Raw genomic sequence first — 72,089 nt, 5'->3', positions numbered from 1 at the left:
TATCTTCATCTTTGAGGTCACGTTTTAGGCTTTTGTTCAGTCACAAGTTCTGTTTGGATTTATCCTCGGTGTGTCTACTTGAATATTCAAAAAGTCATCAGCTAGTCTAATTTGTTTTTTTTTTAGCCATGTAAAAGACTGATTTGCTTTGACAGGTGGATCAGAAACAGAATTGGAGCTATTTTATCTGGACCTAATTAAACAACCTTCATTACCGACAGATATATGTTTGTGACTTAAAATTAGCATGATTGGAATTAAAACTCAAAATATAAGGCATTGAATTCAGATATGGCTGGTTTAAAAATAAATTCCATACATTTTAAATGCAGCAAGTCTGGATTTTAAATATCCTATAGTGACGAATTCCATTTAGGGATGTGTGTGTGTGTATGCATGCATGGCTGTGGCCATAGATAATAGTAAAGATATGGCCCATATCTTTACTTCTGAACAGTTCTAGAGCACCATTCTGAATTATGAAACTTTAATAAAATATTTCTAAAAATCTCTCTTCTCCCTCTTCCAGCTGAAGTATTGAGTTTAGCTTTGAGGTTTTATGTAGCTTTCTTTGGCTTCAAAGTTCACATTCTCTAATCAAATTATTTCTATTCATCATTATCGAGTTTCTGAGATTTTGTGATTGCCTTTTATTATATGTATCCTGATTTTGTGCAGACATATACATATCTAGGCACAGTGGAACCTTCTGAAAATGTTCTTCCACATGTAGCATTTAATGTACCATCAATTTTTTAATAATATTTTATTTCTTTAACCTTTTGAGAGATGTTTTAAAAGATTTTGTGTGTGTATATAAGTTTATATATACATACATATGCATACACATAAAATACTATATGCAGTTGTAGTTGTGTATTTTAATAGGAACTTAGTAATTATCAAATAATTTTGAAATATAAATATATACTTTTGTCTTTCTTAGACTTTTTGAAAGATATTATGTACTGAGATATATGAGTCAGATTTTACTTTATGAAGAAAAATAAAAGGTTGAATAAAACATATTGACATTTCTGTTCAACATTAGGCTGCAGGAATTATGGTGGATTCCTTTTCCTAACAAACATTAATATGAGATTCCTGGTGTGATGAGAACTGGATATCAAGAATCTAATCCCTCTCCCTGCCTTTGTGCATCAGAAGCCCTCACCAAATTATTAAAATTCCAGGTCTTTTGTGATATGTCTTGATGCATCGTTGCAATTTTAACTGCTTTAAAATGTGAGTAGGAGCACATTCTCATATTTATAGCCTCCTTGCATACCTAAGATTTTTTGTAAGACATAAAATTAAGCGTTTATGTTTATCCATTCCTTTTAAAAACTAGAATTTCCAGATGGCCCCTTCTTTTTTTTATATTTTTCCAGGAATCGAAACAATAGTTCCTGCATGAGTTTGTCACCTCTGTTTGGATTTGTTTAGCCCTTCCTTGTTACTAATGAGGGATCTAATTCAGCCATCGCTCCTTCTCCTGATCTTTGTCCAGTCATTTCCTTCAATGTAAAAGAAGTGGTGACTTAACACTACCTCAGAGGTAGGCATTGCTTTTATTTGGGTTCCGGTGGAGTTGCTAATTTTGCTATGCACATTGTCACCCTCTATGAGTCCTTCTTGAATCCCATGTTTGACTTTTTTCTGAACTTTAGGTGTTTTGGGATTTAATAAGGGGGCATTGGGATGAGCTAGTGGTCAGACTTTGAAATTTAAGCCCTTGGTTTTATCTTCTCCTTCATTCAGGCAAATATGTCACTCATACAAAGTGTTTATCATTCTTTTCTTTTTTTCTCCTGACATAGAGGGGATGATGTCAGTATCTTCATTCAGGCTTATTGATATTGTCTGGCAACTCCCTTGGTTCTGGAAGAACCACTGGCCACATCCAGTGAGAAGTGGGACAAGGACTACCTTAAGCCCATCAATGTGTAAAAGGCTGTGGGTTTGTAAAATTCTATTAGTCTTTCTTTGTCAAAGTCCATCACATCTCATAGTATTAAAAATGTGATTAATTTTTGTGATTTTTTGAGTTAAGTAGGCATAGGTTTGAATACTAGCATCTCAATTTATAGATTGTGTGACGTTGGGCAAGTTTTTAATATCACCGGGCTTTCCTTTCCTTTTTTTTTTTTTTTTTTTTTTGTAAAACTAGGGTAATCATAGTCTTTCACTGAAGGAGAAGTGAGGTTTAAACAAAGAGAGTGCAGCATGGTGGGTGAGAGCAGAGAGGCTGGAGCTGGATGGCCTGTGTTCAAGTGAATGTATCCACTAGTTACCATGTTTTTGGGGGCAATTCATTTAAACTTTCAACGCTTTGGTTTGTTCACTTGAGAATGTGAATTATAGAAGCATCTACTCACAGAGTTGTGAGGATTAAAGTGGAAAACACCTATAAAGCACTTGTAACTGTACTTGGCACATGAAAAGATTCACTTATTCAACAAATATTTGTTAGGGGCCTAAAATGTGGCAAGTATTATTTTAGGTGCTGGAGAAACATAAGTAAACTAAAGTTCTACTTTCTTTAGCTTTCATTCTAGTGGAAGCAGATAAAAAAATAGCAAATACATATATAATATGGTCTATAAAGAAAAATAAAGCAGAGAAGGAGTATAAGGATGATGAAGGGGGAGATGCAATTTGAAACAGGATTGTCAGGAGAGCCTCACTGGTCAGAAAGCATTTGAGCAAAGACCTGAAGGTGAGGAGGATCAGGCCTTGCAGCCTAGGAAAGAGCAGGTGCAAGACCCCTGAGGCAGGAGGCTCAGAGTGAGCAGAAGCTGACAATAGCAAGAGAGGAGGCCAGAGAGGAGATCAGGGCCAGCTCAGACGGTCTGATGGGCAATTACCAGGAACTTGACTTTTACACTAAGTGGGATAAAGAAGCACTGAAGGGTTTTGAGCAGAAGAATGACATGATCAGACATGTTTTATGAGGAATACCTGGCTGCTAAATCGAGGATGGATTGGGAGTGTGTGGCAAGGGTAGAAACTGGGAGATATGTTAGAGTTAGGAGCTATAATTATAAACCAGGTGTGAATGAAGGGGGCCTGGATCAGGATGGTACTGGTGGAGGGGGGAGAAGTAAGCAGAATGTGAATATATTCTGAAAGTGTTGCTGTTGGAATTTGCCATAATCATTATTATATGAGATAATCCATAACTCATTTGGAATGTTGACTGCTACAGAGTAAATATTCTTTAAATGGTAAACGATTGCTTTTAATGAGCAAATGCATCAGTCCAAAATTTTTCTTGTGAGTTTGAGAGAAAACTGAGGCTTTCTCATTGCTTCAGGAGGATTTACATCATATCAGAAAGATATCACTTACAAATTTCAAATGTCTTGTGAAGAACTAGATTAAATAACTAGGGAGATTTGAGTCCTACTTCTCGAAATCCCTTCATTTAAGAAACTACTTATGTAAAGATTTCTTAGTTAGAGAATTCATTAGATCAGAAGCAGGCAAACTATGCCCAGAGGTCAAGTCTTTGGTTTGTAAATGAAAGCATTTACAAACACTTCTTGTTTTTGTAAATAAAGTTTTATTGGAACACATCCACACATTCATTAAGTTTTGTCTGTAGCTGCTTTTACACTACAATAGCAGAGTTAAATATTTGTGAAAACTAAAATATTTACTATCTGTCCCTTTACAGAAATCACCATAAATGAACACTTACGTGTGGCTCAAAATCATAAACACAGACTTATTATCATTCAAGGCATATTTATGAGAGTATATGGCACCCAATGGCACCAGGCACTGAATGAAGATACCCAAAAGTACTCTTAAACATGTTTATTTTGGAGGAAGAGTCTTGGCTTTAGAAAACCTCATTGAGAAGGTTACATCATCATATTTGTACCATTTATTGATGATTAACTATGTTCCATGTTACTGTTCTACCCACTTTACTTTTTCTAGCTCATTTAAGCCTCACAGCAATCATTGGGAAGATGATATTGTTCCTATTTCACAGGTGAGAAAACTGAGATACAGAGGGGATAAATGACTTGTGCACAGTTGTGCTTTTGGTAACTTGCAGAACCAGGGATGCAAACACAGGTAACCTGGCTTCAGAGCCCATGCTTTTCACCTCTGTGCTTTACTTCTATCCAGGCATCTTATGAATAGTTCCTTTGCTAGATGTGTGTGTGTGTGTGAGTGAGTGTGTGTGTGTGTGTGTGTGTGTGTGTGGCCTCCCCATCAACAAATTCCTGAACTTGGCTATTGAACTCCATCTTGTGAGATTGTTCAGTGCATTGATCACCCAAATTTCTGTTTGCTCTTTAAGTTGCTACTGCACAATGATACCATTCAGCAGCTGAGGGGTAGAAAAATTGCCACATCTCTAACTGTGTTCTTTCCTTTTAAGTCCACAGGAAAACAGAAAGTCAGTGCCAGTTTTGCTGCTTGTCTTGTAAGTGTGACGTTTCAAAGAATAAAGCAAAATTAATTTTCATATGTTTATGAATTTATCCAAGCTGAGGGGTTCTTAACTCTTGAAATTTCAATGTTGGGCTGCTAAAAATGGATATCATTTTCCTTTAAAAGGCAGGCCATTTTAAAACAAGATTATATCTGTCAGAAATAAAAATAATGTATTTATGTTTCATTGTAATCCATTCATTGCTTTAAGGGCTCTAGGTTCCCATGGGAGCATTTAAATATCCAAATGATATCCCTGAGTGCCGGATTTTGCATTTGGATCTCTGATTTAGCTGACATGTATGTGAAAGCAGGAGTTTGACAATCACCTATCGACAACACATTTGACAAGAAGCAGTCTAACATCTTTTGGTTACAGTCTACAGTAATTTTGGATGAAAATGTTCCTCCCTTCCCCCCTCTCTTGGCCTATTTTAGATGATAGCATGCAAATAAGTGTGTTTGCCTGCTAATTTCACCCATTTTTGGTTAACCGTCACTCTGAAGATGCAGCTGCCACAGGTGAGAAGTTGCGAGGGAAGCGGGTGTTACAGCTGCTCAAAAAGCTTTCTCATTCCTGGATTAGATGCCAGACCCCCCAGGGCAGATTCTAATCCAGAGACCATGGATGTGCCTTCTTGTTTTCCTTTTGTTGAAATTTGCCATTCTCCCTCACACAGGAAATCCATTTGCCAGGAATTGGTCTACTTCTAAAGGATTTCCCTTAAAGACTGTGAGACTTCAATTGGTCTAGGAAAAGAAATTAAGTTGTCCTGATTTAGCTGTAAAAATTAAACAAGTTGGAAAGAAGGAACTCATCAGATTCTAATGTTCTCGTAGCTTAAGGGATAATTTAGGGAAATAACCTCAAAGAGTTTGTTTACAAGAGAGTAGCCATTGGGCAGCCTCATGATGGGGGACAGAGGTGCTATTTGTCTTTCCTTCCTTCCTCCCTCCCTCCCTCCCTCCCTCCCTCCTTTTCTTCCTTCCTATCCTCTAATAGTTAACAAATGTCTACTATGACAGATTCTGTGCTAGACCCTGAAGATACAATTATAAGCAAGAGAAATGGAGGTCATAACTTCTGTGGAATTTACTGGAAGAGACAGAAATACAAAAAATAATTAACAACAAATTATGCACATAATTATGTGATTACACCAGGTAAATTCCGAGTAGAAAAAGTATAGAAGATGATGGGTGGGAATAATGGGGACCTTAGACTGAGCAGATGAGTCCCCACCATGGAGGTATAATGTAAACTGGCACTTGACAGATTAACAGGAGTTAGTCTGCCCAGAGAAGGCAGGAGAGGAGGAGGTGGCAAAGACATCCCCCGGAGATGAAGAAGGGCCTACCTCTAGAAAGGACTGAAAAGAAGCCAGAGTGAGTTCTGTACACCACATGAGGTCAGAGGGGTGTGAGTTGAACCTACAAAAACTTGCAGTGATTGGCAAGCCATATTTACAAGTCTGGACTTTATCCTAAGAGCGATGAGAGGGATCTGAAAGATTTAAGGAACTGTATGTGTCTGTATGGCAATATATATATGTATTTTTTGACTGGTAGGGGATCGCAGCCCTTGGCATGTGTATTGTCTGCACCACGCTCAGCCAGTGAGCGCACCGGCCATTCCTATATAGGATCCAAACCCGTGGCCTTGGGGCATGGCCCTGTATGGCAATATTTGAAGGATCTTTCCTATATATTTGAGAACCTCAAAGAAAATTCCATGAGAATGAATCCATGGTTGTTCTCATATGGGGCTTTATCTTTAAGTGCCTAATCCTATATCACTATGGCAAAACTGAACATTTTCTCTGCTCTCAAACCTTCAAAAGTCTGGTGAATCACCATGAGTAATTTTTGAGATTGACTTAGTTGAGACTGGAGTCAGAATACAGTGAGTGGACACGGCTTGGCTCACTGATTTTTGGCACACCTGAATTGGGGAAGCTTTAGAGAATTAGGAAAAGGTACAGCAGAGTCCTAAAGTTCATGGGAGCTAGTCCTCTAGTTTTTTATTTTGTTATTTTGTTTTCCCAATGCATTTGAGAATTGCATGTTACTATTAATGCCATTTAAACAGTATTTTTTCTAGATTTTGACTTTCCTTGCACAACGTGCCAGATTGTCTCTTAGCAACTTACTACTATTTCCCATCTTCTCTGCACTACCTGTATTGCAGGGACTCAAAGCATAGGAGTTAAATTTCTTAAAATCTTTGGTAGCAGAATTCTGTTTTAGATTCCATTGGTGAAAGTCACTTGTGCAAGAACTGGAAGGCAAAAGAGAATCAGAAACTGTTATTGTTTCTAGACAGCATTGAATAGGTATTTGAGCTATGGCAGATGACAGTGGCAAGAGTTTTCCAGAAGCTTCTGGGTGTTATCCTGTAATTTCATAGCATCACTTAAATGTTGGAGAATGAAATCATCAGAAGTAGTTTCTTTAAATTTTTGCATCTCCTGATTTCCTGAATGCTAGTGGTCATTCCCCAACCTTTTCTCCCTTTGCCTTTCCAACAGATTTTAAGTCTTTTATTCCTTGTACTGAGTCCATTTTTGCATGGAATACCTATAGTAATTTCTGTTTTCCTGATTAAGTTCTGACTGATATATGCCATTTTAGTCAGTTTATATTTGTAAAACTAAATTAAATTTGTTCAGGGAATTGCCACCCATTTTCCAAAAATAATATTTAACTAGGCTGGGTGATTTTATTGGTCTTCTCTTGAATATTCGGTTCTTAGTCATGACTCCTTCCTAATCTCCCAACCCCCATAAAACTCTCTGATAGATAATAGATATACACAGTCTGTAAATTAAGTCTCAAATTCCTTAATTTAGACTATAAGAGCCTTCAAAAGCTGCTCCCAGCTACGTTTTGTCTCATTATCCCTGGTCTTGCCCTCTAGAAGCCCTAGTATCATGAATCTCCTGTCACTGATGTTTCTGGGTTTGTGCTCATGTGATTCTGCTTACATATCTGCTGCTTTTTGGTCTCCTATTAAACTCATACATATTCTTAAAGATCCAGCTCAAATCTCTTTTCTCCTTCTGTACTTTTTTTCTCATGACTCTCCCAACAACCCCAACTAAACCTCAATAGCAATCTATATGCAAGCCTAATACTAAAAAATTACATTATTTTCTTGCTATTTGTTTTGTTTCCCACCTTCACTATATAGAAAATTCTTTGAGGAATGGACCTCCTATTCATTTTTGTGTCTCAAGAACTTAGGACTCAATAAATGGTCATGGACTTGAAATATGGAGTTGAAATAGACTGTCACCTATATGCTATGTGTACAAAAAACAGCCAGAAGAACCACCAGAAGCTTTTTAAAAACAGCCAAAACTTTTCAAATTGATCTAATTCTTCATAAAGTAGCCTAGGGAAAATTTTGACTTTACTCTCATCTTGCAAATAGAAAAAAAACTACTGAAGGACTTTTCTTGTTTTTCAAAAACTGATATTTTGAATATGTATTTTTTTTTCAAGTTATAAAAATGTAACTCCTGCTAAAGCCTTTGGGCATATGTATAGTTATAAATATAACATTAAAATACAAGTATACATCATAATTTAATTGTACCATACAACACAGGAAAGGAGAGATGGTGAGACTGGCATATAGCTTGTAATAGAGGCCTCTCATGGGTGGCCCATGGTGTGGGGTTAGAGATGATAAAACAGAGCACGATAGGGCAAGTGGGGAGTTTTATAGCATTGATTAGGATTGCACTGAAGAACTTTGGCACCATCTGGCTAAACGATCATACATAAATCTTCTAATCCCAGCCATCAATAAATCCAAAAGGCACTTTCAGATCTTGAGTCCTGATGAGGTGGGCATATGCACAAAGGGTGTGCTAAAGGACAAAAACTCAAGACCAAAGACAAAAACTCAATTTGCTGGTGTTACTGACTCAGTGTGGAATTACAAGCAAGTTTTCAATATCTTTGGGTCTCGGGTCCTCATCCATTTATGAGGATAATAATGTGTGACTCTTACTTACTTCACAAGACTGTTTTGTACTTTTCTTCTAGACATTTATATATTCAGTTCCAAAGCTTAGTCCAGGCAAGATTATGAAGCAGAGGTGTTTTTTTCTTGGTATTTTCCCATTTCTGATGTCGGAACTCTATTCTCCTTTTCAATTCCCCATTCTACCATGGTTTCTTTTCTTAATAGGCCTTTCTAGATAGCTCGTAATGTCCTTTGTGTTATACGTGACACTTGCATAGAATTTTATAGCATATGTGAGAGTTTATTTTACTCTTATGACAGCTTTGGTAGGTAGTAATGACAGTGATTCACATTTTATGGTCCAGGAATTTGAGGCTTAGGTAGTCATTAAGAATCTTGCTCAGAACCACATAGCCAATAATTGGCATGTCTGGATATGGAACCCAAGAATTTTACTTCAGAAAACTAATAACTCTGAGGTATACATAAATTTTAATAAATTTTGGAAGATTTAAAAAGCCTCGGAACATCCCTGCACCAGCCGGCCACAAAAGAAAAAAAAAGTGTTGAAACATGGTTACATAAAAGCTCCCTGGAGGTAAGACTCATATTCACCTTGTCCATTTTTGGATTCCCAGCCCATAGCAAAATGCCTCACATGTAGTAGCTACTATTTCAAAAATAGTAGATGAGTGAATGAATAAAATAGTAAATGAATGAATAGTAGAATGGCACTGACAGTATTGACCTATCTATCTTCATATTTGTGATCTATCTGTATATGTATGTGTATCTATATCTTACATATACATTTATGTATGCATATGTCCATATGTATGTGTACATGTATGGGTATATAGTTTTATTCTCTTTTGTGCAAATAGGTTATCCCAACATTAATTCTACCAATCCATGACCATTAGAATGTCTTTCCATTTCTTTGTGTCCTCTTTAATTTCTTTCATATGTGTTTTATAGTTTTCATTGTAGAGATCTTTCACCTCCTTGGTTAAATTTATTCCTAGGTATTTTATTTATTTTGGTAGCTATTGTAAATGGGATTATTTTCTTGATTTCTTTTTCTGTTCACTCATTGTTGGTGTATAGAAACACTACTGATTTTTGTATATTGATTATGTATACTGCAACTTTACTGGATTTGTTTATCAGTTTTTTAGGTGGAATCTTTAGGCTTTTCTCTATATAAGATCATGTCTTCTGCAAACAAGGACAATTTAACTTCCTTTTTTCCAACTGTGGTGCCATTTATTCCTTTCTCTTGCCTAATCATTCTGGCTAAAAATACCAGTATGTGTTAAATAGAAGTGGTGAGAGTGGGCATTCTTGTCTTGTTCCTGTTCTTAGAGGAAAACCTTTCCATTTTTTTCCCATTCAGGATGATATTATCTGTGGGTTTCTCACATATGGCTTTTATTGTGTTAAGATACTTTCTATACCTATTTTGTTGAGAATTTTTATCATGAAGTGATGTTGAATTTTATCAAAACCTTTTTCTGCACCTATTAAGATGATCATATAGTTTTTGTCCTTCATTTTGTTGATGTGGTTTATCACATTTGTTGATTTGCATATGTTGAACTGTCCTTTCATTCCTGGGATGAATCACACTTGATCATGATCATGGTGTATAATCTTTCTGATGTGCTGTTGGATTCTGTTTGCTGGTATTTTCTTGAAAATTTTTGCACCTAAGTTCATCAAAAATTATCTTGCAGTTTTCTTTTTTTGTTCTGTCTTTGTCTGGTTTTGGTATCAATGTGATGTAGGCCACATAGAATGAGTTTCGGAGAATATCCTAAGCTTCAATTTTTTGAAATAGTTTAAGAAGGATTGGTATTAAATCTTCTTTAAACCTTTGACAGAATTCATCAGTGAAGGTGTCTGTTCCTAGGTTTTTTTTGTTGAGAGACTGCTGATTACTGACTCAATCTCGTTGCTCATTATTATTAGTCTGTTCAGGCTTTCTATTTCTTCTGGTTCAGTCTTGGTAGGTTGCATGTGTCCAGAAATTTACCCTACTTTTTCTAGATTTTCAAATGTATTAACATACAGTTTTTCATAATTACCTCTAATGATCCTTTGTATTCTTTGTAATGAATCAGTTGTAATATCTTCTTTTTCATTTCTGATTTTTGTTATTTGGGCTGTCTCTCTTATTAATTAGCCTGGCTAATAGTCTCTCAATTTTGTTCATTTCTTCCAAAAAACAACATTTTGTTCTGTCAGTCTTTGGTATCCTTTTTTTGGTCTCTATATCAGTTAGTTCTGTTCTGATGTTTATTATTTCTTTCCATCTATCAATTTGGGGATTACATTATTTTTGCTTTTCTAGTTCCTTGAATTAATGTTGTGAAAATGACCATACTACCCAAAGCAATCTACATATTCAACACAATCCCACAAAAAAATAGAGAAACAATCCTAGTTGATTGAGAGAACCCAGAGTTAAATCCACCTACTTACAGCCAAACAATCTTTGACAAAAGCACCAAAAATATACATTGGGAAAAGGATAGCCTCTTCAATAAATGGTGCTGGGAAACTGGATATCCATATGTAGAATAAAACTAGACCTCTATCTCTCACCATATACAAAAATCAATTCAAAATGGATTAAAGACTTATGTGCAAGATCTGAAGTATAAAACTTCTAGAAGAAAACACAGGGAAAATGCTCCAAGACATAGGACTGGGCAAAGATTTTATGAATAAGACCTCAAGCCACAGGCAACAAAAGCAAAAATAAACAAATTGGATTTTATCAAACTGTAAAGCTTCTGCACAGCAAAAGAAACAATAAACAGTGTGAAGAGACAACCTTCAGAATGGTAGAAAATATTTGCAAACTACACATCTGACAAGGGACTAATATCCAGAATATACAAGGAACTCAAACAACTCAATAGTAAATAAATAAACAAAAACCCAATTAAAAATAGGCAAAGAACTGAATAGACATTTCTGAAAAGAAGACATACAAATGGCCAACAAATATATGAAAAAATGCTCAGCATCACTAATCATCAGGGAAATGCAAATCAAAATCATATTGAGATATCATCTCAACCCAGTTAGACTAGCTGTTATCAAAAAGTCAGAAAATAACAAATACTGGCAAGGATTTGGAGAAAAAGTAACCCATATACATTGTTGGTGGGATTGTAAATTAGTACAGCCCTTATAGAAAACAGTACGGAGGTTTCTGAGACAACTGCAGATAGAACTACCATATGACTCAGCAATCCCACTACTGTGTATACACTCAAAGGAATGGAAATCATCATGTCAAAGGGATACCTGCACTCCCATGTTTATTGCAGCTGTATTCAGATGATTGGATAAAGAAAACGTGACACACACACACACACACACACACACACACACATATGCATAGAATGGAATACTACTCAGCCATATAAAAGAATGAAATTCTGCCATTCACAGCAGCATAGATGAACTTGGAGACAATTATGTTAAGTGAAAAAGCCAAGCAGAGAAAGAGAAATACCGCATGTTCTCACTCATATATAGGAGCTAAAGAACAAAAACAAATATAAAAACAACTAAGTAAATAATAATAATAATAAGTTGAACTATTAAAAGGAGAAAGAAGAACTATGTTTACTAGAGGTGGGGAATGGGGGATAGAATAGTGAGAGGCTGGTAAATGGACACAAAATTACAGCTAGATGGAAAAAACAAGTTCTGTTGGTATACAGTCAACCCAGGAATCTATAATTAACAATGATTTACTGCATGTTATGTGACTAGAAGAGAGATCAAATGTTCACATCCCAAAGAAATGATTAAGTTTTGCAATGATAAGTATGCTAATTATCCTGATTAGATCATCACACATTGTATACGTGTATTGAAATATAACTCTGCACTTCATAAATATGTACAATCAATATGTTTCAATAAAAAATTAGTAAAATATCAAAAAAATTGGTTATCTCTTCTCATTTTATTCTTTTTCTTGACAAAAATGCTATCCTCTATATTTTTATTCCTTTTCTTTGCAGAATAAAAGAATTCTAGGCTGACCATTAATGGAGACATTTTTGGATTTTTAAAATAAGGTTTTTACTTTGGAATAATTTTAGATTTACAGAAAAGTAACAAAAAGAATACAGAGAGTATCTGTATACTCCTCACCCAGCTTCCCCTAATGTTAACACCTTACATTATTGCGGTATATTCGTCAGAGCTTAGAAACCAACACTGACACATTACTATTTATTAAACTCCAGGCTTCATTCAGATTTCACTAATTTTTTCACATGTACTTTTTCTGTTCCTGGATCAAATTCAGGTTACCATATTGCATTTAAACATCGGATCTCCTTAGTTTACTCTGGTCTGTGACAATTTCTCATCTTCATGACCTTGACAGTGTTGTAGAATATCGGTCAGTTATTTTGTAGAATGTCCCTTATTTTGGTTTGTCTGATTTTTTTCTCCTGATTAGACTGGGGCTACTAATTTGGGGAAAGAATACCACAGAGGTGAATCACCTTTCTTATCACATCCTATCTTGGGGATCACCTGGTCCAGGTAGTGTTTGACAGATTACTATAGACTTACTTCTCCATCCTCCTTCCCCCTACACACTCTATTCTTTGAAGCAAGTCACTAAATCCAGTTCACATTCAAGGACAGAGAAGGGGGGTAGGAGGGCATTAAGGACCATCTGCTGGAGGGGAGTGTATCTATGTTAGGTATTTGGAATTCTTCTATGGGGAAATTTTTCTCTTTTTTTTAATTTACTTATAGCAGTATAGACTCATATACATTTATTTTATACTTTGGGTTATGATCCAATACTGTTATTTATTTATTTATTTGCTCAAATTGTTCTAACGTTGAAGGTCTTTTTAAAGATTTGCATTTTTAGGGATTTTTGCTTATCAAAAATGGCTCTACCATGTTAGCCTAGCACCACCAACATTATTTGGCCAGAGACTTAGCTTCATGATGTCAAAGGTTCCTATTGCATTCTCACGTTACAATTAATCATAGATTTTTTCATATTTGTGTGCTCAACAATTTACTGAAATCAGTTCTATCTCCGTTTCTCAAGACCACTGGTGGTTTCGGAACCATGATCCTGGGCTCCTAAACCTGCTCCTGAAAGGCAAAAGTATAGCGAAAGCTGGAAGGGGCCAAGGCCCTGACATTTCAGCACTTCAAAATAATCTTTGGAAATGCAAGGAGGAATGGGGTAAATAAATTCCCATGAGATTCCATTCACTGTTCCCTTGACTTCTTTGATTTGAGTAGCAGTTGGAGGCTTAAGACAGGTGATGAATTTGGTCCAGAGTGAGGTTAGTTGAGAAGGAAATGAAAACAGAGGTTTAACAGGAAGATTAGTGGACTTTCTACCTCTGGGCAATAAATGTCTGCTCTGGTGTTTGCTAATCAGTTACCCACATGCCTCACGCCATTTGCTTTACTTAGGATGAGTTCTTAGAGCTCCATTAGGAAGTGTTCAAATCACTGTTTTGAACAGGCTGTTTTTTTCAATGCCCTTCTTTTAACCCACTTCTTTTTTCTAAATGTATGCACATAGAGGGCTGGTCAAGGGGGAAATTATGCTAATTAGGAAGCATGGTTCAATTAAAGTAGACATGATGGGGAAATTGCCTCAGAGTCCAAATATATAACTCTAGGATAGAGAGGACTTTTTAACACCTGCACAGAGAGTGTACAAATTTCATAGCTCATAGCTCAGGGCAAAGAGAATGGGCGGCTGATAAATTTGCATGTAAAAAGCTATTGAAGCCAGCTAAACAATACAATGTCTCTTGACAGGGAGGGGAAATGGTATGTTTTTCTTTAGCCCTGTGATATTTAGAAAACATCTATTTTTAAAAAGGTAGAATTAGGGATATCGGAGTAAAGTAGGACATAAACAAACAGTCCATAGTTGTTTCCCTTCACACCTATAACCTTTTCTTTCTCTCCCCTCTACTCCCACCCAGTTTTCTCATCCCCTTCCCCTCATTATCTAATGAGCATTTGCATCATAAGGTCAGAAATTAAGCAGTGTCTCAAGTCTAAAAGGATTTCAGCTTTAGGAGGGAGTATAGCAGAGGATCAAGTGATATAGAGAAATTGCTTGTTGTGAAATGCCCTTTGAAACTCTCCTAATACCCTCTTCTTAGTTTTAAGAGTCTCATAGTAGTTGACAGATTATGTAATCTGCTTGCTCGCTGATAATTTTTTAGCATGGGGAGATTTTACAGGTATTTCAATTTTAGCCAGTCTCTAGTTAATAATCAATAGTCCTGTTGTCTAATGAAGTGATGGCCTTGACACCCTGGCCTTTGTGCAGTGTTAAAATAACATTGATCTCTATCATTATCATATGCCCTTGATATACTGAATAAGGACATGGATATCAATCTTAGAGAAAAGTAACATTTCATAAATCTTGTAGAAATAACCAGGATTGTCCAAACAGGCATATGCTCCTTGACAGCGATGTGACAGAGGAGTCTAAGACACAGATAATTTATAATTTATCTCTGAACCCAGCTTGAAGAAAAACTCAAAAGTAGCATTTAGTACAAAAAAAATTCTTTGTGTGCCGAAGAGGACTAGGGAAACTTTTGATTTTCTTTTTTATAGTAAATGGCTTTGAGAGAAAGTCTCCTGTGACACTTGTGGAGTGCAAGGACGAGGAGCTGAAAATTTTCTCTTTGTTATTCCTTTTTAAACTTTATTTTAAATTTTTGTTAACTTTCAATCACTTGGTAATAGTAATCATGGAATTTGTATGGAGAGGACTTTAAGATAGGACAGGCTTTTATCCACCAGGTCTGAGGAGCTGCACAGAAAGAAGATTCCTTTTTTCAACAGACTCTCTTTATCAGAATCTCAGATTTCAAACTTTTTCATTTAATTTGACATTTTAATGTATTCAAAGTTAGTTTCTTATTCAGGAATACTAATTATCCATGTGTTTATTCTCATTATCCTAATATTAAGGGGTTATATTTTTTGTTATTGCTAGATAACAAATGATACAAAATCAAGAATGTTGAATCAAAATTTCAATATTCTTACCTTGGTAATATTTCTCTGTTAAAGCAACACACTAATGGTTCATTGTCCCTGGTAGGCACCTTCACCACAAGTATAAAGAGACATTTGCTCAGAGAAGTAGGCCTAACTCCAGTAATTTTCTAATTCAGAATAGTATCTGAAAGTTGTGTGAAGATTCTGAGAATCAAGGTGTGAATAATTCACAGCAATCACTTTTAGGTTACAGAATCATCCCTACAGTCAATAAAATTCGAGAATGGGTAAACAAGAAAGAATGTAGCAATTCCTTGAAATCTGCTGAATACTCAAATGAGAAACCCCCTTAAAGAAGGCAAAAGAAGGCAAGAGCCTTAACCGGAGTACAGGCAGATGAAACAACAAGATGTTTTTATTGTCATTAGTTTAAGAACGTAAAAGGAGTCTCCAATTTTTATTTTTGATCTTATTTAACTGTATTTCTATTTTTATTTCTACTTTATTTTTATTTAAATGTATTTATTATTATTAATTTATGAATGCAGAGATGGTCTCCTACTTAAAAAATAAACACCAGTTTTGTTTTTTAAGATAGAATGAGGTCTTGCTCATGAAAGACCAAACTACTGGGTATACTATGTGGGGGATATATGTAGGGTGTGTGTGTGTGTGTGTGTGTGTGTGTGTGTGTGTGTGTGTGTGTGCGTGTGTGTGTGTGTGTGTGTATCTGTGTAAGCACATGTGTATTTCCACTCTATGCATATATGTAGCTCTTATAACTGCTGTTGGGGATGTCCCCACTAGACAGAAAAATGTAGCTCCTTGTGAACTGAGTGTGGAATTTACTATGAAAGTAAATTTTAATTGCTACATACTAAAATCTATTTAGACATGCATAATATCTGCAGACACTTATTCTGGCTCATAGTAATTAAAACTGAACTAAAATATCCAAGTCTAAAGCGATTTTTTTTCGTTCTTAGATTTCCTTCTTAAAGGATTGTTGTTTTCTGATTTTGTTTGTAAGATATTTTTAGATGTTATATTTCAAAAATCGATTAGGAAAAGTAAAAGGAGCACCAGTTCTTTTTCAAAAACATTGTGGCAGAGGGTGGGGGGGAAGCGTGTATCTCTATGTCCATGTATAGGTATTTAGTTGTTTGTAGCCTTGATGGGCCCCCATGCTTCAGCTAACGCACCCAACAAGAAAACAACTGATATTTAGACTTAAATGTTTGGGGAGGGAACTCACATGACTAAAGCCAGAAGCCATTTTTAATAAATGATTTCCTCCCCTTAAACAAAAGATGAGAGCCTCAGGCTGTGAAAAACCTTCATCCACTAGCATGCCAAAAATGTAAATATTTTTTAAAAATATATTATTTACTAGGCAGGAAGCTTTGGGGGAGGCGGTGGGGTGGCAGAGGAACGCAGATAAATGTGCCAGCAGTAAGAGCTTCATGACCACTCCAGACCCAACTGTCACTCCTTCGGTACCTCCTGTCAGTCTGACTAAACTCTGTCATCCCTCAACCCGGTTTAAATTAACAGGTAATTTGTAAATGTCACTTCAGGTTAGGCCGCTCATTTTGTTTCTACTCTACCAATGCAAAGTCTAGGACTAATTTTTCTTGTCTTCTTTTAATAGGATTTTCATTTATAAATAGAATTATGTTCTGAAAATAAATTACAGTAAGTGATGCACAGAACGGGTGGCAGCAGCACTCTCATAGAATTTCAAGCACCTACATCAGAAGAGATTAATAAAAACACTTCAAAGGCTAAATTCTATTTAAGCAGAAGACAGCTTTTGGTTAATATTTAATCTGAGTAACTGAGATCTTGGTGGAAAATATAATTTTTTAATATCTAAATTAATTTTCAAAACAAAACCATTAATTTTGTTTGGGGAGTTTGTGCAGTGAGAAAGTTTTAGCGATATATTTGTCAAGGGAAAAGTTAATCAATTAATTTTGTGGTGGAAAAAATAGCTTTTAATATTGTATTTGTTCTAAGTGAATTTCTATTTTTTGATCAGGTGTAGTGCTTGAGGATTCTTCCTCCTAAGCCTTTTCCATCTCAGTAGGTAAAAGAGAATGAGAAGGCTCAGGGAAGAATATTTTTTCTGATTACTCTTCCATGGCTGCCCTGCTCTTCACCTGGTTCTTTATACAAAAGATCTCTAGCTACAACCCTGTAACTCTCCGCCTTTAAAAACTTCAAGGCAAGCTAATGGGGTTTATCATGTGGAAGATTTTTGGCATTGTCCCTGGAGCAGGCCCATTTCAATCACGGAATTTTTTGCAGAGAGGGAATTACGATTGGGACATGTAGTGGAGACTCATGTCAGGTTGAAAGGGAAAATGAGAGATCTTGCTCTCTAAGTCACACGAGAAATACTCACCAAATATTAATTGATTGTTTGAGACAAAGATATTTATATCTTTATTGTGGGTGGAACAATTAGGTTAATCATTTGTGCCATCTTACCAGTTCTGTCATTTGCTAGCCTTGTGACCTTCGAAACACCCTTTCTCCTTTGTGAGTTCAAAAATGGTTTGTAAATTTAATATCTATGTCTGGTCTCATTTAGCAGGGCTTAATGTAGCTGAAATACATTGTCTATGCTGTATTCCTATTTCATGATAGCTGTAGACATAACCAAAACCACGGCCTTTGCTGCTCTGCTAACCAGGATTAGATGCGGCCAAACTGAGGAGGTTTTTGTCTTCTTTCTTGCGGCCAAAGCAGCACCATTTTAACAGTAAGATAAAGGAAATATTCAATGCTTAAGACCTGAAATGAGTTTAGCAAAAACTCTAGGTTCAGCAAAACTAGCCATTCCGATACTGTGTTCTCCTACTTTCTTCTTCTCCATCCCATTTTACCAACATTCTTTGTGGACTATTCTATGTTGAGTGGGAAATATGGATACAAAGAAATTCAAACTGTGCTTGATCCAAGCCTTCACCAAACTTCTCTGCCTCTTCTCTAAAACGTTTTGGTGAACAAGTGCTTTGTGGGCTTTTTAATTTCCCAAAGCGATTATCTTCTTACTGGACATAGACTTTTAATAATTAAAGTTATATGATCACATTACAGACATTTAGAAAATGGAAAAATTATTATTCATAACTCTGTCATTCTAACACACTGCCGTCATACTTTTGTCAAGCATTTTTTCCTGTATAACAGCTTTTTAATTCAAATGTAATTTTAATCAGAATACGTATGATTTATAGGATGTTCTCTTAATATGTCATTTTCTTTTCTCAGATTTTCACGTAGCCTTTATAGTAATCATGTTTCTAAAAGAATACATGATTCGTTAAAGGAAGTACAATCAGAGCTAGTTTAACAAATTGTTCATATTACACTTATTTTGGAATAGGACAGAAGAATTTATGTCTGTTGCATTTTTCTATTAACAACCAATTTTTCCCAATGACAAAGAACTAACGTTTTATCTCTGGAAGAGTGCCTCCATGCCCACAGTTCCATTTGCCCAGTGAGACGTTTCTCTGCAGGCCGGCTCTGCATTCACTATCCAACACCTTGGCCTAGTGTTTAAGCTTGTTTATGCACATAAGGCCTTCTCTTTTGTAGATTATTTATGTCATAAAATATTTGACTATGGAGTAATTCAGAAAGCACAGGGAGAGAAAATGAATGACAGACAGAGCATCTTTTTTCATGTCTTCTTAAATAATTAGAGAAAACAGTACTCTTTATGATAGACGGTGTTAAACACACACACAAAGTGCTATTTTTACTCATTACTTGAAGAGCATTTTTACTTAAGGCCTTTCCCCTTAAGCCCTATTTTGGAAAAAAAAAAGTGATGTAGAATACTAGGGTGAAGAGCTAGGAAAGGTGTATTTTAAATCTCTGGGCCATTATGTCAGCTTTTAACAAATTGCTGCCAAGAAATAGTGAGTGAATTTTTATTGATACGGGAGGAATTCAGGATTGCTTTTGTAGTGGATTGAATTATGTCCCCCGAAAACTCAATGAAGCTTCAGTTGTGTCCCGCAAGTTTTATGTATTAGGAACTTGTCCCCATTGTGACCATTAAGAGGGTGGGAAATCCTATTATAGTAATTGAAAGGTGGGGCCTTGAAGAGGTGATGAGATTATAGGACCATGCTGTAGTGAATGGATTAAAAATGGTGGTCGGGGGCATGGTTTGGAGGGCTTTAAAAAGGGAGCAGGAAGAGTCTGTCTCTCTCTCTGCTTTCTCTGCTTCTGTCATCTTGCAATGTGAGGCCCCTGGGTCATTGTCGCCACCACCAAGACCACTACAAGATGGACTTTGGACTTCCCAGCCTCAGAAACTGTAAGCAATAAATTTATTTTGTTACTAGTAACAGAAATGTGCTAATACAGCTTCCTTCCTTCTTACACACACACACACACACACACACACACACACACACACACACACACACACACACACACACACACACAGAGAGAGAGAGAGAGACATGAACACACACACACACTTCTTAATTGTATAATTTCACTCTAAATTCCCATTAGGATCTGAAGTATTATTGGAGGTGCTAGGTGACATCCACACTTTTGAATAAAAGGATAAAATTTCCATTTTAAAATAATAATTTTTCTTTAGGGTTTTGTTGAACCCATAAGTTAAAACAACTAAAGCCCCAGAGGAAGAAATTAGGGCTGGTGAGAGCCAATCCCAACTTTGCATTAGCTTACCATGTTAGCTGTGGCAAATCATATCCTTTTCCCCCCTGCAGTGTTCTTGCTTTTAGCTGGAGGAAATAATTGGTATGGTAGAGTTGTATCATTACCAGTCAAGCTTCATGAAATTGACTTTAAAAATCTTTGCAAAATATGAAGCATATGTTTAAGAGTAATATTAATTAGGTCTCAGGCAGTTTGCATGTGGTTTTTTAAAAAAAATGCAATAAAAAAAAAAAAGACCTGCTTCTTATTTACACAGCCCAGTACTTTGAAATTTCTCATGGCAGAAAGCAGTCCTTCATGCACATAACCTATGAATTATCCTTGAAATAAAATGTTTAATTACAGTTGACATTTCTGAACCCATTGCAGGTGGTGCCCATCTGAAGAGTGACATTGTTTACTACACTACAAGGCTCCAGGCCTAGTGTCAGAGATTATAAACCAATTTCCATCCCTGCTTTAATGCTGGTTTAATATCAGAAGAAGAACTTTACTGTGTAAATATTAAACATTTTGTTTAAATATTAAGTACCAAAGGTCTTTTCCTTTTGATTATTAAAACAGGAAGAGCCCCAACTTTGAAAGAGGTGCCTTGTTGTATTAAGAAAATGACTGGTTCTTTACCTTTAGGTTAATTATCACTGGTCAGAGATGTACGCTAAGGCAAAATGTCAGTTCTCTGCTTGTACCATTGTGAATCTTGGTCATTAAATGGCAATCACTGACCAGATGTATGCATCACTAATAATGAGCTTATTTGGGATTGTAGGTTTTTCTCTTGTTCTTTACCCAAGAAGTGATCCCATGCTAATGGACAAAAAAAATGCTGTCTCCTTGCTGAGTGCAGGTAGAGCAGGATGGGGAATCTTGAGGAAGTGACCATGAGTAACCAAGTAGCATTCATTGGATTTGATCACCATCAAATTGCTAAGGAGCTAGTCATCTGAAGGGTTGACAAGATGTGATCCATTATTAAACATATGCTTATTTGCCCACCTAAGATTGAAGTTAAACCAGGGAAGTAAAAATTTACGAATCCCTATTCCACGGACAAATACTCAAGATGGAAGAGAACTCTCCTCTAAGAGATTACATCTTCCAAGTAATTACAATGGGAGCTACTATGGGAATATTCACAGTTCCTCTCAATTGTGGAAAAATGAGCTATGTTCTTTATTCTATACTACATAGGGCTTGCTAGCTTTGTATCCTTTTTCTTACGCATTGTCTTAAAATCCTTGAGCAGAACACTCTGCATCTATTAGGCAGGTATGAAGGATACAGATGTTGCTCTTAAATTGATAGCTGTTGGGTCTGCCTTATTGAAGTGCTTATAAGAAGGCAAATAAACTCCAGTTTTAGGCTTTTGGTATTCAAATAAATTCAACACCTCTAAATATGGAAGTGTCTTTAGCATTCTGTCTGAGGCAAATCTCACTAAGGAAATGTTTTAGAGCACAGGAGTTTTGATGAGAAATGAGAAAAGGACCTCTGTTGACTTTTTTCCTAAAACTGTTGAACCTTTTAATATTTACAGTTAGAGAGTTACGTGGTAACATTGCTAGGAACTTTTTAAATCTTTTCAATTATTCAATCAATTAAAACGTGTATATTTAGCATCTGTTCTGTACCTGGCATTATGGTGAGCCTTTGGACATCTAGGATAGATCTGAAAAGTCAAGATTAATTTACTTGATCCAATTGGAAAATTGTTTTGCATATTTAACTGTTCAGTGGTAGAAAAATAAGGCTGGCTGGTTGGAAAATGAAGTTAGGAGTAATACCAACTTGGAGCCGCATGATTTGGGGAGACTTACATCCCAATAGAAAGACGAATATTTGATAAGGGGAGAGATTGGAGAGTCCTGCTGGAGGCTATAGCAATAATGTACTGATAATTTAAGAAGGATTTAGATTAGTGCAGTGACTGGGAACAGACAGAAGGTGGTTTCTAGGAAATTGCAAATTTGGTGGTGGTTACTAGCAGTTCTTTAAAAATCTTGTTTCTCATTTTTTTTTTCTTGTATGTGAAGTGTAGAAAATGTATACTCATGTCAAGAGAATGAGTAAAGGATTTGGAAGGCATGCATTGCTCTCTTGGTCAAGTTACTAACATTCTGTATGACTTCAGACTTCCTATACCTCCTGATTCTTTGCCCCAAGATTCGATATGACAATAATAATGATCTAACAGGTAACATATTTTGAGCTTCCTATGTATTTTTAATGCCCATGACTTAATTTTTTTTTCATTCCATCCCCCCCCCAGAAAGAGGAAGACAGCTTGCATTTTGAATCAAAACTCATACATTATTAATCTTTGAAACATTAGTTTGCCTTTTCCTCATTTATGTATGTCATTTGTTAATATCTTTCAGATTACCTTTTTAAAAGATTTAGAGGTCTGCTTATTGAATTTGATTGCTTAATTTAATATGATTCCATTTCAATGTCTACTTTAGTGAAATATTTGAGATCTTGCCTTAGCTGATATTTCTTTAGTTTTATGATGCGGTTTTCCAGTATATTTTAGAATGAGAAAAACACTTCATGGTAAAGAGTCTTCATATCTTCTGCTAATGTTATCTAACCCCTACTTTTCATTCAAAAAAGATTTGTTGACATTTTATTATATCTTTATATATAATGGAATCTCTGCCATACATGCTGAAGATGCATCACAGTGAAAGACATCTTCTATTTTTCTAGGCGTTTACAATCTAGTTGAGAAGATCAACATTTAAACACAGTGGTGTAGTTCAGTGGCTTGTTAGTGGTACAAATAATCAGTGATATGCATTCACTCAAAAATGTATCTATTACATGGGACACATATACCAAGCATATAATGTGCCAGGAGATAAAAGGTTAACTCATAACTGAAGAGATATTTGAATTGAGCCCTGGGAGAAAGTAGAATTATGATAAGAAAGCAGAACATTTCCAGCTCAGTGCACTCCCTTGGCAAAGATATCAAGGCCCCAAGTCCAAGGGGTGGCCAGGAGAGACAGAGTAGTCAAGGAGGTTATTCTTTTAGTCTGTGCTTAGTCTGCTCTCAGTACACACAGTACATAGATAGAAATGTTTGACTGCTATAAAATGGAAGGAATACATGAGGAACACTAGCAGCTCTCAAGAGAGAAGAAAAGGAGTGTGATCAAGCTAAAGTAGCCCATTGCCTCTTAAAGAAACCGTGCAATGGGATTTTCTTTCCATTCATCTCACAGGAGAAGATAGTTTTCAGCACTATGTCCTGGCCAAGTTTTGCTCCGTGGTAAGAGGTTACGACCTCCAACTCACTAGAAGCAAATGGAGCAATCCATTTCTCTCACTGCTGATTTCCATTTCGAGGCAACTGGGAAACATATTCTATTTTCAAAAGCATCAGTGACAGGAGTGCTTCCACTTCATTCCTGGGCTCTTTACAGACCTTATCATTCCTAGAAATGTTGAACTATTAAAACCCATTCAGGGAGAAGGTTCAGGGATATGTTATTTAGAGATTCTTTCAACAAGTATCATTTTAAAAGACGTAGATCATCTTTTAGGGTAATATCAGTCTGTACATACAAATCACCACCATTATCAATGGCCACTCCTTTTGCAGAATGAAAGTGATTGTTTTTCAGTTCTTAAGAAGAAAAAGGCCTTCATAAATTTGCTCATAGTTCAGGAAAAACTCAGAAAATAGCATTGATATGAATATATGACAAATTTTACAGATGAGGACAGGCGCCTGGAAGAACATATTATTCTCTTCCCAAAGGTAGCTTTGTATATATCATGTTCCTTCCTGCAGACCCTTGATGATATGCACCACTTTTGAATTTCTCAGGAAATATGTGAAATGTGTCATTTGCAAGTTATTTTTGACCAAGCTCTGGTTACCAAGATGCATTAGTAAAATCACCTGCAGTGGCTGAATAGAAGAAATGCATGTCTTCAAAGTAGATTTGTTTAAAGATTTGTGGATTGGGATTTAGATGGTTGTTTGTTTCACAATGGAGTTGTTGGTGAAACCTCTTACACAGCAATTTTTTTAAAATTACGGTGATTATAAAATAAGTGCATCAGTAAAACAGCACATGCTTTCATTTAGTAATATATTTTGCTTCAATTCCTCCCTTTTTTGGTTTTGCTTAAAGTGAACTTTCAGAAAATATTCTATCTTCTAGCTAAACATATGGACATTATTTTATGATGCCAAGTTTTAAAAGTCTAAGACTGACCCTCTGTCTAAAAGGACTGTATAATATCAAAATGTTTCCTTGGTTATTTCATTGTTTTTCATGCACCATTGACAAAAATCAAATTTTGTTACAGAAATGATTTCAAATAGATCCATTTCTGTTCTCCTGACATTTTAAACTTGCTTATGTAAAATTATTTCATCTTTTTTTTATTGAAAGGTACTGAGCGTTTCAAAAGTCACAATACCTCCCCTGGTGTGGAATGATTGTTGAATCAAGTTTAAAAATATGGAAGATACTAACAGAGAGAAATGGAATACCTGGGGCAGGTTTCTTTGAGGCATCATTGCAGATGGCACCAGACTAATGCAGAGAATGAATATACACAGAGAAGGTGCTGTCCATTTCTTGCCTAAACAGGCAGAATCAAGAAAGCATAGATTAGCATGCTCTCAGGGTAAGTAATAGGAAGAGGAAAGAGAGCCAGTTTCTTTTATTTTGCATCAGGAGTAAAACTTAGCATGAGACATATTGATAAAATTTGCGTGGGCTGGTAATTTTCAAAACCTACTTACAAGAGAATAATAAATATTCCACATATTCAAATAATACGTATTACAGAGATTTGAAGCCAAGAAAATGGCTCTGATAGAAATATAGCCAGAGGTATTTCTTCATTTGAAGAAATGCATAAAAAGGATCCACTATTAGGGGTCCCTCGTAGGAGTGAGTGCTTGCCCTGTGTATCAATTAAATCCTATGGATTTTAGCCAATGTATTCCTACATTTTGAAGAAAATATGATTACTTATTATACATTTCTAATTTTAAGCAGCACAAACTATGAAGTTTCCTTTCTATTATCTCAAACTTAAATTCCCATATCTGTTTTGCCTTTTTGAGGTCTGTGAACTGGCAATTACATTTCAACACGTTTAAATTATTACTGAGGCTTGATCCTAAGGGGTAAATTTACAGAGCATGGCAGTGGGATTTGACTGTGTAATTCCTATTAATACTAATAACAGTCAATTAGTAGATTCTGGAATGTACCTGAAGGATTTCCGATAAAGCCTAAATACATGAAAACGATTTCTTTTAGTCAAACTCAATAACAGACATAGTATAAACCTTCATGGAACCAGAGAGAGGAAAGATCTGAATATTGAGAAAAAAGAAAAAAGAATAAAAGAATTGCAATTATGAAAAAAAAGATTACTTGAACTTGTGAGAAAAATCTATATTGCTTTTGTTGTTTATCAAGCACATACAGGGTTGGTGGAGGAACAGTGTAAGAGCCATTTTGCAATGGCAGAAACCTTTGTGGAGCAGCTATAAAAGAGCCATGCCATTCCCACATGTGTGCATTGGAAATGTGTGTGATGCTCTACTGCCTCTGATTAGCAGGCTCTTCCCAGATCTGTAATAATTTGGGGGGTCTGGACTAAATTTAATACATGAAACTTCATTGAGTTTAGTTTGGTTTTCATTCTGCTTCATTTAACTCTCTTATTTTCAATGAAATCGGTAGCCAATGCAAGTTAATTTTTCAAAAATGTCTCACTCTACGAATCCAGCCTTGAGAAAACATTGCCTAGAGAAGGGTTGACCTTAGACAGTATTGTACCTTGTCTATCACCAGCTTGTGGTAGGTGTTTGGGATTGGCTATGACCTGTTGAGCAGGCTTTGCTGTCTCTACCATCAAAATTCCAGATCTCTCACTCCCAGTCCTATCAAGCCCACTTCAATACCTTGAACATTGATTCCTTTCCCCAACCAGGCATTCATTCATCCCCTCTAGATGCTGAGTGCAATGTCCTTAGCCAGACTTAAAGCTGTATGACTTTGGGCAAATTAGTTATCCTCTCTGGGCTTCACTGTCCTCTTCTGTAAAATGGGGATAATAGCAGTACCTATCTTGTAGAGTTGTGCAATTAAAGGAGTTATGAAATGTAAGTTTTTGAAACAATGCCTGGTACATGGTAAGCACTAGTAAATGTTATCTATCACAATCCCATAGTTTTTTGTATATCATCCATTTATATTTGCACAGAGATATTTGTAGCCTTTATTCCCTCCCTCACTTTATAAGGCAGATCTTGTTTCTGTCTGCTTTGTCCTTAGGCCCTTGTTTTGCTGTTCAGGGTAAGGGAAAAGAGAAGCATAGGAAGGAACTAAGACCAGACTGACATGGATTAGAAAGGACACAGAACAATGCAGAGGAGAACGGAATTTGGTTGGAAGGTAGGAAGAAGGGGTGAGATGAGAGGGATCAGGAGGCCAGGGAGTTAGTCCATAGGCTAGGGATTAAGGTAGAGAATTTACGGTAGGGATGGAGAGGGGAGAAGAGTAGAGGGGGGTAGGGGCCATGGGAAGGGGAATAAAAGACAGGGGAGAGGAGGAGCATACACCAGGCTGAAGAGGAGCCTCAGCACATATGGACTGAATCCCTGAGCTGCAGCCAATGTTCACTCTCTGGCATCATTTCAAGAGACTTCAGTAAAGGTTTAATTCTTTTCCCTCCTCCTTTCGTCCTTCCCTCCTTCCTTCTTTTATTTTCCCTCTTTCTCTTTTCTTCTCCTTTTACTTTAACATGGGTTTATTTTATTTATTTGAGGGGAGAGAGATCAGTGCAGGGCGTTTGCCTCCTGACAGGGTCACTCTATAGACACAGAGCCACAGCACACTGCCCCCCCCATTTCTACAGAGCTCTCCACAGAAGCCTACATCACATCCCCCCAAACAATATTAATACTAAGGCCGAATCTGTTGTTCTGCTGTTTTAGAGCTCTTTTTTAATGAACATGTTTTGGAAAGATTCCTTTCCACTTCAATCCAGCAGCCCAATAATACATAACAGTTAACATAGCACTTCAGGTCTTTGTTATATTTAATATGTTTGCATACTCAGGGTCTCATTTGTTTTCCCCACAACAATTTTGCACATTTGGAGGCTAGGAGCTATCACTTTTGTTTTACAGAGGAAGAAAAACCTGGCTAGAGATGATGTGCTGATCCTAAAACTTGTAAAGTGCTCTGACTACCCTATCCCACTGTCTCCCCAAATATTTCCATAGGCCTAGTGGGCCCAGTCCTCTCTCTGCTCTCTAGGTTTCTGCAATTCTCTTCACATTATTGTCAGCTTTTCATAGTTTTCCTTTATGTGTGTTCTAATTGTTTTAGCTTTGTTTAGCTTCTGTAACTCAACTAGAAAAGCTCCTTTTGTCAAAGGCCTAAGTTTCTTCAGGATGTACAGAGCCTATATTTGAGGCTACAGGTCCCCAACCAGTGTCTTAGCACTAGTGCAAAAGCTTGACACTTAGACTGCTTCTTTGTACTTTTTTTTTTTTTTTTTTTTAGAAATTCTGTTTATTTATTTATTTACTATGTGGCTGGCCAGTGTGGTCTTTTTACTTTTCAGTTCTGGGGAACTTGCCTTTGGTCATACTGCTGACATGGGGATTAGAACCCACAACTTCTGAGTGCTCTAACTGTGGTTTAGCCCTTTGAGCCATAACACATTTAGGTTTAGTAATTAGCACTTAGAAAGCCATTGAGGTCAATCCCCATTGTGCCTGTGCAAAATTTGGACTCATTTAATTGTCAAAGTCTCTCAGAGAACATTTCTGTGTAAATCAGTATATTGAAAAATAAATTAAACTAATGTCATTATCCATATTCCCTTAGAATGGATGCAGCAATATTATATGGACAGAACAAAAATCTATAATAGTCACATGTGTGGTAAGGTGACATTCAGATGCATCTGTTTCCTCTCATAAAGTCACCTGCTGGAAGCCCATTGAGTAAATGTTAATGAATTTAGGTGTACCTTAGCTGCAAATGGATCAGATCTTCCTAACGTAACATTATGGCAACCTGGATTCACTTGGATTATTCTGCTGATTTAAATTAAATTGAGTACCAAAGCCAGCAAAATGTATTAGAGAGGAATTAGATGTGCTACAGAAACATTTAAAGGGTGATCTTAGAATCCGAAGAGGAAGAAGAAATCTCTCTGTATCCTTCCAGCTTAGAGCTTGAGACACACACTTAGAGAGAGGGACATGATGACTCTATTGTGTGAGTGGAGTTTGCCATGTGACCTCCTTTAATGTTTAAAGATTGCTCCGTGGTTTAATCTTTAAAACATCATTTTGAAAGCATGCCGTCAAGTGCCTGCCAAATTTGGTTTTAAAATTCAGCTGGTTTTTAGCTAGAGGTGAGGAAAAAACATTAAAGATTTTTTTGTTGTTGTTTTTACTGTTTCAAAAAGTTAAAACTTGGATTTCTCTATTTGATCAATTATTTAAAAAATAGTGTGCCATGGCCTCTCAAGTCAAATAGAAACACATAACTGCAAGTTTAAAATCTCTCTCCCTGTATCTACCTATTTCAGTCTTCTACAATGTCTGAAATCATAAGCTGTACTTAAGTCTAATATGTTCAATTAATTCCTACCCATGTCCATTAACATTTACTACCCACTACTTTGTGGCTTTTCATTTGTGTCACCTCCTCAGCGTGAGAGTATAAATATTCAAGTGTATAATTCATGGGCTCTGCTTTTGATGTAGCTTCTCACAGTGGTTTTTAAGATTATCTTTCCAGTGCTTGTACCTCATAACACTTTCTGACATATTCATCTCATTTAGAAGATACATTTGGTCAGTCAACGACAAATACTGAAAACTTAATTTTGACTATATTCTCTCATAGGGAAACTTCTGTGTGAAAAATGACCTAAATATGTTCTGGCTGATAATATTGGTTCTCAGATTCTTTGTTACAATTGTGAATGAAATGAGTTGTTTTCCCAGATTTCATGAGGAATTCCTTTCTCTGCTTCCCTAATAGATACGACCTCACCAGTCATGTGTGGGCTAGGCTCTCTGTTTACCACCATGGGATTCTACAAGGGCTTTCTTTGTACTCAGGCCTGTTAGAAAATGTTGAATAAGACATGATGCCTACTCTTAAATACCTCCACAGAGTGGGAAGTGCATATGGCAGATGCTGATGTTTGGCCAACAATTGGGCAGGAATTTGCAACATTTAAAATATTCCAACGTGGTTTGTCGCTGTAAATCAAAAGAGTTCCATGACAAACAGTGTACAGCAGCTAATTTTGTCTTGTAGTTATTACTGATGAACAATTGTTATGAATCCTACAGCAGATGATGAACATGAAACACACTATGAGATGTCCAGTACTGGAAGCACTGTGTTTCTGAGTCAGAGTAATAGTTTTCCACCCCCCCCCTTTTTTTTTCTTGGATAGGATTCTTACTACAAATGAAATATCCTCATGGTGGACAACATGTAAAAGAAATAAACAAATTCTTCACTTAGGTGAAGAATCTCATCAATTATGTTCAATATATATGTAATATGTGAATGTGTATCTATACATATATATCATATATAAATTTTCTAGAAGATACATTAAAAAACAAAAAGGAATAGGTGAAAATAACTTTAATAACACCAAATATTCAAAATATTATTATTTTAACATGTAATCAATATTAGAAAACTACTAATGAGATATTTTATATTCTTTTTTCATTTTAAGTCTTCAAAATCTTTTTTTACATCTGCAGCACATCTGAATTTAGACTAGCCACATTTCAACTGCTCAATAACTACATAGTAGCTACCATATTGGACTGTAAAAGTTTAGATATACTATTTGTCAGGTTTAAGAACACTAAGACTCCCTGGGTTTGAATCTCACCTCTGCCTCTGTCTCTCTGTGACCATGGGCAAGTTAATTAAACTTTCTGAGACTTGATTTCTTAACATGTAAAACATATTAAGTCATCTCATTGAGTTTTCATGATGGCTACATGAATTCAAAATATATGACAAATAATAAATAAACTGTAAAAAAGGATGCAAAAGAAATAATATTGAGAAAGTTGCCTGAGCCTATAAAGGCATTTTGAAGAAGCGCATGATACCAAAGTTGTATTTCCATGTTCATCGCATTTCACTACCCCAGCCATCCAATTGTGCCATTCTCAATGCTTAATTATTATTTCTGTTTTGAGCTCATTCAGTGTGTCAGGTGTGATCTTGCTTTCTTTTGGGAGTAGACTTCTGCTACTTCAGGTCTTCAGCTAATATGCTTTCTCATGCTTGGTTTTTAAAGCAGCCAGAGGCTGAAAGTAAGAAATAGAGACTAAGCCTAGTTTGAGCTATGTTGGAAATCTATACTTGAGTTTTTTTGAATAAATAAAGATGGATAGAAAATCATGATTTTCCAAAATGCTCATTTGCTGAAAATATACAAAAAAATGTGAAATGGTTTATGCTCCAGAGGAAAGTATGACCCATTTTGTCAGCACACACCATGGCTTCAAAAAGTGGGATGGCAGCATTTATGTCCTTCAGAATTCATGGACACCATGACAATGTTGTGGAAAGCCTGCTGTAAGTTACAATATTCACATAGCTGCCAACCACCTGTAAGAAGTGCCAGACATCAATAACTATCCACACTGTCCAAAGGCAGCAGTAGGACAAGCACCAACGATATTGCAACCAACACTGTAATTTCTAACCAAGGCGACAATGGTAATTCATGACCAAAGCATCCTTTGAAGCTAGCCAGAGACAAAAAACAACAGCAGAAATTCAGTCAGACCATACGGGCTGGATAAGGCCCACAGAGTTATCATAGGCCAGCCAAAGCCTGAAATCGCCATTCAGTCCCTTAGGAGAAGGGTGATTGCAGAGAATGCTGTTCAAACGCGGTGCTTTCTGGCTGCCACAGAATTTCATGGCTCATTTTAGCCCTTGGGGATTGTGGAAAAAAAATTATTGGCATCCTTTCTCCCGGTAAGGAACAATTGGGTCCTGGTAGAGATTTGAGGAACATGAGCGTTCACGTTCTCCAATTCCCTATCCATTTGAAGAGATTATCAGTATTTGTGTACAGTCTGTGATAGTCAACCCTGTATCCCATAAATATGTATACATAAAAAAAAAACTAAGGCACAGAGACCAGAGAATTTAACTGATTGCTCAAAGTCAGACTGCCGGTTCCCTTAGGATGTCCAGGACTGGAAGACAAATCTGCCAGCCTGGTCTCCTGTGCATTATTAGTCTTTCCATGCTTCCTTGCTACTCTTTGATTTTGCTAGGACAAGACTCATTTTCTCCTTATTTTAGCTGGCATCCTAAGAATGGGAAAAGGACTTGAAACTATAATGGCAAAAAAGAAACTTGCTTCTTCATAGAAATCCCCAGACTGAGAATTCCATTCAAAGTTTCTCCCAGGGCTTACTTTTACAGTGGGGGGATCTTGTGATTCAGTAAGCCTAGACTTGGTGACCTCACCAAAGATATCATTCATACTTTTTTACACAATCTCCAAGATTTAGAGTCTGTATTGTTCTGTGTTAGGGTACTGAATTACATGCAAGCACTGTGAAAGTTCCCGCAAATATCTGAAATACAACCAGAAAATATCCTGGAGTCTGGGAAAATGTAAGTAATTTAAAATACTTATTTTTAGTTAGATAGTATTAAAATATAGAAATTTTATCTTTTGTGTTTCCACCAAATCTAAGTAACATCCTGTTCATACAGAGATTACATTATTAGAATGTGCGCTTACTGTTAAAAATTAACTTGTTTTATAAATAATAGTTTATTCCCACAAATAATAGTTTTGTAGGCAGCTGTGAAATTGTTTTTAAAACTCTAGACTTTGAGTTACAAGAACTGAGATTTGGGGGGTTCTAATTGGCCACTTATTAGCAAACACTATCTACCTACAATGTCTATGATTAGAATTAAATAAAATAACATATGTGCAAGCATTGTGTAAACTATAGAGCACTGTACAAATATAATGGCTTATATTTTGCTCAAAATCAAATAGATATTTGCATTTATATATTGAAATCATTTATATTTATACAAGTAATTTTCTATATGATAGAGATTATGTCCAGATTGGAGATGTTTATTGATAAGCTTCATATCTAATTTTTGTTACCCATTTATTTTAACAAGACAGCTTATTTTATAGCTGACTTGAAATTTGCCTCAAACATTCAACTGACAATGACGATAGCTATCAGATCCACTGTTTATGATGCAAAAATCAAACTAAACATTTATAAAAATTTCTGCAGAAGATTCCAACTAATGAAAGCACCATTTGTGGTGTACTAAAACATGTGCACACATAGGTATTACCCCATTTATCAGACATGAGAGCTAATTACCTCATACACCGCTATATCTCTTTCACTCTCTGCATTTCAATTCCCAATATTAACACATAGGTGGTCAAGCTGACCATCGAATAGCCTGCATGAGCATGAATGCATTAAATAATTTAATGTTGGAAGAGTTTATTAAACTGCCACATTCTAATCAGCATGCGTACCTGCCTTCATTAATTTTGCACTGGTCCATGGTGTGTCTCTACAGCCAACACGAAGAGCACTAATGTTAATAGGAGCTCTTAACAAACAGGACCAGTTAATCAAGGAAAATTTACTATTAACCATATGACCATGCATACTGCAATCTAATTACAATCAGACTTAACTCAAACCCTGCCACACCCGTTTAGACATCTTTCATATTTGTCAATGAAACTGCAGAAAATAGGATATCATTATTTCATTAGCATGAGAAAGAGATTTGCATCTGCACATGATTATGAACATGAGAGGGTTTTCTGCTTGGAATGGTCCCATGTTGAAGAAATTCAATTTTGTTAGTTTTAAAGATCACTGTGAAAAGAGCCCTGGGTCTGTCTTCCAAATATTTTTAATTTTTTGAAAATAATTGATTACAAAGAGAGAGTTTCTCCAAATGAATGTCAATACTCTGTAATGGTTCAGGTAAAATTCAGCATTTGGCAAGTTACAGTTATTGCTATGTAAATGGTGTGGATATAATCTCTATCATTTAGTTAGGACTGTTTAACAAAATAATCTAAGACATTAACGTTAAGTCTGATAAGATTTAACCACATGTGATTACTTCAGTGCCAGTGTACTAGAGAAACACCTACTGTAACTGACTGTTTCGCATATTTAGTACAAGCACATAAGAGCCAAAAGAAAACGTGGCCAGTTTTTTATTATTATTATTTTTTAACTTCTTCAACTTGTTGTGCTACTTGTTTTATTCCTTTGGGTTACATAAGTTTGTGAAGTCTGTGTGTCTTTACAATTGATTTCTGGTGTGGTGATTATGCCATCTGTAGTGAAGGGGCTATGATTTTCTGATTCAGAGTAACGAGAAGAGTTTCAAGAATTCAGAAATATCAGTGCTGCTATTTATGAATTATGAAAGAAGTTGCAACACTTTTTTTGGTCAATATTTTGTCTATGATCACCTTGCTTTTTGGAATATTATCCCACACTGAAGGAACTAAAGAAATACTCTAGGAATTTGGTAAGAATGTCTGTTTGATAACTGGAATGACTTTTTAAAATACTTTTTTGAAAGACTCTAATTATCCTGTTTTAGACATTTCTTCCTGTTGGGTCTGATAATGACTATATCCCTATGGTATACTTTATTTTATTGTAGGTGAAACTACTTTGCTTTAAGGATATAGACAATTCCATATGTGTCAGCTATGGAGTTAGATGAACTATATGTTTATTTGAAGAGGGTTTGAGCAGAAGATAGAATTCTATTTTGCGTCACAGTACAGTAACTCCTCATCTGTATTCCATTTTCTCCTGTGATTCATGGATTTGTGAATGATTTTTAATTTTTCTAGTTAGACAGCAACAATGATACGTAAGTTTTACTGCTACATTATGTAGCAGTCTTACCTACTGGAATGTCAACACAATCAAATGTAGACTTCTTTGGATAATATTCTACTTACTGAGGAATGCTCCATAAGTAGACTCCAACCAGAATGTAGTCTTGAAAGAACATTCAAAATGTGATGTGATATAGAGAAATCTAATGCACACAACTTACCACAAACCTGTGCATTCCTTAAGGTTATGGTGAATTCTTCATTTTCTCTAACTCCACTCTGAACAAGCAGACCAGGGTTGGAGCTAGCAGATATGGCTGTAGAAGCTGCAGAGCACTGGAGGGAAATATTAGAGCGATCCTGAAGGACCCATGTCACACTTTTCTGAGGGCTCTGACCTACAAAAGGGAGACTGAAGAATGGTATCTGTCTTTCTCTATTACAGATCCTAAGAAATTATAGAGTAATGTCATAGTCAAAGGGAGAAAAATTGTTTTGAACTTTATGAAGAAAAAATATCTGACTTGAATGGTATGTTTTCCCAAATGGCTGACAAAGTATATAAATAAATCCTTTTGGAGAATAGTATTTTATATTCAGAAGATCTGTGCTTTGCTTATGTGTTGTCATCTTGATGTTTTGGCTAAGTCTTGCCTGTGTATATGGTTATCCAGTCAAGCTGTGAGGTTAGGTGAAAAAGTACTATGCAAGGAGTTGGAAGATTTGAATTGGATCTGTTTAGTTCTCTCATTTATAAAGAGGTGGTAGTAGATTCGTTCATCTTCAAAATTCCTGAACTCGTTAATTTTAAGTATGTGTAGTAATGGAATTTAAGAGACAGTACGGGACATAAGACTTATAAGATTCCCTTCAAAAGTTCAGAAAACTTAGATGAACAGTCAGGAAAATGTGAAGTGAAACTGCTTTTTTTAAAATTATTTTTTTATGTTAAAAAAGGGGGGCCTCCAATTCTAGGCCCCTTGTTTTTGCTCTACTCCTTGCAAAATGTACAAACTCCACACTGAGGGATGATAATGCAATAGTACTCTATATGACTCATAAATATAATTTAGTTTGGAAATGTCATATGATAATCCTACATAAAGCCCTATTCATCAAAGGCTTGAGCTGTCAGGTCGTGATGGTGCTTTGATTATTTTACACATTATTTACACAGGGAAGAGCCAAAAGGCACATTCCACACATGATTTAAGAAAGAAAAAGGGCTTTTTAAAATGGAGGGTTTATCCTTTTCACAAATATGATTAATTCAGAAAATGTAAAAGGATAGATATGTTAAACTGGCTAGGCAATGGTAAACACATACACATAAACTACACACACACACACACATGTATATACACACACATACATACATTACTATTAAACATGAGAAAGAAATTCTGAGGCCATATAACTGCAAGAAATACGAGCAAAATGAAATAAACAGCATTCACCCCGAGTAGTGGTTGTTTGTCTAGATTCACAGTTTAGCAACTAAGATTGCACAACTACAAGGTAATGTGACATTTGCTTTAATAAGTCCAGAGGGTAGGGACCAAGAGCCAGGAAGCCTTCGGTGAGCTTGATGCAAGGCTACAGCCTTGCTTGCCATCCATGGGGGGAGTCCCAAGAGGGAAACACTGAAAGCACCCACTTGTGGATGTGCATGCATAGACGCTCAGACCACATGCACCTGCACACACCTCAAGTAAGTCAGTAATCAGTGCTCTCCCAGGGGAAACCAAGGCTAGGAGTGAAGGAATACAACAGAACATATCTTTGGTGTGCTGCATCTATGTGTGTGTACTGTGTTAGCCCAATATGCCATTGGCAATTCTTTTGAGACATAGGTAGGAAAAAGGAGAGTGTGGGGGAAGGAAATTAAAACAGAAAGGGAAATCTTGAACCTCAGATATGAAAACTGAAAAAGAAACCTTTCCATTTCCTTTAGTTATTTTCTCCGCATCTTCTTTTTCTCATCAGTTACTTCAATTTATTATGATCTTTCTCTGGGGAACACATAAGTAGTTTCAGGTGAAGGCCAGAATCATACTTGCCCTTGGGTCATACTTTCCTGGGGTAATACAGTGCCGTGTAAGGTGTAAGTAGTCTGATAGTTGTCTAGTTGCTCGTCATATTTCTGGACTCCAATAGGAGATGAACTGCAATATGAGATTTACTTTGCAAGGGGGAAATTTTTTAAAATTCCACTACAAATCTACTATAAAGATCCAGCAAACAATATTTTTCATGATACTCACGTTGCTACCATTGAGAGAACCAAGGATAGATTAAATATTCATCTAAGATGTGGGATAAGATTTTGCTAAAAAAAAAAAAAATTGGCTCCAGAACACCAAAAAGAAAACTGCAGAATGGATTTTAATAAATGTTCTATTAAATATCTACATAATGTGATATTATGCCAACTTAATTAATTTTTATACTTAGTATTCATTAAAACTTCACTGCATTTGAAAACAATTTGCAGATTTAGACTTTCTCACTTTGTAAAATATCCAACTATGCACGATGATTGCTGAGAGCTCATAACAAGTTGTGAATCAAGTAAGTCACTCGTAGCCAAATAATCTCAAAAGCAAGTTTGCAAACATTCTTTCAGAAAAAAATTACACCAATATTAGGGTTAATGTGGGTCATTGGTGCACCTTTAAAAAGTCTTGATATGTTATGGGGCAAAGTCTCCAAGTGTAAGAGGGCATAAGGCCAATGGGGACCTGAAAAAGGACCCAAGTAAGGAGTTGTCTGTTTTAAAACAGTTTCATTGAAGGTACTAGTGTTTTATGGAACTATTTCTGGAAGAATTTTCTCAAGGTGATAAAACCACATTCTTTATTCTCAGGCAATCTTAATTGAGAGCATCAAGCCAGTCTTGCATATCTGCAGGGACAGCGGAGGGTTATGTGAAGGAAGCCGTTGGGGTAGAAAGCCTCTCCCTGCTGGCCTGAAACAATCCTGGGACACTCGGCACTGCAGGGAACACAGTTGGTAACAGTTATGATGCCTTATATGTGGGCTGGCTTTGACTTTCTAGAGACTTCACGTGAGCTTTTGTAAGCTTGCTTTACTTGCTCATAAAGCCATAGAGCTGACTCTTTCACGTACACTGCTTGGCATGTCTTGATGGAAATACCTTTCTTTCTGGATGTCCCTGGTCTTGGCGTGTCGAACACATGAAAGTATTCCCCAAGTCAATATTAGGCAATTTCCTGGTGGAACTCCTCTCCTGGCAGGTGTTTTTTCTTCTTATTTTGGGTTCCATCTTCACCCTAATAATGTGGGATAAATTAAAGAGTTGGCTATTTTTTTTTTTTTTTTTTTTTAACCTCAGACTCACAAAGAAAAAGAAAATGATCTTTCTGTGCCACAGGAATAGTATCCACCTTGGTCCTGAGACAAAAAGTTAAAGAAGGCTGGTAATTTTTTTTTTTCTTTTTTTCTTTTTAACACTTACTCTAAGCAACCAGACAATTGGCTACTGTCAAAACTGACGTGTTCCGAATTGTGTTATGTACTGGGCTGGAATCTTTTTTTTAGAATTGTATCAAGTGGATAATTGTAATTCACATTACTGCATTTTAAAAGGATACAACACTATGTTTACTTTCTCCTTCACCCTCTTCCTTTTCCTAGCTCCTCTCTCTCCTTGCCAATCTTGCCTTCTACTTTGACTTGTTTGGGGGCAAACTTCTAATAGAAATCTTTGTATCTCTCTCAGTGTCTACTTTCTTCTAGAAAAGACTCATTCTTATAAAAATCATGATAGTTTGACAAGCTGAGGGCAATTACCTGATCAATATCAGTCAGAATGAGAAGCCCATGATGGATGTCCCTTTGGATTGAAAGAAAAGTAGCAGAGACATATTAAATTAAGCTAGTCTCATTTGGTCCATCCCCAGAAGATACTAAAACAAGGTAATTTGACCTTTAAAAAGATCAAGAGCCTGTCTGTCCCATCCCAGTATGAAGAAAGGTCTCAGACAGGGTAATTAGAGAATTTCAATAATTGCTGTGTTTGCAACAAATAATTTTTTTTCAAGTCTTTTTGGATCTCAAACTAAAAATTAAGAAATGAGAACGCCTATTTCCTCAGTTTCCAAAGAGTAAGTGGGGATATTCCAGGGGGCAAAGTGGGCATAGGACAAAGGGAAACAAGGCATTGCCAACTCTTCAGGTACCGTAAGTTTTAACCCACTCTTTTCAACTTGGCAGGTTAATAAAAGTTCTAATTACACCTTTAGCTGGATACTTTTCCTAAGCCAAACAGTAAATCTCTTTAGATTATGGTGTCATTAGCTGTTAACGTAGCTAACAAGGCAGCAGATCTCACGTATTTAGCCATCATTACTTCTCATTGGCTTAAACCATCACAATCAACAATGTGTTCACTCTGGGGAATTAATACACCCTCAAACCCAAACATCATTATGAAAAGGTGACCTCCACCCAGTAACTCTTCACAACATTTTTAATACTTCCACAGTTATAGAAATGAGCACCTTTTAAAAATTTTATTTAAATCATCTCTCTTTCCCTGTGATAATATCATAAGGCATATTTCTCAATCATTTCCTCTTCATTTAATCCAAAGATCAGTGGCTCTGAAACCATAAAGAAAACACACCAGGAACATTTTGGGAACCTGGCATGGGAAACTCTGTCCATAAAAATCCATTAAGAAGCTGTCTTTCTGTTCAGTATCCTCAAACTTTAGATGCTTAAAAATTACCTGGACAGCATTATCCAGTATGCCTGGGTAGGGTCCAGAGATCTGCATTTTCATAGGTGTCCCCAGGTAATGCCATGCTGGTGATCCATGGACCGCATATTGAGAAACATTACACCTAGCCCTCCCTCCCAGAAGCCTTTTGGCAGTGTAGAAACTACACCAGCTTAAAGTGATGAGAATCAATCACATTTTGCAAAGGCTACCATGGAAATGACTCGTTCAGTCAAGTAACATTTTCCAGGGCTTTGATGTTCTATCCCTTGCCTATTAAGAACTGCCACTTCTCTTCCTCCAGACAGAATCTGTCTGTTTTGTTTCAGTCCATTTTGCTTAAAGGTATTCCACTTGTAAAAGTGTTGCTAGGGACAACTATGAGTTTTTATTTTCATCTTTTACCATCAACTATGTACCTACCTCCCGCTACCCTGACTCCCTTTTCCATATAGCCGACTTCAATATCCCAGACTTCCAGCTCCCTCCTAAGTGTAGGGCACTTTCTTGACAAGAAGAACAGAAATTTGTAAATTAGTTTATTTCATCCAGAGAAACAGCTAAAGTTCTTGTGACGTCATCATGTCTATTTTCCCTCTTGGTCACTCACACTAGCCGCGTTGGCCTTCCTGATGCTTCTTAAACATGCCAGGTGCTCACTTCCTTCAGGACCTTTATTCCAGCTGTGTTCTCTTTTTCGCACCCTCTCCTCCCAGATATCCACTTCAAGTCTTTGCTTACATCCCACCTTCTCCGTAAGGCCTCTCCTCACCACTTTATTTAAAACTAAAGTCCAAATTCTGCCTCTCAATTTTTGATCCATCGTAACATCATCTAGATTTCTTTGACTTCTTTTCCCCTATAGCATGTATTTCCTTCTAATGTATTGTTTAATTTACTTAAAAAATATTGGTTTTTTTATTTTTTGTTACCCCCTATTCAGATCAAAACTCCATGAAGGTCCAAATTTTATTTCTAAATTGATGTGTAAGAGGTAACTAAAATAGTGCCTGACATGTAGATGAAAGAATATATTTAATTACCCTCGAGACTTCCCTTTTTACAAACATTTGCATCAAAATCTAAGAAAGGCTAGAGAAGTCAATAGTCATTAGGGTGGAAATTCACGTATTATTCAGATTCACATAAATTCATATGTTATCCAGAAAATGTTTAATTAGTAAGTATTCTAGGTGGGTCTTAAATCACACTGTAAGGATTATTAACTTAGCCTACTTCTCTGATCAGCTGTTTCAAACTCTATAACATGAATACTGACACATATTCTGCTATGATAACCACTGAGGACAGAGTAATCAGAGAAAGTAGGCAACTACAAGGAAAAAGTTGAATGACTGAGAGCCATAACTAGCATCGTTCAAATTATATTGAATATATTATCAGGGACTTGGTTTTATCTTGGCATTTGGGGCACATCTCTATTGGTGTTAAATTTTATAGGGATAGCTACCTTATGGAAAACTTATGATGTGTTACATAAGATGCTAAGTGCCTCACAAGCATTATCGCCCTATCTCTTCAAAATGGCCATATTAAATGTGGTGTCAGGATTCATTGGCTTGAAAGTGACAGAAAATCCAACTCAAACAGTTTTAAATAAAATCAAACAGAAGAGGGAAAAAAGAATTTATGTGGTTCATGTACCTAGAAAGTCAAGAGAAAAAAATAATGTATTTCTACTGAGTGCTCAAACACTAGAAACAACATAAGCAAAATAAAAATATCATATTGACTATCTGAACATTTAGAAATAAGTCGTTGAATAATTGTTCTAGATTTATATTCACATATTTGATAACTATAAAGCCATACCTGTCTTAACACCATAGTAAAGGTGTTTTTCAGAAGAATGCATTTTTTTCAATATAGTCTTTTTATCTATTTTATTTTATTTTCCATAAAGCTTTCAGCAATCTTCTTCAAAGATGCACTTGAAGATTAATGAATTTGAAATTTTTGACATCTCCAATTAATATTTTTCTATACATTATAATCTTTTGAAGTGAGGAAAATGTTTTCTACATAAATGTTAAGGTAACCTCAAAGCATGTTCTGCTAAATGGAGAAAACTGAAATATTTTTTTATATTGAAGTATGTAAATATTTCAGACCAAATATTTTCACAGTTACTGTATTTCTGGGCCTTTCTTTGACAAATATTTTTACAAGGTAAAGCTCGTCAGATAAGTTTTCTCTATTTATGATTCTTTTTAGTGTTTTGCCAGTTTTAGACACCATAAAATGAAAAACCAATTTTATGGTTTCATCCAATACCAGTATATGATATAGATTTAGCCAATTAAAAATAAGAACTTTATCATAAGGTTCTTCCCACCAATTGAGCTATTCCAATGCACAATTATAAAATTTGATAATTAAATCTTGTACAGTGTTTGAGCTTTCATTGCTTTATTTGTTTTGTTCCTCCCTTGCTTTCGTAGGGATAAATTTCATCATTTTATTTGCAAACTTTGTGTTTATAATTGCAATTTGCTAAAAGATTTAAATGCAGAAAGCTGTTGGTGCTTAACACTTTGACTTAACAATCTGATTAAAGATTTTCAAGTGATTTTGAACAAAAGACAACCAAAATTTGGGATCATTTATGAAAATGCACAATATCTTTATGGGACAATAAGGTGGATTTAAAAAGCAGTTTTTCAAAACCCATTTCTAAAACCCATTTAGTGATAGATAGCAGAGAGAGAAAGCTTATATTGCCATGCTGAAGTATTTCTTTTTTTTTGTATTCAACATCAGTGTCATCACATTCTGTTGTTCGGCTATAGTGTGTGTGTGTGTGTGTGTGTGTGTGTGTGTGTGTGTGTATCTACAACTACAGCTACTAGAGCTTCTATTTTCCTTGATGAAATATCCAAACTTATTTGAACATGGTTATGTGTACATCACAATCACTTCCAAGTAATATCTACTCCATAAGCTTCTTAATTCAGTTAGAACTATGTTTTTACCATGACACTGGGCTCTCCTAAATTAATATTTTTATTATAGCAAAACAAGTAATTGTTGCTCAATGTTTTACTTTTAAACTGATTTTACAATAATATTCACAAAAATTTCAAATGCTTCATCTTTAACAGAATGAACTTCCAAAGCTTTCTTTTGATTCCATGAATTATTTAAAAAATTGAATCATTATTAAAATTGATAATTTTCTATCTGAAACTAATAGGAAACTAACATTATTTCATCTGCTAATGAATCCAACATGTTAACAGCTACTGCTACATTTTTCATTCATGTAAAAGAAACTTTCGAATTGAAAACAAACACAATTTAAAACAACAATCCTTTGATCTAAATGAAAAGTCATGGTTCACAGAGTGATTTATAAACATATTCTGCAGCTGCATCAGTTAAATTATTTTAGGGGGGCTCAGACTTAAAATAACCAACAACTTTTGAAACAAATACTGATGCTTCATCAGCATGTTTATGTCTTCTGGTTTTCACATATTGGTGATATCATTTAGGACCCCCAAAGTAAACAGTAAATGTTGATAAGCATTATGGACAAGTTAAGCATTTCAATCAACTTGAGAAATGAAAGATCAGCCCTTTCACTTTTACTTAGCATACTTTTTTTTCTTTTAGCTCATTGCTGTTGAAATACTTTATGTCAAAAAGTTTCTTTATCAAAATTAAATACATAAATAGTTGTAGGTCAATGCCAAACATAACTAAACATCTGTACCCAGGGTGTTCAGCCTATAATTTTTTTTTTATGCTCTGCAGAAGGACTACTCAGTTTCATTTTCTGCATATATTTCACATAACTTCAACTATAATTTCTCTCATTTCTCACTGACCCCTGACTGGCAACCTGGTGACTTTATGCATCTCACAGGCTGGGGCTGGGGCTCTAGTACACGAAGTGGTTGCAGAGATGTTATCATGGTATGTTTCCTCCACCACCACCTGAGACTAGAAAAAATGAGCTGTCTCTAGCTTTGGGCTTGCAGGACCACTGCAAGCACTTTTGAACTGTAGGCCTCAGTTATACTGCGTTGGGGAATAAGCGTGACAGATTGCTCTCGTTTTTTATACTTCACAACATACTTCAGTGAAAACTTTGTTCACTGCAAGTGTTTCTCACACACTGCTACACAAGACCATGCCCAAAATGTAGCATTTCTTTGTGTTAATAATGTTTGAGCTCTTCTCTTCTAGCCATTCAAAAACAAACAACAAATTATTGTTAATTATAGACACCTAGCATTACAGTAGACCACTGGAAATTATTTTTCCTATCTAGCTGTAGTTTTGTATTCATTAACCAATCTCTCTCTAACCCTCTCTCCCTACCTTTCCCAGCCTCTGGTAACCACAATTCTACTCTCTACTTCACATGTGCTTAACTTTTTGTTTTAGCTGCCACATATGATTTAGAACATGAGGTATTTATCTTTCTGTGCTTGACTTATTTCACTTAACATAGACTTCTAGGCTCATGCATATTGCTGCAAATAACAGGATTTCATTCCTTTTTTATGACTGAGGAGTATTCTGTTGTATATACCACATTTTCTTTATCCATTCATATGTCGATGGACACTTAGATTGATTCCATACCTTGGCTTTTGTGAATAGTGCTGCAGTAAACATGGTAGTGCAGATATCTCTTCAGTATACTAATCTTCTTTCCCTTGGATAAATACCCAGCAATGGGATTGCTGGATCACACGGTAATTCTATTTTTAGTTTTTTGAGAAATCTCCATACTGTTTTTCATTATGGCTATATTAATTACATTCCCACCAACACTGTGTAAGAGCTCTCTTTTCTCCTCATTCTCTCCAGCATTTTCTATTTTCTATCTTTTTGATGATAGCCATTCTAAGTGGGGTGAGATGATATCTAATTGTGGTTTTAATTTGAATTTTTCTGATGCTTATTGATGTTGAGCATTTTTTCATATACCCGTTGGCCATTTTTTATGTCTTCTTTGAGAAATGTTTGTTCAGGAAATTTGCCCATTTTTTAATCAGATTATTTATTTATTTATTTATTTATTTATTTTTGCCGTTGAGTTGTAGCGTAAGCAGGAGCGATCACAGCCCTAAGCAGCCCTCAATGCTGGTAATGTGTGCCTAATATGCTACACTCTGAGCATCTGAGTGCAGTCTCTTTTTAAGATTTTCTTTGCCAAATTTTCTTAAGAGAGAGGGTCCTAATAGCAGACTTGGATTTTCTTTAAAGCGACATTTCTCCAGAGTGGATCAAAATTGAATTTGATTGATGGAAGTCATTAATTATTTCAAATAAAACCTTTTTTCAAAATCAGCTAAATGTGTTTAGATTTTCTTTTACAAAGTGAACTTACTAGCAAAACTCAAGTCCCAAAAACATCAGAAATGTGCCTAAATTTTGAAAGGCCCTGACAAGATTCTTCTTCCTGCTTTGCCATACCCAGAACACATCATCGAGAATCAAGACTGGATACATGGTTTTCACAGTGTTTTGAACACTCCTTCAGGTAGTTTGTTTTCCTCTGAAAATTCCCATAGTCACCTGTTATTTCTTCATAAGGTGGTTCTCTTTGGTCCTCATTGCATCAGAGCTGGACATTTTGTCAATTTCTGTTTCTCATGGGAATTATAGTCAGGCTACTACACACACAAAAATATGGGCAATCTTCTAGAGAAATCAAACTCAAACTTGAATGACAGCAATGAGTCCTTTTATCAGTTATGCTGTGTCATATGCTGAAAACAAACAAGAAGGCTGCAAAGAGAGTCGAGGTTCATCCACCATAAATTGCTACACAAATTCTAAGTTATATAATTATATATATATTTCTTAGTTTATCAACTTTATGGCAAAGTATAAAACATTAAACTTTTACATGCTTATTATCTCTCAATTTTATTAGTTATGTTATTAGTCCTTCCAGGGGTTACATTACTAAATAATATATATAAAAGCCTCTTTTTTATTCTTTATTCATCAATGTACAGTGTATCTATTGCTTCCTAATTAGATAAGTAAGAAAATTAATGAACCTACCTTTTTTCCATCTATTTTTTTCCTCCCTTCTTCCAGATCTCAATTCCTATTAACTATACAATTGCTCTTACATACTCTGTAATTACAATTGTCTCTTCTGCATTGTCTGTAAGTTGATTTTATAAATTGAAAATAAATAAAAACATATATGCTGTGGATTTAATGTCCCCCAAACTCATTGAAGCTTAATCCCTACTGTTAACTGTTGAGGGTGAGAAATCCTATTATAATCATTGAAAGGTGGGGCCTTGAAGAGGTGATTAGATTATGAGGACCATCCCCTGGTAAATGGATTAATCCACTGATAGTTTAATGGTGGTCATGGGTGTGGTTCTGTTGGTTTTGAAAGGACAGTACGTAAGACTCTCTCTCTCTTGCTTCAACCTTTCTTGCAATGTGATACACTGTGTTGCTAAAGTCGCCACCAAAGAAAGCCCTTGCTGTAAGTGTTCTCTGGACTTTGGACTTCCCAGCCTCCAAACTGTAAGCAATAAATATTGTTTCTTACAAGTCACCAGTTTCAGGTATTGTGTTATAGGCACAGAAATGGACTAATGCAGTATATAACATCATTGTAATGTAAATATTATTTTTGGCAGATTTAAGTGAAGTGACTGGATCCACAGAAAAATGTATGTTTACCTGTATCATTTCATTTCTACCATTGAAGGAGAATGTCTATGCTAAGTATCAAGAGCAAACAGCATCTGCTTTCCTAGTTGTACTGCATTAATTTCCTTATACAGGCATACCTCATTTCACTGTGCTTTGCTTTATCACACTTTGCAGATTTTTTTTTTTTTTTTTCATGTTGAAGGTTTGTGGAAACACTGAGTTGAGCAAGTCTATAGGTACCATTTTTCTAACAGCATGTGCTTACCTCCTGTCTCTATGTTACATTTTGGTAACTCTCACAAAATTTCTAACTTTTTCATCATTATTATATCTGTTATGGCATTAAGAACATTTGTGATGACTGGAAGGAAGCCAAAATATCAACATTGACAGAAGTTTGGAAGAAGTTGATTCCAACCTTCATGGATGACTTTGAAGGGTTCAAGATATCAGCAGAGAAAATAACTGCAGATGTGGTGGAAATTACGAGAGAACTAGAGTTAGAAGTAGAGTCTGAAGACATGACCAAATTGCTCCAATTTCATGATAAAACTTTAACAGGCAGGGAGTTACTTCTTATGGATGAGCAAAGAAAGTGGCTTCTTGAGATGAAATCTGCTCCTGGTGAAGATGCCGTGAACATTGTTGAAATGACAACAAAGGATTTAGAATATGAATTAAACATAGTTGATAAAGCAGTGAGAGGGTTTGAGAAGAATGATTTTAAAAGAAGTTTTACTGTGGGTAAGATGTTATCAAACGGCATCACGTGCTACAGAGAAATGTTTCCTAAAAGGGAGAGTCAACTGATGCAGCAGACTTCACTGCTGTCTTATTTTAAGAAATCGCGACAGCCTCCCTGACCTTCAGCAATTATCGTCCTGATCAGTCAGCAGCCATCAATATCAAGGCAAGACCCTCCACCAACACAAAAATTACAACTTGCCAAAGGTTACAATGACTGTTAGCATTTTTTAGCAATAAGCATTTTTTAACTAAGGTATGCAATTTTTTTAGGCATAATGCTATTGCACACTTAATAGACTACATTATAGTATAAACATAACTTTTATATGCACTGGGAAACCAAAAAATTCATGTGACTTGCTTTATTATGATATTTGCTGTATTGTGGTAGTCTGAAAATGAACTCATGGTATCTCCGAGGTATGCCTGTAGTGTGTTCATTATTTGGATTATGGCTTTCACTGCATCTGTTTACTCTTAGAATTGCTAAATGCCTTTATTTTTCTTATTGAGAGAGGGGAAAGGCAACATAGTTTATCTTATCATAGATAACTTTTAATTTCTGAATTGTGGAATTTGTAATGGCATCAACTTACTTATTAAAGACCTTCCTTACATAGCACACCCACTAATTACTCATTGCTTATTAGGCCTACAGCACAATTTTCTCTTTACATGGCCCTGTGTTAGTACCATTGTGCTTTAATTTCATGTCTTATGCTTTTCAGGATTTCTGTTTTGTTTTGCTGGAATTCATCCTCAAGTAATTTCTTTTTCTTTCTTTCTTTTTTTTTTCTTTTTTCTTGGAAAGCTTGTGTGAACTCTCCAACAAAATTGACGGTTTGGCTAAAGCTATAAAGTTACCTGCTAACTTTCACTCCTGTTTAAAAAGTGTGATGCCAATCTGATTTTTGGTCTTTCGTAGATAATCTATTTTTTCTCTCTGGTATTTCTTGGGATTTCTCATTGGTCTTAAATTCTGAAATTTCATGAAAATGCATCTAGGATTTCAATTTGCATAATCAGTTTAGCTAAGATAAATTTTCTCCTATGATTTATTTGATTATATTTGATTATATTTCTCATCTGTGGAAAAGAACATAATACTTTTTCCCTCAAGAATTCTAATTAGATATTTTGGTCTCTTTTGGATTGACCTTTGATGAAGTTTTGTCTCATAGCTTCCATTCTTTCTTATTTCGTTCTGGGAGATTTTTCTCAACCTTATCTTTCAGATCATCCAACTTCATTTTCAACCATGTTTATTCATTATCGAAATCTTCTTTTGATTTTGTTTACATTTTAGAAATCTTATTTAATTTCTGAATAATCTGTCTTGCTTCCTGATTACTTCGTTTATGGAGTGGTCTAATTGTGTTTAGGGATATATTATCTTCTTGAATATCTCCCAGACAGATATTTTTTGGGTTCTCTTCTGTTACTTACACTAGCTATATTTCCTTAGGGTCATTTGTTCTATATATTTTGGGTATTTTATGCTATTGGTTAATTAACTATTAACATGGATAAATGAGGACGATGCAATTAGCACAAATTGATGGCAAAGTTTTTGTTGTCATTTCTTTTCTTGACTTAGCAAAGGACCCCCTTATCTTCCTGGTCAGGCTGTGCTTCTAACAATCAGGCTTCCCTCTGGAATGTGTGGGCAGGGAATAGGCAAGTAGGTTCAGTACTCCCAAAATTGCCCTTAAAAAGAAGAGTTTACTCTGAGGCCAGAGTAAAGTGATTTCTTTACTTTATTCCTGAGCCAGCCTGGAGTTGTCTTTTTTCCCCCTCCCCAACTCTATCCATGCTTTGGTCTGTTGTGAGCACCTAGAGTTATCTTTGGCTCTTGTTCCTTTTCTCTAATCCCAGTACCCCAGTAAGGACCATATTAAATAAACTTAACACTTGGTTTAGAAATAATTTCCTAAGAAATAATTTTCCTAAGTAATTAAGGTGGAGGTAAATGCTACTATATACTCTCGTGGGTGGTAGAGGAATCAATAGTCCCAGCTGTTTTGTAGAAATCTGTTCACTTAATTGTCCTGAACCATGCACCAAAGCCCACTCCTGATCTCATGCCTGCTAACTTCAGAAATGGATTTGTCTGAGGTTCCCTGGGAAGAATGTCTCCACTTCATTAGACTGTAATCAGTATAAGAGCAGAGAGGAACTTTTCTTCCCACTATGTACCCAGAGCCTACAAAAGTGCCCCACATGTAGTTGGCACTCAGTAAGTATTTTTTGAATGAATGTATTAACTAACAAATGAATTAACAGATATTGATGTATTCCTTTTGATATTTTTTCATTGTTATTTTAATAAATTTTTGAAATGTGGATAGGCGATCAGATCACCATTTTCAAGTTGATGGAATTTCCAGGCAGTCATTAAAATCGTAATTGTGAAAATTCTGTACAAAGCTTATGATAGAATATCACATAAAAGAATCAAACTGCTTTATCATATGATTACTACTGCTTAGGTACTACTCAGTTTGTGTGTGTGTGTGAGTGTGTGTATGTGTGTGTTGTAGACCGGAACTAGGAAAATAATCACATAAACTGGAGTTTAATTTGATGTATTCAATTGATAGGGGTCATGTTTTCATTTTGTTTCAACTTCTTGTAATATTATTTGTGCAATAATGAAAATATCAAATTAAATTAAATGCCAAAAGAAAGAGATGCGATAATCTTCCTTGGTGATCTAATATGAAAAAATTTTTTTTTTATTCTGACAATTCGAAAGGTCTTCTTACATCTAATCTAAAACCTTCCTTTGTGACTTTTGTGCAAGTTGCCCTCACTCCAATTACCCTTAAAACCATCCTTTCCATATAGACCCTACCACCAATACCAAGAATTCAATATAATCTGCTTAGACAATCACTATGCTCATTTGTTAAATAAATTTTAAATTAATTTCCCTAGGTAATTTTGCTAAGAGCTGGGGGTACAAAAATAAATAAGAGTCTCTGTATATTTATAAGGAGATCATAGTCTAGTGGTACTTCAGTTGGGATTCAGAGAGGTTCTTACATTCTTCCTTTTATATTTGCTGACTTTTGAGAAACTCTCCCCTACCTTCACTGTACCTTTTTTAATAGATCTAATTATAATTATTCAAAGTCTAATTTTATAATTGCCTAGGAAAAACAGTACAAAGTGAAGATAGGATGGACAAGGAAAGGGAGGGGGAGAACTAAAGAGGACAACGAGCAAAGGGGAAAATAAAAGCAATAATAGAAATTATTTTAATGAATTAAGGCACATAGGGAAAACTGAGAGGAGTATTCTTCTTGGATAAATATGATCAAAACAATGAAAACTCATTTCCTGTACATCTTTTTTCACATTACAAATTACATACTCTCATTTTGTTTCCATATTCTTATGAATATTTTTACCTACTTTGTGGGGTCATTCATTTGTTTCTGTATGTTGCTGTAATATCATCATGTTTTATGACCAGTTAAGTGCTGTATGAGAAAGTCCAAAGCATTATCTTTAAAGGAAGAGTAAATAGGTGGTTCTGATTGAGAACTTAAGGGATTTTTCAATATTAAAATTCACAATAGGATCATTCTGGCGATCATAGGAGTGTTACCTCTTACTTGACTAAGTTCTTCATCAATGAGACTTCCAGAAAATGAAGCTGTTGCAATAGACAAGGGATTGATATACTTTTTTTTTTTTCTTGGCAGCTGGCTGGTATGGAGATCAGAATCTTTGACATTGGTGTTAGCAGCACCATGCTCTAAGCAAGTGAACTAACCGGCTAGCCCCAATTGATGTACTTATAATGGAATTTCCATACGGATTTATACCATTAGTTCAGGTGGTTAAATAGCATCTCTATCCATCCAGTTTTGCTAGAACTCTGGAAGTCGTTCTTGACACTTACCTCTCCACCCCCTTGTCCTATCAATCGTAGGTGTTATTGATCTACTTTTCACATGGATCTTGAATTGTTCCAGTGGTTTCTATTTCCACTGTCACCATCCTGATGCGGACTCAGGTCTCTATCCTCTCAAACATGGATTACTGAAATTGCTGCCTAATTACACTTCTAGCTGTCTCTCTTGATCCTTACAATCTATTTTCCATATGGCAGTAATAATAGTGTTTTTTAAACAGAAATTTAACCACCTAGTTCCCCTGCTTAAGTCTCTTCATTGCTCTTAGAACAAAATTCTAAATCCTTACCATGCTCTTCATGAAGTGGCCTCTGTTAAATATACTCCTTTAGGTGAGCAGAAGAGCTCTGTTCTGCCTCAGACCCTTTGTATGTATCCTTTTCTTCCATTCTCTACTTGAATAAATCTTATTTATGGTTTAGATTTCTGATTAGCTGCCATTCCTCAGGGAAGTATTCAGGGACTCTCCCTCTCCTCCGTAGGTCCCACATGGTAATTATATTTGTAATTTAACTTTTTTTATTTTTTAGCTATTTAATAGCTATCTCCCACAAAACCTCAAGCTCCATGAGCACATGAATCATGTGTAGTTTTTGTTGTTGTTGTTGTTGTCATATTCTCAGTGACTAGAACAATGCCTAGCTTAAAGTAGTTGCTCAAAAAAAATTTGGTGATTAAATAAATAAATATGGTCGTTGACCTGGCAGATGGGGCCATGGAGATAAGATATTGGTTAATTTAATCCCACAGAAGCTGCCTTGGATGGCTTTCCCTCAAGCTCTGCCGGGTATTTGTTTATCCAGTCAGAGATGTGGTCATTCTGGTAACAGAAGTTCTCGTCCCAACCCGGAATTAGAAAGGGGTTCATAGCTCCTAAAACAATGTGTAGAAGTAGAACTGAATATTTCAGAATCAGGAATAAAGAAAGATGACCCAACACAAGAAAGTAGCAGGTGTCTGTTCTTGTCTTTTAATTCAAAAGGCAGAATGCATAGGTAATATGTAATAACCATTTATCAGTGTGCTAATCGTGTTTGAAATTCTACTAGGTGACATGATGAGCAAGCTCGAGATGGATGGAGTTGTTTTATATTTGGTGTCTTGACTGTGCCTGCCAGAGCCTTTAAAGTCAGTTTAGTGGTCTATTAATGTGTCCATTATGAACCAAATTTCTTACCTTACTCATTTTAAATCTCCTCTGTCTATAACTTAGTGTATGTTATTAGCCCAAATTCAAACATTTTATACCAACTATAATTCTTAGTTGTTAAACTGGTTTTGACTTATTGGTGCCACATTAAAACCTTAATAGGTAGAATAATTGGCTCTCATAACAATTTGGAGTAAGAGAAATCCAAGAGTGAGTGCTGATTCCAGATACCTGAAATGCTACGAACTAGTCCCCTTTGCCCTCTCCTGCATCTCCCCACCCCTGCTGATTCCACACTCTCCTAGTTTCCCAAGCCAGTCCTAACTGCATCTAAACAGGAGCCATTAAGTCTGGCATGCTATCACGGAAACACTTTTCAGGGTTTCATAGGGGAATCTAGCCAGCATCCACCACTGATGGAACAAAACAATGGACTTTAGATATTCCTGCTTCAGAAAAATGAGACCGAGGTCATCCTCAGGGAATAGAAGTGACTTGCAAAGTCTTCTGAGCACTCTGCAGCCGCGTAGCATTCCAATGCTTCTTTACATTTTAACAGAATGCATGAAAATCTACCTTCTCACCAATTTGTACACCTTTCCCACCTCTGTTTCTGAGCTTCACCCACTGTGTGACAAAGTCAGTTTTCTCCCTCGCAATGGACTCCTGGGCACAGCTCTCCTTGAATTGTAATCTCGCAGCCAAGAGTCAGCCAGGCCAATGCGTGTCTAAGTGCTAAAGGATCAGATATCTGCGTTCCTGGGCTCTTGAACCCGTTTATCCTCCTTGCCTACCTACAAAATCTCTGGTGCATCCTGTATGTCTTTGAGTGCTTCTCCCCTCTCTAATTGAGAGAAGCAAAGCCTTCTGGGGTGCAATAAAATTGCTTTAGGAAGGCAAGAAACAGATGGAAAATAAATGGGTTCAGGGGCTCTGGGGACCCGAGTGCTGCTGCAGAAGGCAAGCAACAGAGCATCTAAACAGCAAAAGAATATTTGATTTTTGACTTTTAAATTTTAAAATGGGGCAGAGAAAGTTTCAAGGTGAAGAATTAGAGGTTCTCTCCTTTGTACAAATGATACGTTGACTGGATTCTGGTTAAAGTCAGTTGGTCTCTAGATTTCAGGAGAAACTTACTGGTGGCTTTAGCCAGTGTGCAGGGTGAAAGGTACACCCTAAATTTGACTGGGGAAGTATTTCATAGAGAAAAGAGTGTCTTTGAAAGACTCAAGAGTTCGGAGTCAGACAGAATTCAATACTGAACTCAAGTGCAGTTTGCCTCATCTTGGACAAGTCACTTACATTCCCAGAGCCTGTTTTCTAAATTTGAAAATTGGGATAATAAAATCTATAGGGCAGTGTTTTGGGAAGAATGTAAGTATGCATGCAAAGTACCTGCACACCATCATTACTGCAAGATCAACACATGCCTCAGGTCTGCAGTTCTCTATTCTGCCAATCCTCTCAACTAAAAAATTGACATCCTCTATGACATCACCCCCTCTTCACTGCCCAGTTCACATTTCCTGCACAATTCCTATGTAAGGATCACTGTAGATACCATTCTCAGCTGCTTTTCCCTCACTCTGCTTTACTTCCTTGCAGCTTTCATCTATAAGCCAAGGCAATTTAAAGTAAAGGGAAAATCCAACCAGCAATAAGGCATAGGGTAAGCTTATCAATTTGGGAGGATGAATTTTGCCATGGAGTCAAGAGCTTTAGTGGATGGCGTTCTTGCCAAAATGTGCTGCTTCCAAGAAACAATTAACGATACATAGTGCTTGTTCAGTGCTTGCTTTGTGCCAGGTACTGCTCTAAGTGCTTGACTTGAATTTACTAATTTAACTCCCACCCTACCCCCACCAAATACAAAGAGGAAGATTCTATTTTAACTCCTATTTCATAGGTGAGGAGAGGTGAGAAAAAAGTTAAGTGACTTGCCCAAGGCCAGACAGGTAAAAAAGAGAACTGAGTTGCTGACCCAGGCAGACTGTTTCCAGCACTCATGTTCTTAATCACTAGGAAAGGCTGTCATTTGGAACAAAAAGGGGAGATTTGTCCTGGCTGCCTGGACTTTCTAGCTAAATATAAATCTAGACTCATGCAGAGCAACAGGTCCAATATAGTTTTACTGATACACTCTTTGTGCTATAATTTATATACAATGGCTTGGGGCAATGGGGAGCATATCCACTGAGGTTTATTGCCTGGCAGTCTAAGATTTATAACCTACATATGGTGGTGGTGTGTTTTTAACATCCCCCTCATGTATATTTTCTTAGTGAGATAGTAAGTTTTTCAAAGGTTGGTGTACAGCTTTTTATTTCTCTTGCATATCCCTTACAACACTTTGGGGCTCAGTAAATGATTTTGATTGACTGCCTGAATTTCAGTGACTCTGCATGGTGGTCACAATGACTATATTTGCAAAATGTAAAAGGGCAAGGGGCATGCTTCAGCTGCTTAGGGATTTTATTTCTAGTTCTGGGATTTCACCCTTGCCTGGTTTTATAAGACAGCAAACCAGCAGACATTCAAAATGTGTTTGTTGAGTGTTCACCATCAGCAAAGGCCAGTGCTAGTTACCGTTAAGGACAAAGACAAACAAGACATGGTTTCTACTCTCCAAGAACTCACAATATAGTGGAAATTAAGTCCAACGATTTGCCACCAGAGGTGTGGGAGTCTAACTGGAAGAATCTGGAAAGGCTCCTGGGAGGAGGTAGAGTTTAGCTAGACTTTGCAAGAAACAATAGGATTGAGGGAAATATATGGAGCAATGAAATTTCAAGAATGCTCCACTGCCAGTAATCAGGGGTAGAAAATTAAGCCTGCATTGATTCACACTTCTCAGGAGGAAGTCTTATTCCTATCCTGGAACTTTAGTGAGGACAATTAGTTCTTCCAAAAAAATTCTACAGGATTTAAGAAAGGGAGAACTGATCATCTCATGATTTGTTTGGAATGAGAATTGGGAGGACTAAATTATTAAATAGTTTGTGTGTGCAAAGCTTTAAAATATGGTAAGTGCTTTAAAAATTATATTATTTAACTCTCACATCAGCTACAAATGAGGAAACTGAGTCTTAGAAAAGAGTAACTTGTTCATCTTTGTGCAAGTACTAAAAGGCAGAGCAGAAATTCAAAACCAGGTCCATCTGACTCCAAAGTTCATACATTTGTGTAAAATATACCTCATTCTGTCAAATTATCTGAGCCTCATCCTACTGTGGGTTCTTGTTTATTGTTCTCTGTGAGCACTGCATTTATAAGCAAATAAAAAACACCGAAAATTCCAAGTTTACTTTTAGTCAATGCATATCAAAGTTTCACATTAACTGCCTATTTTTCTTTTCTTTTTCACCCCGAAGTTTTTTTTTTTTTAACTAGAACTTTTCAACCTTCTGTGATCTCTTTATAATTCCCTTTAGAATGCATAATTGTGCTCGATCAATTTGTTAGAGGCTTTTGAAGTGTTAAAAAAACCACATTAAAATTATTTTCTTTCAGGTTTTATGTTAATGAACATAGGTGCTATTCAGAGCAAAGTCAGAGTGTCAAGGGAACTTTAGTTAAAGTTATTCATACATAAACTAAAAAAGGAAACATCTTTAGCAGAGGAAAAATACATTTAATGAGTAAGTACAGCACACAATTCCTCCTTTCAAAAATGTCAGCTCGTATTGAACCTCCTTTCCAGATATCTTACAATTACTTTGTCAACAGAAGGTAGAGTAGTGATGGATGACGCATTGGTTCTTGAAACCAAACTTTCTGTGAGTTACTTAGGCTGAAACTAAGTGCTTTTACATTCCAGTCTTATTGATGATAGTGGTTTTATATTTATCACCCTGTCATTTCAGTTGACTGTATCAGCCTCTTCCCTGTAAGAATATGGACACTAATGGAGGTGTGTCCTTCGTGCTCTGAAGGGTCACAGATTCATTCTGTGAACACAGTCAGGGCACAAACTACTTTGCGTTGAAGCTCAGAGGCAGCTTTACCCATTTCAAAAAGGGATCAGCCAAGAGTGCCTTAAAAGGCCTTTGGAAATTGTATTCTTATTGGCTGGCTTTGACCGTGACCCATCCTTGCGGTACCGCACACAGAGGCTTTCGGCTCTCACTAATGGAGCGTTACTATTTTGCAGCCTCCCCTATAATAGGAAGAATTCTACCAGGACCTTGGCAAGTCCGGGACCTGATTGCAACACTTTATTTATAAGAAATTCTGTCAAGAATCAATAATAGTCTTGGGTCTCAAGTTCTTTCTTTAATAATACTTTGATATGATTTGTCACAAGCTAGCCCAGAGTATCCACGAGATTTTATTACTTAGCTTGCAGCACAGTGTCTTATCTTTGAGTCATGAGATCAGCCATGGGGAGACCTTTAAAAAGCTATATTCTTTACTGTTTGGTTATTACAGAAAGACTGTATTACTCAATAATACCTTTTATAGGGTGTGCTGTCACATCTTCACAAGGATGTTTAACCCCAATGTAGATATACTGGATGCCTGGAGGCCATTTTAGTGACATGGACATTGTTTTTCATGTGGATGCCTGATGTATCAATAGCAGAAAAAACGAACAGAACTATACCAAAAAACCAATGAACAACAACAACAACAAAAAAACAAACAAAAAACCCCCACCCCCACCACCAGAACAAAAAACGTTACCACTGTAAATGAAAAATGTTGAGTTATTTTCCCAGCCTGACATTTCTGACCACATTTTATACTAACCATCCATTTTGAAAAAGATTCTGTTTAGAGTCCAGAGTGTTAAGTTTTTATTACCTGAAAGCAGCAGAAACTTGGAGAAGTCAATTTAGATTCCTTTCTTGTGTGCCGTCAGCTCCTTAGATTTCAGGGTACATCTCAATAAACACGATCCTACTCCATCAGTAGCACACTGTACAGCAATAGCTGTAAATATGTTTTATGCTGTTCAGCCATGGAATTCATATTGTTACAGCTAATGCCTGGTGGTAAATGCTTGTATTATTACATGTCATATTTACAAAACTGTATATTGTCAGCCTAGACTTTTGGCTCTCCAATCTGTTTTTCTTCTTTGGAGGAAAATAGCAGAAAATGTACTAATACTCACTGTAGACAAAACACACACATACATACACACTGAAACATATACACACACACAAAGAAACCAAGATTTTAAAATGGTAATCATTTTGAAATTTGAAATTAGAGGAAATGAGGGAGAAACACTTCTTGGAAAGTTATTATTTTAGATCTTTCATCTGTTTCCAAATTGGTACTAATTTTCAATGTAGATTTAAGAAAATTGTTGGTATGTGAGCAAACATTTTATTTGAAAAGTTTTCTGTGTTGTTCTTGCGGCTGCTGCTGTTGCTGTTGCTGAAAGGGATTCTCCTTAGGAGGCCAGCTGGTTTCCCCGACAGCTCCCATCCTGGCTGACCGCGTGCGGGGCACGAGGAATGAAGCTCTGCCTGGGCTTAGCATGGGCCACGCTGCCACCACCTAGAAGACATCCTGGCTTAATTTCCCTGCCTTATCTAGCGTAAACAGAGTAAGTAAAGCCAGGAGGCCATTGTGATCACAGCTTCTGGCTGTGGCAGTCTGCTCTGAGAACTTTTTCTCCTTTCACAAGGCCAGGCATGGTTTCCAGTGTCCTCAGAGACTGAGGACACTTTCTGTCTCCTGCTCACCTTCTCCCCTCACACTGGGTTCACACTGTCACAAAAGGCTGATGGCTGACTGGCCTCTTCTCCCAGCACTGCCCCCCTCCACAACTTCCCCAACTCTGAGCAATGGTAAGGATGGGCAATGACGTGCCTTGAAATTGACCCAGGAACCCCTGGTTTACCTGTAGGACCATGTCCAAGGGCAGGGGAAAGGAAGATATATTTGCTAAATACCTACCACGGACCCTCAACATACATTGGCTCATTTAATCCTCCTGTCTCTACTAAGAAAGTATCATGCCCTCCGTGATGCAAAGGAGGAAACCTGCATTCAAGATTAGAGTTTACTGCCATCATACAGATGACAATGTAGGAACTGGCCTACAAAGTAAGGAGGTCAGATTCCAAAATTCATACTTTTTCTACTAAAACCATGCCACCAAATTACCTAACCCTGCTGCTGCTAGCTTATTCCATAATAATATGGATGACTGTGCCCTTGAGGTTCTCATAAGGTTATTTCCAGCCCACTCACCATGGCATCCGTGCATTTTTCTCTCTCTTTCCGAAGCTTACCTATCTTGCAAGGTCAAGCTTAGTCCCACTTCTCCAGGAATGCTTCTCCAACAAGTGTATTCAGGTGTTTTGTTATTTTTGTCTAAACGGTTTATTTTGAGATAATTTTAGATTCACATGCAATTGTAAGAAATAATCCAGAGGGATCCTATATATCTTTTACCCTGTTTTCCTCAACTACAGCATTTTACATAACTACAGTACAATATCACAAAGGGAATATTGACACAGATACACTCCACCAATCTTATTCAGATTTCACCAGTTTTACATGCAGTCATGCATCTGTGTGTATATTTAGTGCTATGCAATTTTATCACATGTAAATTTGTGTGACTATCACCACAATCAAGATACAGAATGGTTCTATCACAAGGATTTCTTGTAATACCCTCATATAGCCACAGCCACCTTTCTAACCCCCGTAACCTCTGGCAATCATTAACCTGTTTACCACTTCTATAATTTTGTTATTTTGGGCATGTTATAGAAATGAAATCATACAGTATATAACCTTTTAAGAGTAAAGCTATTGAGTTTTGAAACTTCTACTCTTGACTAGAGTACATTTTGTGTGAAATAATTAATTCATTTATTCATTCATTCAAATATATTTGTAGGCCACCTACAACGTGCCAGGTACTGTCTGAAATACTAGAGATATAGCAATGAGCCAAACTGACAAACATTTCTATGCATGTATTTTGGTCCCTATTCAAAGTGACATCCGTTACTCTGGAGGTATTTCCTGTCTACACTCTTATCCTGGCAATAGATTACAAGCTCCCTGAGAGCAGAGAACCCATCACACAAGTCTGTTGTTCTCACATATAAGGTCTGGAGTAGCATACCTTCACCGAGCATGTAGATCTTAGACTAATCATGCAGAGTCATCTGTAGAAGCCATCAGGCCCGTTCTTCTACTACTTTTATTTGAAAGAAGAGACTATTCTCTCAACGCATGTGAAGGGCCTTGTACTGAACAATGACATGTAAAACCATCTAAGCATATCTGCTCCTTTCACTGTCCCTTCAGCCTTCAGCACTTCCACTCACAGACATCACGCTGTCAATCTCGGTGCCTCCCACTCAGCGTGAGCTCAGTCTCTCCACTTTGACTTTTTATTGGCCTGTGTAGCATATGTTCACCATCTTCCAGGTACAGATCTGCACATCAGGTGAGAACAAGGCTTGTCATCATGCACATAGCAGGATTGTCTCACTTATACATCACCTGTGAATAGCTGACACCAGGCTTTCTTTGTGAATCACCATTCAGTTCTTCTCTGCTTGTGCAGAGGGCAAAAGATCAAGTTCTTCCCTTCTTCTTAACCATGAAGATTCTGCTAGGACTTTCAGCAGATCTTGTGATGATTCTCCCAATCTGGTGCAAAGGAGAGAAAAATAAACACAATCAATAGGTTGATTGGCTTCCAGAAAAAGGTAACAAGCAAATTTAGACCTGTGGCATAAACAAACTTCCAATATGGAATACAACTGTTATTATTATATTCCCATAGATTCCTACTGAGTAATAAACCAGGAGGAGTGAATTCCCTTGTGTTCTTCACAGCCCCAAATTTTGTAAATACGGAATTAAATTTCCAAGATGTAATTGTTTAAATTGATTTATTTTCCTCCTGCCCAATTACAAGCCTATTGTCTGTTACGTAACAATTGTTGACAAAGAATGGAAAGTTAAAACCTCGTTGAAGACTGTTATATTCAGTTTTCTGTATAAAGGAACTTCTAGAACACCCCGGGATACATAGTAAATCAAAAATTACCATTCCCTGATGGGATGTTCAGGAGGAGAAAGTGATTTTTACCTCAGCACCTCTAGAATATGGACTTGGTACAATAATCATTTATTGAATCTAAAATGATAGAATGAATCTTTGTAACAAATGATGCATTGAAAAAAGGAGAACTGAAGTATTCCATGAATTTGAAAAGATTCCTATATTCAATATGTCATCTGTTCAGCGGCTTGAGTTTTTGGCACCAGATGAAGCAGAAAAGCTTATTGGCAAAGTGAAACATGTGGACTTTTATGCCTGACTATTGATAAATTAACTGACCTTGCTTGCTGCCCAATGTGCATCTTTCTTATATTTTGTATTTTAGGAATCACAATTTCATTGGAGGGTGAAGTTCCCTAGATTTGGTACTGAAACATTTTTATAACCCCAGTGCACAAAGGGAATTTTAGTATAAGAAAATGGACTTAGCCCATGATTCATTTGGCCATAATTTCAGAAGAAACTCAATCCTGAACTGGACACCATCTTCTATACATAACACATTTCACTCTCTGTCCGTTTTTCAGGGAAGACAGTACAGAACACAGAAGGAAGTACACAGCTCTGTGGGAGAGATCTGCTTGGACTTCACAGATTGTTTGGATCTGCTGTCTTTGGTTGGGATTGGGAAGAAATAAACCATCACTGTACGATGCGGTGGGGGAAGATATGCCCTTTTGCCAATCAATATAATTCATGAGTCAAATGGAAAATTTTGCTTTTTGCAATTTAAATAAAGTACAGTAAAAAATTTGTGCACATTAATAAATTATTTGGCCCCCAAGCGTTCTGGAAATATTTGGAGAAATAAAAATTTCCAGAATAGTAAGCGAAAATAAAAAGTAGTCTGAGATATTTTTAGCAAATTCTTTCACTTACTATTTGGAAGAAAGTAATTATAACATTCCAGAAAATCATTAAAGACTTAGTAGGAAAAGTAAAACATTTTTATTCCTCAATTTGTCATAATTTTTTCTTAGAAGGAATTTAATACTTCTGCCAGGCCCTAGAGGGAAGATACTGAAAGAACAATGGCATGCTTACAAAAGTTAGATCTAGAATTTACTGAGGTTATTACTAGTTTAGACAGAAACTAAGTATCTTTTAAGAATGGGGCAAAAGCTGATCTTAACGGATGTTAATGTAGAAAAGATGAATGAAGTTTTATGAACAGATGCCCTCATGTAGAGTATGCAGAGTGATTATTATTATTATTGTTTTTATTTCCATCTCCTTCCAGCTGATAGACTGAGAAAATGTGCAATGAGGGGGGAAACAGCCTAGGAGAGTGGTGTTGCCTACCCTAAAATGGAACAACAGGGAATCTGTTACTGAAGGTACAATTTGAATTGTCAAGTTGCTTGTTTTTACTCTGAACAATTGCAGGTGAGTCAGAATTTGCCATCAGATTTTTGGTGGGTGCATTCTTCATGCCTTGTGATAAACATCCTGTATTTCCAGATTCCTTGTCAAATAATTGGTTATGACTAACCTGACTGATTAAATTTTCTATTTTCTTTCTTTCTTTTATTTTTTTTACTTAGTTGTAGTACTTTTTTTTTTTTTGTATACAAACACAGTCCTAGGCACTTTATATACATTTCATCCTTGTAATATCCAAATTCTGGCAATATTACTGTTAACCCCATTTTTTAAGTGTTGGAATGGAAAGCTAGAAAGGGCCTGAATAGGACTGAATAGCACTGAAACATCTCACTTCAGCCACAATTGTTTTAGGTTTTGTTTTTGTTTTTTTGTTTTTTAGGGTTTTTTTTAAAAACATATGTATACAGCTAAACTTAATCCTACCTGATATTATGACCTATTAATATTCCAAGGAAAAAGGGAATTTAAGGAAGTTTATATGTTGACAATTTACATGTAATAACTCATGTAGTGATTGCACCTAAAATGATATCATATCCCCACATTACAGCTGAGAAAGAAGAGTCTCAAAGAAGTTAGCTGATTTTAATGATGAGAACATTGGAATCAGAAAGGTTGTCTACTGTCATCCATACAGGTAGTAAATCAGTGGTCAAGCACAGGTCTCTGGTTCTAAATCCCATGTTGTTAATTAGTACACAATATTGCCTCTAGATATAAAAACAAAATTTGAAAGGTCCCTATATTCACTAGCATGTCACTACTCAAGCTGGCTGGGAAAGGAAGGGAAAGTAAACAGATGGATTTGCAGTTGCCTATGAAAAGTGACCTGGCATTCACTATTTGTTGAATAAAGAATGTTATGGATGATATCTTCCTTTACTCTGATTCTTCTGCAAGTGGATATACCTTACCTGAAACAACAAGAATAGAACGTTAAAAAAAAAAAAAAGAAACTACTGATATGAAACAACACCCATAAGAGAGGGTTCAGGTATACTAGACACTGAAGAAAGTTGGGATGTGCAGGAAATACAAATTTTAGGATTAAGAATCTGCCTCCTCCACCCCCATACCAGCTTTGCTCCTACGCCCAACTCCAGATGCTAGCAGCAAAGGAGAAACTGGAGGATTCTTCTCCAGAAAAATTAAATCACTACAGATCTACAGATAACAATAGCTGGATGGTCCCGTGAAAAAACCTAACTGGTCATTCTTTTGTGCTACAGAAAAGTCCATTAGTTCACAGTTGCAGTAACATATATTGTTTTCTATCAACTCATTAATGCTTAAGTATGAACAAAGGGCTAAGAATTATAATACACTTGAATAAAGAGAAATAAGTAAACAAAAGAACAGAACTGATAGGAAATATGAACAATGGAAAGAATGAATATCTTTGGAGAGATAGAGAAGATATTTCTGAATCAACAATAAAATGCTGTGAAAAATAGAATAATCAGAGAAAAATCAATGTTCTTAAAATTAACATACGGCAGCCAAAATTTTAATGAAAGTGTTAGAAGTTGCAATAAAAAAAATAAACCTAAAAAGAACCAAAATGGAAAAAGAACCTATTAAACAGGAATAGGTTCAAAAGAAAAGAAAATTTGAGGAAAAACCCAAAATGAAGTCTAACATATAATGAATAGGCATTCTACAAAGAGAGGACAAAGAAAATGATGGAGAGAAAGTTATTTTTAAAAGGATACAAAAAAATTTCCAAAATTGAAGAACATAATTTTGAAATGAAAATGCCCTCTACGTGCCTTACAGAATGATTGAACAAACAATCACACCAAAGTGAATTATAATAAAATTTTGGACCACTAGAGATAAAGACATGGCATTAACTTCTAGACTGCAATATTGCAAGCTAGAAAAGAGTATCAACAATTTCTAAATTCACCTTTTCTCTGGAAGCTATTGGGGGATTTGCTCCCACAAAACATGGTTGCAAAAAAGCAGATCTAACATTGGAGGAAAGATAAGGTAATTCCCAGGATGTCTCAAAGGGAAATACAGGAGACAATTACTGTGCTATGCAACAGGCTGAGAAGTTAGTGGTACAAATTGAAAACAGAAAATATAGAAGTCCAGGAGTTTTGATAAGAAAATGGATATATTATTTATTCGATTTAACTGGATGAGAAATTATATTATGAGGCACACTTTGGATTATGAGTCAATATTTAGAGATTTTAAAAAGCCAAATAAAGGAAAAATGATATAATTATTAATTTTAGAAAATAAGTAGTTGTACAAGAAAACAAATGTAAGCAGAGACAACTACTTGGCTCATCAAGAAAATATATGTGCATAGTAACAACAATAACATTATAGATGTGAATTTAATTCCAAATTGCATGGATTGGGGAACTCTATTGCACGGATTGGGAAAAAGGATCAAGAGGTTATATGCATCTGTGCCTGTGTGTATGTGTGTCTGTGTGTAAAAGAGATAAAATCTTTATCTACCATTATAAGAAATCAATAGATAATGTTTAAAATTGATAAATCACAATGTAGTAGACACAAGGAAAACTATTAAAAAAGTGGTTGCTCTTGGACAGAATGCGAGCTGGAAAGCAAGCAGAGGGACTAGTCCCTCTTTTTTTTTTTTTTTTCTTTTTTCTTTTAAATATATAGAGTTTTCAGCAGTAGTTAACATCTTAAACTATGTCCTCATGTTGCTTTTCTTTTTAAAAAGTTTGTAAAGATTTCCTGTCAGTGCTACTTGACTACCCTTGAATCTATCAGGTTAATTGTCCTTTCAATACTCTGGAACTGGGCTAAATCAGTATTATGCACACTTGTAGTTCCTAGAAAGTTAAGAATTTATTCCCCTGTGGTGATTCTTTTCCAGTTCTGGGCACTGTGGAGACATGTTACATAACTTGGAGTTTCAACAAACACCTGGAAATCAGGCTGTATGTATCGCTCAGATGAGACCAGACAAGAAGAGATTGGTAGTGACAAGTGTTGTCACTTCTCTCTCTGACAGCAGGCAAGTGGCAAGCTGTATATACAAGGACTAATACCATGCTCTCAAGATGGAAAAAAAAAAAAATGAAACGGCAAGTGAAAAATAACATTCAGGAAGAGCTATCTGGGAAAATAATGGCAAATTACACGTGATTTAGCTTTGCTCTTAGCTTTTATAAAGACCCAAGAACTATGAACTGAGCAGTTGAGCCTTAATTAAGTCTCCTCTTGCTCATCCGTGTTGCATACCCAATTCTCAGGCTGCTTTTTAAAAAGGCATCATATCATCCTCTAATTCAACTGCTTTTTTCCTGCCTGTTTTTTTTTTACTCCCATTTTTTTCCTTGAGTAAAAGGAGGTTAATGTGAGTCACTTAGAATTAAAAAACAATTACACAATGAAAAAACAATTCAGATGAATTTTAATTAGAGCCTAATTTAATGGGATTTGAACCCAGCACACCGGAAATATATAGCAGTAACTTTAGACATTAAATTGCATGGCCTTTGATTAAACTCAGTGGGAACTTAGAGAGATTATTTTGGCTGCTTGAAGACACCATGTTTTTTCCATTAATGCCAGAGAAATATATTGAGCGACTAAAATATTACTAATAAAAATAAATGTGAAAGTTGTAAATTTCAAGCAATATAAGACCCATAGTTCATACCTGAATTTCCAAATGTGTATGTGACATTTCATTAAGCTTAAAGCTGAAGACACAGTGTATTATGTCTGACCTCTTTAAAAAAGGAACCTAAATATTTCCACAATTTGCCATCCTTTGGAATCTAATAATAAGTCAGAGAATGTGAAAGGGTCTGTTCTAAGCTGAGAGAAAGCCCCCACGTAAGCACTCAGACGGGAGGCATGGTCACGCCCTCCCAGAATTTCCAATTGCTCCACTGCCTTCCATAGGTTGTTTTTCATCCATAAAATGGGAACAGTGAAATATACCAATTTGAATGGTAGACTATGAGGTAGAGTAACTAAAGTCAACACTTACACCAAACCTTTCAAAGAATGGCAATGCATGTTAAGAGCGTGGCAGGATTCCCAAAGAGATTTTAACTCATTATCTCAGAAACAAGGGATTCCATGTTGAACCCCTAGGCTGTATGGCCTTGAGAGATACCCCTGTGGTTTCAACGAAGCTCAGTCAGCCACTGGAGGGAGCCAATATGACTCTCACAGTGTAGTAGAATATGATGAACTGGTAGAGAAAGATAATTTTAAAATGGCATGTTAAAGATGACAGAATTTGAACAAAATCCCTTTTATTTATTTATGCCAAAATCTGTGTGAATGTAAAATGCCATCTCGATCATGCTTTATTTATGGTGTGGCTTTTTCTTCTGGGGAAAAAAAAAAAAAAAGAAAGAAAGAAGAAGCATGTTGGCTAGAAGTTCTGCTCAGACCGAGGCTGGCTGCCCATGGCAAGTGAATGCCATGCTGAGCTCAGACGAGGGAGCAAGCCCCAGTGCTCACCAAACCTGCTGTGGGCATGCTCCGTGAGTCGGCTTGCCTGTTCTCATCTGGGCAGGTTTTAAAAGGCATTGCTTGTCATTTAGTGCAGCTAGAAATCATGCCCGTGCCTCTCCATGAATAGAGGGATGTGCAATATGTAAAATTCCTAAAGACAATTTTATTTATAGCTCTTGCAAACAATGTTTATACAAAGTTTATTAAATATGTCACCCACATTGATTTATCCCAACCAATCTCTTCCATCACTAATATTTATGTGATGGGTTCAGTTGCAACAATTATTTTATATGCTGTAGAGTATGTTATAACTAGGGATTCACCCTGGCAATTATATCAAAGATAAAATGCTTCCTGAAGACCTCAAGGCAGGCCAGGAAGTATATTATTAGACACAAGGTGGTTTAAACTGAATGCCACAGCACTAAATTTAAGCAAGAAATGTGGAGCATCTTATGCTTAAAAATTAAAGCTAGTTACATGTCTTTCTGGAGTTCCCTCTGTACTGGAAGATGGTAAGCGATTCTGTGCAATCCCTTTCCCACATCCAGACCTTGGGTCTGGAAATGCTTTCCTTGTCATCTCTTTGAATTTCTGTTGGCTCTTGCTCCTCAGCAGCATTTATCTAGTGCCCAGAATGGGCAGAAGAGTCTACTTGGCATTTAAAAACATCTACAAAGGAAACTAGACACATGTTACTTGCCCACAAGGATTTGGCATCCGATGTGAATGGCTGAAACATTGTTAACAAAGAAACCAGAGTTTTCTAAAAAAGCCCAAGGTAACCATTGAAACTATAAGATGACAAACTCAACAGAAGAAAGAAAAAAAAAGTTACTTAAACCACAATTGAATGCAACTTCTGTTGCGAAGAAAGACTAAAAAGCCTTTTGTTTGGCAAAATTATCTTGACAGACCCGCTTTGGTCAGACACTAAGGCCTCGGGGCATGGTATGAAAGTAGAAGGAGAACAAAGAAGTAGCTAAACTTCTCTGCAAAAGAAGTTAACAGTACAGTGTTTGGAGCTGAAGTTCAATGTGGCAAAAAGAGAGAAAGAGTTTGGGAACTCAGAAGAGAAAGGGGGTGAACGACCAGGAGGAGAACGTGAACCCTGAGCACTGTCGTGTGCTAGTACGGCTGGGAGATGCCCTTTACACACAGGTGTATGCGACACTCAATTTAGAATGTTGTGCTGTCTTGTAATGTAAGCTTCTTGCCTGGTCCCCAAGTCAATATTTTGGAAAGAGGGGAGTCCAAGCTGAAGTAAATGGTTTTGGAAAAGTGCATACAGTATAGATACCAGATAAATAATTTGGTTGAATCAGGAATGCAAAGCCAGAGGCAAATAGGAGAAGTATTGAACCCATATTCACCACGACTCTAAGAATCTCTGGGGAGACTAAGAGAAATCTTCACTGAGAGATAAAGACTCATTTTAAAATAATTTAAATCTCAGGATCCAGAATGAAACCTCCCTGACCTAAGGGTCATGCATCATTTCTCCACGAGATGAATAGGTTCTTCAGTGGCAATCTGGTTCTATTCCTTTTTTTCCCCCTACTATTATTTTATTTTTTCTTCAGAAATTTATTTCCCTGCCAAGAGAGATTTTTTTCCCCTCACAAACAAAATCCTCCTCATTAGGTGCCATTGGATTCGATTTTCAGCTTGCTTCATCTTATAGCCTTTTCTAGTGATCGGTAGTATAGGCAAAGGACATGTTTGAGACCTTGGGTTTGGGAACACTGATCTTCTGCAAAACCAATCACTTTCAAATAGAACCTATTGAACCTATGGAAGTTTTATGGCCACCTCTTCTTAGGAAAGCAATTACTCATGAGCTACATGAATCAATCAATTAATTAACTATTTATTGAGTGAGACTGGCACCAGGCTGCCAGCTGGACAAGAGACCCAAGAAAGACCTAGATCTGTGGGAGTTTGCATCTTCATGGAAGAGGAAAGTGAATTACATTCATCTAAGGAGAACTATCAGAAACAGTGTGAAGTGATTCTGATCTCTTCTGTCCAATTTATCATTTGATGCAAGGAGGAAAGATTTGACTTAAACTTGATTGTAGGAATTCAGACTTTGCCTTATGTTTATAAAACAGAATTATTTATGAGGAAAATTTTACAAAACTTGAATAATTAGAGGCTCTCATTGTGGCTGCTAAGGGAAAGTTGCAACCATAACATTAAGTTGGTATACAGAAAATACATATATAACTAATTTAAGGGCTTTATAGTGTTGCATAGTATGATGCTACAGCATCCTTTTATATTTTTCCTATGGGGATATTTGCTTACAACTGTTGACAAAGAATACTCATTCCATAGAGCTCTACGGGGTCAAATACAGGATAACGTTGCTGACAATAAGATTCTTCAAATTTCTGTGTCCTGTTGGACCAAGATGACACAGTGTGTGGGCTTACTTTATATATTGCCCTCAGATTCCAAGTTCCATTGAATTGCCAACCTGCCTTGGCTATCTGATTGCCCAATTACTTGATACATAAAATCATGGTGGAATTTCCTTGGAATTATATATCTTAAGCTGTGATAGCATTCAATGACTTCCAGATGCCTTGACAATGATGGTTCACTGCGTAAGGAATTACCACAGATTATCTTCCATTTGATTTGTCACAGTTTTGTATGGAGTTTATTACTAGTAGAAATATTAACCTAGCCTTCTACACCTGCCCGTTTATGAGATCTTTAGACAATATTACAAAAAAGAAATCAGTTATTCTTTTTACCAACATGGAAATGGTCAGTGACCCCTGCCAAGCTGCCACAAAAATCAAGAACCATAGTCTTTCTGATGTACTAACCATGGAATGAATATTCAGTGCTCTAGAGACTGCCTGTTCTTTACATGAGCACAATGAAAAAGGAAAGAGAATTGGTCATGTACTGTCAACAACACACTGTGCAGGACGGAGCAGGAGTTCTTCCTGCTGCAAGCTACCTTGGCCTTCATGTTGCTGCTGTGCGTGTGATCTCGGAAACTGCGCCACAGACCCATACAAAGCTAATTGTTCATGTGATTTCCTTTTTGAGCCACTGCAGATGTCCCTTTCTGTAACAATTTAATTAACACTTTAAAATAATGATGCATTAATTAATGCCAAATTACAATGAAAATCCTGGAGAATTACAATTTATATCAACATTAATGCAAAATGAGTTCCTCCTGGATAATTTTTCTTACAACGAATACAAAAAGAGATAATACTAATTAGGCCATCAATTTAAATTTACCATAATTTCAATCCATGTCATTTACCTGTTTCCTAGCACAAAACAATTGTGGTCTACTCTATGTTTGCACAGCAATAAGGATGTCTGCATAGCAACCGGACCTGTGTCATCTTTAAGGTGTTGTGAGATGAGCTTGAATTTCGCATTTTGTACCTCGGTTATTGATGACAGGGTGTGTGTGTGTGTGCGTGTGTGTGTGTGTGTGTGAGAGAGAGAGAGAGAGAGAGAGAGAAAGAGAGAGAGAGAGAGCCAGCTCTTTAGTAAAATATAATGCCCTGACTTTTACTTTAGTAAAAGACTAAATCTTATAATATGCATAGCACAACTCATCAGGCTCCATCTATCAAGTTGCATATAATTCAGTTTATTTCCACTCTCAGAGTCATGACCCAGAAGTTAGAAGAATTGTAGTATCTGCAGGGTCATTTGTTCATGAGCAGTCCGAAATCACATCTTCCCATTTCCAAAAGTGACATGATCTGTACCTGTTACATTTCATTTTCATTGCTTTTAATAAGGAGATGCTCTTTTCAGCATCAGCAAGAGAGAGGGGCTCCAAAGTTTAATATTACAATGTTTATTGAATAAGAAAATGAAAAACGTGATGGAGACTCCTCTGTTGTGACTATTTTCTCAGTAAAGTGGCCCTTCACACTTTCCTCTCATGTGGAGACACACTTGGTATCCAGGACATTTGGGACGTGCAAAACATTTTGTTTCTAAGCCAAAACACCCCTAAGTAAATATTTTTATAAGATCTTAAGTATTTTATTCTTATGGAAGTCTTTCAATGGCAAGAGAGCATGTTGGGACACATTCCTTCAGGGTTTAATCTTAAATTATATCCTCTTTTGACATGGAACTACAAGATAATGGGATTCTCACCTCCCATATTTAGGCATCCTAACATACTTTGCTGAAATGACCTGAAAAACACATTTAATAAAATGGCCAATTACAGTGCGTAAGTGGATATAGAATCTCTCTGACAAAACAATGAATCTTCCAACAAGAATCTCTAACTTCAGAAGGGATAACATCATAATGTGGTCATGAACCTGCACCTCTAGGGCATTTTCCTGGATATGTTGGTTCTCTTAGCAATTCCAGTTATCAACATAACCATATTGAGGATTTCTTTCCCCTTATATTAAATGACAAGAAAAGTTTGGCTCTTTTTAGTTTTCCCATGTTCTAAATCAGCTATGGAAATTTCTGCTTGTCCAGGTGTTCTCAAAGAAAGTAGGCAATGGGCCTAAATGAAGTCTGGCAGAAAGAAATTAATTTTAAAAAATCAATAAGCTCTGACTTTGTTTTTATTGAGCTTCAGGGGAATACATATCAGTGACATTTACCTTGGACTATGTCTCCATGCCTGAAGTAACAAGAGCATGGCAGAGTGGATCAGGTGGCATGGGTTATCCATTCCACTTCCTCAGCTTGGTTGCCTGCCAGGCAGTAGATGATGAAGACCGTAGAAAACCTGACCATTCAGAGCTCTTTGGTATCATATAGTCATCCTTCCAACCTTCTACCAGAGGCATCAGAATTATGTAATTTAACATGTGTTCTCAGGCTGCACCTGTAGAGATTTTCATGAAGATGGAAAAATCAGTAAGCTAGCTCATCAAATGAGGGGTCTTCAAAAAGTTCATGGAAAGAGTTATATTGTCTCTTAATTCCATTTTCCCACAAATTTTTTGAAATTCCCTCATATTTGTCATTAATTACATGCTTAAAATTTCTTGAGGTAATACCAGAAATTAAATAGCACATATTTATTGCTTAGCCCACTACCTCTACTTATGTTTATTGGGGTTTCTTTGCCCCTTTTAGCACTCTTCTTGTATCTTCTCTGTACCTCATTCCCTTGCCAGGAAAGAGTAATACACACTATGCAAGCTGAGGAGCATTTTCAGATGGAACTGTTAAATGAAGATATGGATTGTGTCACATTGCAGGCAAATGAATGCTTTTAGGTCTATCCTTTTTTTTAAAAAAAAAAAAGATGACCAGTAAGAGAATCTTAACCCTTGACTTGGTGTTGTGAGCACCACACTCTCCTAAGTGAGCCAACCGGCCATCCCAATATAAGGATCCAAACCTGTGGCCTTGGTGTTATCAGCACCACACTCTCCCAAGTGAGCCACAGGCCAACCCTTAGGTCTATCCTTTTAATAGTCTCTCAGCAAGGTTATTATATAAAGAAACTATTTAGGTTATTTCTCATAGTTGATAAAATTTTAATTCTTCTAGTTTCAGGCTTATTTTGAAATAAGTGCATAGTAAAGGTGATGCCTCTCAAACACTGATTTCAAAGCAACTTCACAAAGAAAAATAACAAGCCTCTTTATTCAATAATCTTCCGAACTTTCTCCACCCACATTCATCAAAACAGAACCAGCAGGATCCTAGTGGTTATATCTTGACTCTGGATTTAGATAGGAATTCAAATCCGAGCTCTACCTTGAGTAAGCTACTTGACCTCTCTAAAGCTTCAGTTATCTCATCTACAAAGTAGAAATGATAATACAAGTGGTTTGTAAAATTGAATGAAGTGGTTAAAAAGTGTTTTGCACTCATAGTTCAGGTTCTGTTGGGCTTTTGAAAATTCATTCATTGATTCTGCCAACATTGACTACCTAACATGGTGACAATCACAAACCTCTGGCAACAAAATGATGACAGAGTCTCTAGCCAAAAGAACTTCACATTTAGAGGCTCATATAGGTACAAAAGTAAATAATTAAAATGACCTGTGCTATAATACATGTATGAGCAAAATGCTATAAAATAACAACAATAACCAATAAATAAATAAATAAATATAGAAGAAAGAAAGACAAGACTAACTCTGGGGACTTTGCAGAGGGATCCACACAATACTTATATTGAGTTGAAGCCCAGCAAAAAATAAAGACAACACTATCCCAAGAAGCAAGGACAGATGTAGAAAAGAAGTGGGTTCGTCATGTGACAGACTGTTCCCTGTGTATGAATATGGTGTACACAGGTTAATAACAGCCTGTTTATGAAAACATCAGATAGTTCAGGCAAGACTGGATAAAAATTACGAAATAATCTATTTTTTCCTGTTTATAGTTCTGGGAAGTTTGGCAAGTGTGTCAAAAGCCTTAAATTTTAGTTATACTATGCCACAGCATTCCTGTTTCTAGGGATTTATCTTAAGGGAACTGGCATAGGTGTGAATAAAGATTTCATTATGAGCTTCTGGTTCCTACCAAGAGGGCAAACTAGAAGGGTTATTGGATATGCCTGCCCCAAATCAATACTGCAGACATTAAGAAAAAGTGGGAAACAGATTCTACAAACACCACCACAAAACTGTTGGAAATCAGTGGGGGAACACAAGAGACTTTAGCCTTTTGGGTGTGTGGCAGTGGTTGGATGCAACAAAGAGTAAGTGACTAGAACTGAATATGGCAGGGTAACTGCATATGGCAGTGGACACATGAACTGAAGATGAAAGGTTTAATTTTTGTTCTTTCCTTTCCTCCCATCGCCTGGGAATCATTAATGCCACCATTTTGCTGATGACCAAA

The sequence above is a fragment of the Cynocephalus volans genome, chromosome 8, assembly GCF_027409185.1.
Source record: "Cynocephalus volans isolate mCynVol1 chromosome 8, mCynVol1.pri, whole genome shotgun sequence".
NCBI classification, from domain to species: domain Eukaryota; kingdom Metazoa; phylum Chordata; class Mammalia; order Dermoptera; family Cynocephalidae; genus Cynocephalus; species Cynocephalus volans.
Note: the sequence above shows the minus strand (reverse complement) of the source record.